The sequence below is a fragment of the Ipomoea nil genome, unplaced genomic scaffold (genome assembly GCF_001879475.1).
Source record: "Ipomoea nil cultivar Tokyo-kokei standard unplaced genomic scaffold, Asagao_1.1 scaffold2742, whole genome shotgun sequence".
In the NCBI taxonomy this organism is placed as follows: domain Eukaryota; kingdom Viridiplantae; phylum Streptophyta; class Magnoliopsida; order Solanales; family Convolvulaceae; genus Ipomoea; species Ipomoea nil.
In genome coordinates, this window is record NW_017619170.1 from 367,672 (window position 1) to 439,760 (window position 72,089).

The window sequence follows — 72,089 nt, forward strand, 5'->3', positions numbered from 1 at the left end:
ACTGAAACGCTTGGGCGAGGTTCCTACTTCTATGCAGATTGAACTCGGAGATTGCAATTTCATTCATGTAATGTAACCTAAGCTTGTCCCCGAACCACCAACATCTGACTGTGATACCTTGGATTTCTTACCTGCAACAACCAACCAATACGCAAGAGAAGATCAACCACCCACCAATCCAAAAAGACAATTTCACACACAGGTCAGGTTTATGCACACAATCGACTTGGTAAATGCACACAACAGAGTACAGTAAACAACATGTCTGTGAACCAACGTAACTAAAAGAATACAAACACCTAAAAAAGAAAAATGCATAAAACCAAACTTCCAACCTTGACATCAACAAACAGTGCACCGCAATTGAAACACGAAAAGACGACCGCATGAAAACGACAAGACCACAGGAATAAACAATAAACAAAAAAAAAAACATACACACAAAAACAAATAGTGATGCACACAATCACACATACCAATGCACATGGTCGCTACGTAGTAAGCAAAACAGTACCGCAGGTGCACAAGCTAGATCGCAAGGTTGGAAGGCCAACACTGAAATAAAATAAAATAAAACTCATGTACCAAATGTAATTGTGGCATAATAACAGACCATGGGACTAAATGTGGGTACAAAACCTGTATTTATATTAATCTGCACTTGAGTTGTGAAAAATATTTCGGTTTTAATCTCTAAAAGAATTATGTGTAATAACATATTGACAAAAAATGACAATGCAAATAAAACCAAAGATCTATCAGAAGACCAAATGTATTATGACCGTATGCACACCTACGTAACCAATGCCAGAACCACCATAACTGCGTAATCCGACAGTCCCTTCAATGAGCACCACTTCAACAACATACAACAACAACAATATAAAGAATTATGAGTTAATTTCATTTTTGGTTCTTAGATTAAGTACTAATGATATCTCATTGGAGTCATAGTTAATTTGCAATTATATATAATAATAATAAGTTTAATAGCTAATGATAATGATGTTTGAAAGGACTGTATTTTTCACTCTAAAAAATGGACAATGAAATGAAAGTGAAAGTGATGTCTAAAGAATTGAAAGGCCAACTAAAGTGAATAATGATTACCGTATGCTATAACTATTATTAGCTATTGCAAATCAAATCAAAGCTCAATCTTCCAATGCTTTTTAGCCAAAACCAGAACAATAGATAGGAAAGCAACCAAAACCATTACCCAAAATGAAATAAACAATGGACTTAAAAAAAAAGAAAAAAAAAAAGAAAAAAAAAAAAAAAAAAAAAAAAAAAAAAAAAAAAAAAAAAAAAAAAAAAAACAACGGAACACTGCCAGCAAGCACCTCCCAACGCTGCAAGACCATTGCCGCAGGTCCCCCAGCACACCCACCCTTTCAGCGCATCAGCCACCCAAACTGAGCAAAAAAAAAAAAAAAAAAAAAAAAAAAAAAAAAAAAAAAACTACACTAGTACAAAAAAAAAAAAAAACAAAAAAAAAAATTAAAACAAAAAAAAAAACCTAACTCTACTTAGGTCGCCCCGAATCCAACTGTCCGACCGATTAACCACCATCCCTCCCCCACACACACACAACTTGCCTGAGATGAAACACACATGCATAACTACACAACCCCCAACAACCGATTACCACAAAACGAAGGATAAAAAAAAATGAAACGACAAAAGAGGGGAAAATTACCTCGACCTCCACCCCAAGTTGATAGTCCCCGGCGCTTGGCTCCACTGTGGTCCCCACCGGCGACCATCGTCAGCAGCTAATGGAGAAGGCAAAGCGAACGGCGTGGGAGAGACGCTCGGCCTACGTACGCGATAAACAGAGAGAAAAGATCGGAAAAGACAAAAAATCTAAGGCGCGTGAATGACTTAGTAGAATTTGATCCGTTTATGAAAATGGTAAAAAGTCAAAATTACCCTCCCTAAAATAAAAACACAGGCCTGATTAAATAAAATCCCGATAAACAATTGAATCAATCCTATTCATCCAATCCCAAAATCTAATGATAGTAACGAATCCACACGTTTGTATTTTAAGTACTGTTTGTATTTGAATATAATCATATATATATATATATATATATATATATATATATATATATATATATATATATGTATGTATATATATATATATGTATATATATATATATGTATATATATATATATATATATATATATATATATATGGATGCACTCAGGTGCGAATAAGTGTCCAGGAAGGAATATGCGAACGAATCAGCGCGCGACACGTGTCCAGATCTAATAACTTAAAAAAAACACGGTGGCATTTTCGTAAATAATTGAACATCGAAGTGCAAGTAAAATCACTTACAAGTGCACCTACTTTCACCTATAAATGCATGTAATTTTGCCTTGTTAGCATTCACTTTCCGCAAACATTCATGCACCTGAGTGTGTTTATAACTATATGTGCAACTATTTATAATTATAGGTGCAACTACTTATAACTATAGGTGCATCTACTTTCACCTATAAGTGCATGTAATTTTTCCTTGTTCACATTCATTGATCTGAGTTCAGCGGGTAGTAATACCCCTGAAAACCACTCGCAAACATTCATACACCTAGGTACAACTACTTATAACTATGTGTGCAACTACTTAGAACTATAAGTGCAACTACTTAGAATTATAGGTGCAACTACGTATTGATGCTCAGTGTAAATTTTTACTTGCACCTATAATACATTTTACATGCACTTGTAATACATTTCACTTGCACTTCGATGTTCAATTATTTACGAAAATGTCACCGTATTTTTTAAAAAAATCAGTGTTTCCATTAGATCTGGACACGTGGATGGACAGAATCCATTCCTATTTCGCGTCTGGACGGAGCATTCGCACCTGAGTGCGATTCTATATATATATATATATATATATATATATATATATATATATATAGACACACACACACACACACACACATATATATATATATATATATATATATATATATATATATATAGAATAAAAAAGAATAATAGAGGAGATAGTAGAAAAAATAAAAATCAAAAATACTAAAATCAAAATAATATGAACCATGTATTTCAACCAATGATTGGATCAACATTTTTTTAGTCTCAGACCTAACTTTCTCTTATTAGATAAGTACGAGATGATATCTGACTTAGGGGATTAAATCAAAAGATTGTCAATTTGAACGCACTTACGTAGTTACCTGACTCTCAAACTGTGGATAATAGAGAAGTAATATTGATTTTTATCTTTTCAACTGAATCAGATCTCATGATATCATAAATCTCAGAATGATCGACAGGGAGAAGGTTGTGATATTTTTGAATTCGATCTTTTTTTTTCTTTTTTGTATATATTTGCTTTAAGCTGGGGTTTTCATGTATTGACTATTGATTGGATAGTTTGCAAATATATAAGTGTCACTGTCATTATTATATTCTCAAATGATTAACTTTTCAAGGTTAGACGGTATAGCCACATTTGGGTGATGAAAAGGAAAATGTAAACTATTTTTTTACAATTGGATTTTCTAATGTTGGTTTTTCTTTTTATTAGAAATGGAAATCTCAGGAAATAGCAAACAGAGAGCCATGGAAGATGTAATTAGTAACTTGCCAACGGATGTTTTAAACTGCATCCTAGATTGCTTGCCTGCTCGAGATGCAGCAAGAACAAGTATTTTGTGTAGAAAATGGAGATACATATGGGCTGGTCATCCAAATCTTGTACTTGATCCCAAGAATATAGTCACTGTCACCAAAAATGATTTTGTTGGAATAGGAAATCGAATTCTCTTACAGCATATTGGGCCCATTCTAAGTTTTGATGTCAACCTTTCAGATGTGCACATGTCACAGTACCCAAACATTGATCCATGGATACTATACTTGTCAAGAAATGGATTAAGGGCACTCACAGTGGAGAATTCCAGTTATGATCTCTATGCACTTCCCTCTTATGTATTCTTGTGTCAAGAACTTACGTATCTGGATCTGACTAACTGTATCTTCAAACAACCATGTGGTACTATAAGAAGCTTTCAAAATCTTAAGGAGCTTTTTATGTATCAAGTTGCTTTCAAGCCAGAGGTTTCTGCTTCTATCTTTGCTGCATCAAAGCTTGAACATTTGAGGCTTGTAAACTGCAGTGGTATGGATCACTTGAACTTTGATGGCTGTTCACCATCACTTTTGCGCTTGGAACTTATCATGAATCATAGGGTTAAACTGGGTTATTTTATGCACTGCAAAAGTATAACCGATGCATATCTTAGTCTTAGTTCTCCAATGGAAGTTGAATCTCTTCACCGTGATGAAAGGATCAATTTAACAAGCCTTTTTGAGCACTGGACTCAAATTTCAAAGCTTACTTTGGATGGACACCATCTCAAGGTGCATTTAATTTCCTTTTACGATTCTCTGTGTTTATTTCCCAAATGATATATGTAGGTTTGTGTTTTAATTTTTCTCTGTGGTGCCAAGCTTTTGGCTGCAGGTTCGGTTACGAGTGCTCTTCCCCTTAAAGTTAATAGCTTAAGGGAACTTGTATTGTTTGGAATTAACTTTACCGATCTCGAACAAATATCTTGCATTCTTTGCTTGCTTCATAGCTCTCCTGGGGTGCATAGCCCTCAAATTTGGGCAAAGGTGGGAAAATGATCCTCCATTTCCATTTATTATTTCTTCCAGTTTTGGTTTCAACTTATTTCAATTTTTGTGTTATAGATCCCTGCAGTGGCTGCTAGCGACAACCTTGCTTTACAGTATTTGCAAGAACATAGCAATATGAGCCAAGATATAAACAGTTTACAGACATTGGTGATCAATTATTTCCAGGGGTCAAGAGCTGAAATGCTTTTTGTAAAGCTTATACTTTCATGCTGCTCATCACTACAGAGGATCACTTTTGTGGACAATAAAGTATTGCAGTCGAATTTCTCAAATATTTTGAAAGAGTTGTTATTGTTCCCTCGAGCTTCAACGAAAGCACAAATTGTGTTCTGAACCTATGACTAAAATCTGGTTAATGTTTTTGGTTTCTCAATTTGAAAAATTGTCTCAATGAGCTGTTGAGATATCTTATTATGATTTGATCAAGTTTTTGTCTTGCCTTCTCACCACAGCTCTTTGAGGTTTGGTTTGAATAGTTTCTCCAAAGCCAACTGCACTAGAATGTAGTAAGTGATATTTCTTGCTGTAATACTTTAATCCATGTTTGGTTTATGGAACAACATCTCCTATTATATTCCTTTATCTATTGCAATCATAACGAAATAGCATTCCCATTCTATTCTAGCTTTATCTATTGCAATCTTAATAAAATAGCATTCATGTCCGACCCATGGAGGGTTCTACAATTCAGTAAGGAGATTAGTTATTGTGTTTGACGATGGAAACCAAGGATACATCCGGAGGGGGAGGGTAAAATACTATTTATGCCATAACTCCAATGAGCCTCCCCTATCAACTTAACCCGTTCCAATCAGCATCCTCAAAGTTCGGTTATGTATCACACACAAATCCTTAGTAAATTGAGCAAAACAATTATTGGAGTCATCAATCAATTGTGACACAAAAATTAAATTGTAGTTCAACTTAGGTACATATAGCACATTATGCATTTCCAATCTTTCATCAAGATTCATGAAACCCTTCTTAGTTGCGGTACTACATCCGTCTGGCAACACCATAGGACACCCAATCATATTGCTCATATTGAGCAAAATATTTGCATTGCCCATCATGTGCTCATATTGTGCAAAATATTCGCATTGCCCATCATGTGATTAGATGCCCTCATATTGTGCAAAATATTCGCATTGCCCATCATGTGATTAGATGCCCTTGTGTCAATGATCCATGTATCATCTTTACCTATCATTGTCTCATTTAATCCACCTTTACATACGTTCAAAGCTGCCAAAAGAGTCGGCCGCTTCTTGATCATTACTGCATTTGCCCGAACACCGCCTCATCTCCCACGCCCGACAGATGCTGCTTCTTGATCATTACTGCATCCGCCTCATCTCCCACGCCCGACAGATGCTAAATATGTTGCTTTTCCTCGTACCCCACTTTTTCCTTCTCCTCTTGGCCTATCGCCCCACCAATCCGGGTACCCAATTACCTGAAAACAAGTCGAAGCTTCATGCCCTATATCGTTTTACAAATTGAGCATGTTATAGTATTCTCCATTATGTCTCCTTTTCCTTTAAATTTATTTCCTGTATGCACATGCAACCCAATCGGTTCTCCTCGTTCTTCACTCACACGTGCCATAGATTTAACTTTCTCATCACATATCACAATACCATATGCTTTGTTTAGACTAGGGAGTGGTTCCGTCGACTAGGATATTCGAACGCACAGTACCATACGTGATCTCATCCAAACCCATCAGAAATTGATGTAACTGTTAGACTAAAATATCACATGCACCATATAATATGTGATTACAGGATCGACTAACCTCCAGCCATAGTCTTCTTGTTACGATTGAGCGATCTGGACTGCTGCAGAGATAACGAGTATTTTGACTCTCACTTTACTCAGCTCTCTCTAGATGGTGTATGAGGTATGTAATGTGAGCAGTGAGAGGACTAGTGACCTTATATAACCACTGGCCATCATTGTGGTTGATTTTCTTTAGGTCTCCTAAACCCTAACCAGACTCCTAATCATAATGGTAGTCTAGCTATTAGGTTATTAGTGTTGCACCACATATCAAATACTGAATATTATCATAACTTATCCTAATGTTATAATAATAGTAACGGATAAACGTTACATTCTCCCACTTGGTGCAAGCACTACCACTCAATAACAGAAAACATCAACCATAATGATATGTTCTCATTAGCACGAGTAGTATCCATTATGATCAAATGCAAACTGTCATTGGGCACTTAATTAGGAAACAAAACCCAACGAAATAAACCTTATGTTTATTCCAAGTCCCTGAAGTACATTTTCTCATCAATATGAAGCAAATGAAGGTGTACACACTTAATTGAGAAAATGTCTGAATGCCAAAGAATTTTAAACTGAATGTATATACAAATTCCATAGTGGGAAAAATTCCCATTTTCTGAACCAGATCCTTGAATTTAACTGAAGGCATGCATTTAGTCAAGGGATCTGCTGACACCAACTCAGTATGAATGTGTTCAAAGAATACAACTTTATTTTTGACACGCTCCCTAATTGCTAAGAACTTGATGTCGATGTGCTTAATTCGACTCCCACTTTTGTGGTCTTAGCTAGGAAGACTGTAGCTGAGTTGTCACAGTAGACTTTCAATGGCTTAGATATAGAATCCATAATTCTAAGCCCAGAGATAAAATTCTTTAGCCAAACACCCTATGAAGTTGCCTCGAAACTGAAAACGAACTCGGCTTCCATGGTAGAAGTAGCTATTAAGGACTGTTTAACACTTCTCCATGAGATAGCCTCACTGGCCATAATAAAGACGCACCCTGAAGTTGATTTTCGAGAATCAACACAGCCAGCAAAGTCCGCGTCTGAATGACCGACAACATCTAAATTGTCCGTCTGTCTAAACCCAAGCTTGTAACCTTTGGTTCATCTTAGATACCTTAGAACCCTCTTTACAGCTCTCCAAAAGTCTAACCCTTAGCTATGGGAGCAACATTAGATGAACAATTTTGCACATGAAATCTCTCTAAAACTTTGTTTATATAGGTTTCTTGAGATAAGCTCAGTATACCCCGGGACCTATCTCTACGAATTTTAATGCCGATAACGTAAGAGGCATCACCCATATCCTTCATATCAAAGTTCTTAGAAAGAAATTGTTTCACGAAGCATCCCCTTATCATTGGTGGCAAGTAAGATGTCATCCACATATCAAACAAGAAAGCAAATTTTACTCCCACTCACCTTTTGGTATATACAGTTATCTGAGGGATTTTCAACAAAACCAAATGAAGAAATTACCCCATCGAATTTCATGTACCATTGACAGGAGGCTTGTTTTAAACCGTATATGGATTTCTTAAGCTTACATACTAAATGCTCACCCAATCATATTGCTCATATTGAGCAAAATATTTGCATTGCCCATCATGTGCTCATATTGTGCAAAATATTCGCATTGCCCATCATGTGATTAGATGCCCTCATATTGTGCAAAATATTCGCATTGCCCATCATGTGATTAGATGCCCTTGTGTCAATGATCCATGTATCATCTTTACCTATCATTGTCTCATTTAATCCACCTTTACATACGTTCAAAGCTGCCAAAAGAGTCGGCCGCTTCTTGATCATTACTGCATTTGCCCGAACACCGCCTCATCTCCCACGCCCGACAGATGCCGCTTCTTGATCATTACTGCATCCGCCTCATCTCCCACGCCCGACAGATGCTAAATATGTTGCTTTTCCTCGTACCCCACTTTTTCCTTCTCCTCTTGGCCTATCGCCCCACCAATCCGGGTACCCAATTACCTGAAAACAAGTCGAAGCTTCATGCCCTATATCGTTTTACAAATTGAGCATGTTATAGTATTCTCCATTATGTCTCCTTTTCCTTTAAATTTATTTCCTATCTGCACATGCAACCCAATCGGTTCTCCTCGTTCTTCACTCACACGTGCCATAGATTTAACTTTCTCATCACATATCACAATACCATATGCTTTGTTTAGACTAGGGAGTGGTTCCGTCGACTAGGATATTCGAACGCACAGTACCATACGTGATCTCATCCAAACCCATCAGAAATTGATGTAACTTCTCCTCCTCTTTGCGCTTATCAAGTTTGGTTGAGATGTTGCATTTGCATCCTCCAAACGCATTTGTTCATAGCTAGCCAAGTCATCCCAAAGCTCCTTCAACTTTCCAAAGTACCCGGCTATGGTCATTCCATGTTGTTTGCATTCACACAGCTCAGTCTTTATTTGATGTATCTGCGGTCCATTTGGCACCGAGAATCATTCTTTGATGTCATCCCATAGGTCTTTCGCATCTTCCATATGCTATATTGTAATTTCAACGACCATTGCTACAGAGTAGATGTAAGTTTATTAACTGTAATGAGCTTGTGATCGTTCTAAACCAATCAGGCAAAAATATGAGAAGCGCCTTCAAAGTTTTGTTAAAAAGGCATTTGAGGTAGTCTAATCTTACATTCTTTCCTCTTTAAGTCTCAACAAGAATTCATTTTTTGATAGATACACTCTTACCAGTCCCTTGGTGGTAGTATGAGATCATGCTAATTTCATTTTGGTATGTAATACATACAAGCGTTTCAACATTTATGAACTAATATGAATTGCAAAAAATAATGATTGGTAAAAATAATTGAACCATTTCTAAACTGTAATGTAGTGTTCGAATATGAGGCAATGAGGCATACCTACTTTGGCAATTCTGAGTTAAAAGTTATTTTAAAACCTGTTTAAGGATAAAACTGGGTTCATAACATGTCAATATGTTATCTTTCTATCAAACTGTAAAATTTTTTCCTGGTATTAATGCTTATTGCAGCCAGGGTTGTAAAACTCCCGCCTAGGCACCGAGTAATCGGCGCCTAGGCGCTAGGCACTCCTAGGCCGTGGCGATTTCCCCCTAGTCTCCCGCCTAGGAAACCGGCCGCCTAGGCGCCCGCCAAGCGCCTAACTCGGCCGATTACGCCGAGTTAACTCGTCAATTCCTGTCGAGTTAGCTGAGTTAACCCGGCTGACTCGACCTTGCTAATTTTTTTTATTTATATGATATATATATATATATATATATATGTGTGTGTGTGTGTGTGTGTGTGTGTGTGTGTGTGTGTGCGCGCGCGCGTGTGTGCGTGTGTAATATTACATATATGCACCTATACACGTGCACTGTTTTTCTTTTTTTTAGTTAGCCACCTAGGCGACCACCTAGGCCGTTTAGGCGCTAGGCGCTACTCTACCGCCCGACTAGCGCCTATTTCAACCATGATTGCAGCAAGATCATTGCTTACTGCAGGAATCTGAGCCCACAACGTATTATCTGGAGTCTGGACCGTTTGGGAGATTTCTTGATTGGGTTGGAGAATCTGAGAGAAACATTGTATTCATAGTCTATGTTGCTATATATTTTTCATGTAAAAATACTTTTCAGTTATGTATGCGGTTCAATCAATATGTATACAGTTGTACGTGAATATTGTTTCATATTTTTTACAACTGATTTTCATTTTAATTAAATGTGTATATAGAGTTTGTTTGTGATTGCAATGCAAATTTTAATGTAAAGATTTACGAGGAAAAATATAATATAATGACGATCATAAAATCAAAACTAAAATATTATGAAAATAGTAAAGCCAATTCGAAAATGTCACTACAATTAGATTAGAATTGAAAATAGTTTTAAAATAAAATCATATTTTAGCGGCGGTTAAGCTAATATTTAAAGTAAAAAATAAATAAAATATTTAGCGACGGTTAGATAAGTGTCGCTAAATGCTAATAAAAATGACCATTTTTTACCGCCGCTAAATGATTGACGGACTAATTCCCAAGGTTGTAAAAAATTGTCGCTAAAACCTTCGCAACACACTATTTAGTCACGGTTGAATAACCACCGGGAAATACAGTCGCGGTGGTTCAAAACCGCCGCTAAATAACATTTAAACTGCCGCTAAATAACGTATTTGGTGTAGTGTATGTTTATGTTTATATATTATATGCCGGAGAAAGTAGTGATACCCCCACCACCCCTGGTCTTCTCATAGCTAACAAAAGCTAATAACCGCTGGTAGGATCACTGATTACATGATTGATTGATTGAATGATGATGGGTATCGTGGTCATTGCAGAATGATCAATGTGACTGATGATGTGAGATTGTGATTGGTGGAGATGAATTGTTGGCGGAAAGCACAACGAGTGCTCGGTTATTGTGCTAAAGGCACGGACCACCCCTCAGACTTGCTGGCTAAAGGTTTGGGTCAGGGTATAAGCGCCACGATGTCATGTTAGAGCTATATGTCTATATGCGCTAACCCCTTGGTATTGGTACTAGAGGTACGAACCATGCGAATGACACTTCGGTGCGACCATGTTGGTGGACTTGTTGGTGGTTACGGAGTTGGGCATGTAGTTGCTCCGGAGGAATAAGGAAGGAGGTATAAGGGTGGCCTGGAGGTACATGTTGGAACTGAAATAAGGATGGAGTAGAGTGAAAAGGTTGGAAGATGGATTGTGTGCTTTGATGATTATCTGTTAATTGATTGTCTTTGAATCCCTTCGTTGTCTCTATTTGTTATTTATGAGTTTATTCGTCTATGATGCCTTGTATTGTGTCCTTAAGATGCATGCTAGTCTTTATGATTATTTTATAGTGTCAAGTCTGTTGTCGTGTCTTGAGTCTTGATCTTGGTTTAAAGCTAGAATTTCTTAGTTTATATATGTATTCCGGTTTCAAAATGATTTTCCTATATCTACCTATATTGTACTTAACGCGTGGGAGTGGGTTACCAGCATTATTCGCTGACGGTTGTTACACCGTATGTTTTTCAGGTACAGATCAGTAGCTTCAGAGTGCGCTAGATGGACACGAGAACCTAGCTCAGATAGTTTAGTATTGGTTAGATGGCCTGTGAGCCTTGGATTGTATCATGGATAATGATTATAGTTTATACTTGTTTAGTTAGTGTAGCCTGTGCATCTAGGTTCTCAAACCTAGATGTGGCATAGCACCCCGATACTTATATTATTAGTTCCGCTTTGTTTGGATGAATAATGATAAATTTGCCTTTATTTCATAGGCTTTAAATATTTTAAAATTTAGGGGTGTTTCAGGTGGAATCTTGGAGAGTTCTCTTGCAAGGATGAAGGTAGATTTTACTTTGCTTAGAGAGTAAGCTTGGCTTTTTAGAGAGAAGGTAGAGTGTCTAAAGTTTCTTGCCAAATGTAGGAAGTGAGGTGTGATCTTGTTAGGGTAAGGCTTGAATGCCAAGCAAGGGTGAAAAAGGCTAAAATGCCCTTCTTTTTTTTAAAAAGCTTAGGAAGACCCCAAAAGGCTAGGTACAACAAATAAAGCTAAAGGTCTCCCCCTTGACTAAACCAATTGACTAAGGAGTTAGTCAATTTAAGTCCTCCGACTATTAAGTTATGAATTTAGAAGGAAAATTCATAAGGAAGACTTAGAATTAAGTACATAATTAATTCTATTTGGAAATTTGGATTTTTGGGGTGTCACACTCTCCACCCCTAACAAAAAGCTTCGTCCCCGAAGCTTGGGGCAACGAGACTTAATCAACGAAGGTAGTTGGTTTGCAAAACGTGTGACAAGATTTAGGAATGGATGGCAAACAAGGTTTCGGGCAGAAAAGTTTCCACCAAGCAAACACTACTACAAATCTAAAAGTTCCCAACTAAAACCAAGGTCTAAATTAAACAACAAATCTCAACACCAACTTAACGATCTAATTTACCCCCAAAGCTTCAAACAACTTAGAGCTAGAGCTACTAACAGGAAACAAACAAGGTTGAAGAAGGTTAACTTACTCATCGGATTGAGAAGAGCCGTCCTCCGAGCCTTCTGCAGCTTCTTCATCCGAATCTGAGACTTCATTGGCTCCGTCCCTACTCGAACTAGCTTCCAAGGCGGTCAACCTTCGGTTCACTGAGGCAAACAGGGTTTTCATAAAGGAGAAACCTTCCTCGATGAGTCGGTTTTGCTTCCGCAAAAGAGCTACCACACGCTCGTCTGTGGTCATGGAATCATGCTCGTCCTTAGTCCGCACCACTTTCCTCCGAGCTTCCTCCTCATTGTCGGGGTCACTATCCTCTTCCTCCTCCCAACTCCTCAACTACTGACTTCAGTTTCTTGATGGGAATGGCCAGCTGTTCAACTAGGAGCCTCCTCTTGCCTGGAGATTTCTTAGCCACCTCTTCTAGAGTAATATACTCATTGCCCATAGCTATGGTTTCTGGCGGAAACCAGTTTCCCCAGAAACTTAAAAAAAAAAAAAATGAAATAGCAATGGCGGAAGTCATTTTCCGCCAAATTGAGCACATTTTCCCCAGTCAAACGGAAAATGTTTTCCGTTGACTGGATTTTCCAAGTGTAGCCAAACACCAAAAACCACAGCCTAAAAGCGAGTATTGTTATATTTTATTAGTAATCTGTTTTTAAGTTTGGATTAGTGCTTTTAGATTTTTGTTTTAACTTTTTTTTGTTCACATCGGTGCTTTGGATGTCATTATATTAGTATCAGTTGCCTTAAATATTTTTTTTTTTATATTTTTAAAATTTTTATTCCCATTATAGGGTCATACATGCATTACCAAGCATTAATATTGACAATCATTTCAATTCCAATCTACTACTAAACATGCAAGTTACTAGAGCAAGTCAAGTAAAGATTAATTAACATAAACTGAACTTCAATAGAGACAAAATGGAAGAAGCACTCAAACTCCCAAAAGACCAAGAGTATAAGGAATATATATTGGAGAATGTTAATTTGCAGATAACAACCTCAAATCTATTACAAAGAGTTATTTGGGCACAAAACGTAAGGAAGATTTAAAGAATCATAACAAAAGAGTTTTTGCAAATTTCTCTGCAAAAAGTAAAATTTGCACGTAAATGGTATGGTAGGTTACCAATTATGCAGCTATATAGTGGGAACTTCAACGTATCAATTTTTGGACATGGCTTTCAACCTACTGATTTAATGTTCAATGTTTTTATTTAAATAAATAATTTTAAGTATATCAATACAAAATTATATAGGAGAAGTTCATTATAGTTGACATTTAACTTTGAATGCTATGTATATAGTCTGTCTAATTAATTAACCAAAGTTTTAAATTTTATGTTGTATTTTTTAAATACACTCTAACATATACATAATATATGTCCAACAATTATGCCAACTCTGATTGGATTGTGATTCGAATCTAAGATCTTCCTTATCAATATGTAAATTAAAAATAATAAATAGTTGACGGAATATTCCGTTACTGAAGTTTACACGGACGGGGTTTGTAGGAAAAGTAAATGATATAATAGAGAAGAAAGTAAAAAAAAAAATACTAAAATAAAAATAATATGAATCATGTATTTCAACAAATAATTGGACCAACAATTTTTAGTTTTCGTTATAGGTCTAACTTTTTTTTTTTAAAACAAAGGAATCAATATATTAATCTGTATCAAAGTTCGAAAACATGACATGTTGACTCAAAGTATTTTGTCAAAGTTATGTGCAAAAAGAATTCCAATTCTATAAAGGAATATCAGTCCTAAGAGGAATAGTTATTGAAGAATACTAGTTCTAAGGTGATTTGTTGTTGGAGATTTTTTTAGTTCTATTTTGATTAGGAATAGTTTGTTATTCACGAATCGATTTCAAGTATTCAACATTAATCTTGTGAGGTACGAGAGTCTTTGAGAATAGGATACTAAATTCCCCTAGAAAGTAGTAAAGATCATTCTATTGTGTAATCTCAGGTTCCAAACAGTGTATTTTAAATATTGAGCTTTTAGTGGATTTAGGAAAGTTCTCAAATTGAGAAGTGCCTCGCAGATTAGGGTTGTTTGCCCGAACTGCGTTACAAATCGTTTGTGTTACAACGTCAGTACTGCGTGTTTGCAAATTTCATGACAGAAGACAGAAAACGGGAAATAAAATCAAAAAGCTCTAGTCTCTCCGTCCCAACAAAGTTTAAAGCATTCCTTGCTAGTGAGTAAGCCACTCTATTTTTTGTACGAGGCACGAACTGGAAGGAGATCATCGGCATCTGCCGCATCATACTTCGGATGTCCTCAACAATATAGCCGAAAGGAGATATATCTGGTCTTCCCACGACCGCTTTCGTAACAATCTGAGCATATCCTCGTTGCTTTATCTAACTTAGTGCTTCTCTCGTTCCCATGGCATCAGCTTCACGAACCATATACATTCCATGTTTGATGAACATTACTACACCCAAAACAGTACCATCCCAGTCCAAAAGGCACCATCCAAATCCCATTCTGTTTTGTCCTCGGTCCATTGCAATGTCGATATTCAATTTGAATTCTCCAGCTGAGCCGTGGTGACCAGCAGTTTCTTGCATGCTTCTCCAGTTTTCGGCATAGATTAGCGCTTGCTGAACCAAGGTACCCGGGTCAGTGTGTTTTTGATTCCAAACCATAGCGTTTCTTGCGTCCCAAATTGCCCAAGTTATCATCACAACATTTTACAGCATCCCTTGTGTTAAAACCGTCCACATCTCCTCAAGCCAGTCAGAAACAGAACAACATAAGACAAACACCAATCTCTATTTAGAGCAAGCCAACACTGATGAGCATAATCACAGTTTACAAAGATGTGCACAGTACTTTCATTTGCCTTTCCACATAAGAAACAAACAGGATCGCAATAAACTCGTTTGATCAATAAAACATCTTTGGTGGATAAACGAGAGGTACATAAGTTCCAAAAAAAAAAAAAAAAAACATTTCACTTTCGGGGGCAACTGCAAGTTCCAAAGGCCTCTCTACACAACTCCCTCTTAACTTCCTTCCTCCCCCACTGCAATCCTATAGGCACTCTTGACCGAACAATTTCCCCATTGTTCCTTATGCCAAAAAAAAAAAAAAAAAAAAAAAAAAAAAAAAAAAGAGTCATGGCAGTCATAAGAGGAATCGGTATACTCAAGATAAGGCGAGTATCCCGTTCACAAAAAATATCCCGGAGTAGTTCATAGTCCCAAGTGTGGGACTGAGTGCTGAAAAGAGAATGTACACAAGGTTTATAGGATATGACTAGTTTTTTACGCGCATTGCGCGATTGGGATAATGCCCAATATTATTTTTTTTTAAATAAGTACTTTAAAGTATATCAAGGCAAAATTATATTGGAATTGTTCATGCATAGATAATTGAATGTTAAATTTGCGTATTTAAATAGACAATTTTAAGTTTACAAATGCAAGATAATATAGTCAAGATTGATTATAATTGTCAATAATATAATTGTATAGGTATGGTTAAAACCAAATACGGGACATAAGGGAGAGCAAATAAAAATTAGGGCATAAAATATTTGATGGGGAATATACCCCGGGTTCAGGCTCCCCGTACGCTCCGTGCTCCTATTTGGATCGGGTCAAACGGTTCGGGTCAAAGTCAAACCCGACTTGGGTTGACCTATATAAGGGCTTTTAACCCTTCATTTTAGGGGGTTTCCTCCTCCTCACTACACACTCTCTCTCTAGCTAAGGCTCTCCCTTCCCTCTAAACATGCAAACACATATGAATAAAATACTACTTTGAGCTATATCTCTCTTGTTCATACATATTACATACCATACATACATCCTACGTACGCGGAAATTACCCGTATCATTTTGGCGCCGTGACAAAGGGTTACGTTCTCACCAACAAGCAAAGAGAAGAGCTACAAAAATTCCGGAAGAATTCTGGAAATGGAGGTGGTTCAAACCTAGGCGCTCGGATTACCAAACAGGCGCCTCAACCACTCCGTCGTTCTCTCTATTTTTGCCATTTGTGAGATTCAATAGAATTCATATTTGTCTTTCGGCCTCCAAATTCCTCTGAACATGCAGCCTCAGTTGTCATCTTCATTCAGCTGCATCATCGCCTTTCCCACAGGCTACTCCGCCGTTGATAAACATCTGGCGAGCAATTTATCATTTCTTTTATTTTTTAGTAGATGTATATAGGATTTGTCATCTGTAATTGCATCCAATATAGACACCCAATTCAGCCTCTGTATCAGACGCAGACCCCTCCCTAAACGCTCTCTGACTGGAATTCCGGCGTGCTGATCGCCGTCGAGTTAAGTGGAGGGCATGGTGGTAGAGGGTAGTCCCGGCTCGAAGGAAGTGCAGCGACTGCATGCAACCACCGCGACCGCCACCTTCAGAAAATCGCCTCCGCAAGCCATGCTGATCCAAGGTGGGAGACCAATCCCGCTGATCCAAGGTGGGCAGAGACCAATTCCCTCTTCAGTGGCCTCGTCTTCATCCTACGGAGCATCTTCTCACTATCATCTGCGCTATTTCATCATCATTCTCCAGCGCTTTCAACCCTGTTCCTCGAGATTCCTGGGTGTTCCTTCCTATCTTTGATGAAGCAAACCCAGCAGGAAGGTGGGTAGAGGGGAGTAGTGGTAGAATAAAAGGAAAAGAAAAATGGTTAGTGCATGCGTGTAATCTGATTGGAGGATATTGGCGGTGATACAGAGGGGAGAGAAAAGCAAAAAATTAAATTTGCATGCTTCTTGATTGGCGGTTAATGGCGGTGTAGCGCAGAAGCCAGTACAGTGGAAAGAGAGAGAAAGAGATGTAAAGTACATTTAAAAAGGGGAAAACGCGTGCATGCGCTCGTGGTTTGGTGCCCCAATCCGCGCCGGTCGTGGACGTCTAGTCCGATCGCGCCCGACGTTAGGGGTCCACTTCGAGCTTCCCATGGTTTCCCAGGTCTGCAATCGGGTTAAGAAGCGGCCAGCCGTGTTCGTGATGGTCAACAAGTTTGCCGGCAACGATTTCTCCGAACACATTTCCCGAGCATCCTCCGAACCCGCTCGGTGTAGGGGGATATGATTGGAGCTCCCGATCAGACTTCCATTGTTTTGATTTTCCCGACCTTGGAATCTCATACCAAGTCTCGCACAACATAGCTAAAAGTATTAGGATTAGCCGTAAATATTCAGTTTGTAAATTGCATAAATTTGTAAATAGCGTCGTACCAACACCGATCCTATTGTAAACAAATAGTGTTGTATTATGGATCAAGGCAGAGCCATGGTCAGCATTCACACCATTCCCGATTGACTAGCCTAAACATCATCGGAAGATTTTTTTTTCAAGCTCCCGATCGAGTCAAAGAGCGTCGGATCAACAGCTAGCATTTCTCCGGGCAGGTTCTCTGAACAGGTATAACACCGATCGACTGGCTATCCGACCGCAATAGCTCGGGTAATCCTCGTCGGTCACCAGGCCACTTTATTCAAAATAGTAGATCTCCAGACTATGGCTGATCGCGGTCCCGATCACATTCAAGGTTCCCTGACCTCCGAGCTGCCGATCGGTGAAAGCTTTGCAGAACAAAGGGCTACCTATGTTTTACGCCTAGAATCTGAATTCGAGATGAACATTGATCGCCCGAGCTCTTCTTGCAGGTCGGTCATCAATCATCTGCAATTCCCTTAACCTATGCATGTTGAGCCCTTGCTCCATGCTATTGCAATAGTTGCTAGCCTACAAGCTTTATGACCGGTTTCCCGACCTTTTTGAGCGAAAATCATATCGCCAAGCTCGGTCCCAACCGTTGACTAGAGTCCGGTCGCGGCCCATCGGCTTGTTCTAAGTAGTGCCCCTGGTGCCGATCGACCGATCATGCCGACGATCGACCACAGTCCGATCGTGCTGAAACTAGTTGTGTGACCCAGATTAGTTGCCACCACTCTTATCGGTTCGAATTCTCCAATCTACAACTGGAATTTTCACCCTCGAGTGATCAAGTTTATGGGTGCTCGGTATCGCAACCATTGTGACTGAGCAACCATTGTGTTAAATTGCTTGAGATTCATTATCTACCGGTTAACTTCTCGAACCAGAATTAAATATACGAGAGAGATGATGACATGAAGCTGCACGCGAAACTTTGGAAAAATTAGAATTTGTAAAGTTTTAAACTTGCAGTGTGATTAGTTGCCCAAACGACCACAATGTCGCTTAAACTTACGGCCTTCGTGGCCCAAACGACCACAATGTCGCTTAAACTTCCGGCCTTCGTTGCCCAAACGACTACAATGTCGCTTAAGCTTACGGCCTTGTTGCCTGAACGACCACAATGTCGTCTTCTTCTTATAGTCCGACCGGCAGTTGACCGACCGTCATAGCCGCTCGGACTCGGGGGGTTATACACGCGTCTTTTCACGTTCCCCTCTTCTTCTTGTAGTCCGACCGGAAATTGACCGACAGTCATAGCCGCTCTGACTCGGGGGCTATACACGTGTCTTTTCGCGTTCCCCTCTTCTTCTTTAAGTCCGATCGGCAATTGACCGATCGTCATAGCCGCTCGAACTCGGGGGGCTATACACGCGTCTTCTCGCGTTCCCCTCTTCTTCTTGTAGTCCGACCGGCCGTCATAGCCGCTCGGACTCGAGGGGCTATACACGCGTCTTCTCGCATTCCCCTCTTCTTCTCTTTTAGTCCGACCGGCAATTGACCGACCGTCATAGCCGCTCGGACTCGGGGGGCTAAACACGCGTTCCCCCCTCTTCTCTTTTAGTCCGACCGGCAATTGACCGACCGTCATAGCCGCTCGGACTCGGGGGGCTAAACACGCGTTCCCCCCTTTCATCTTTTAGTCCGATCGGCAATTGACCGACCGTCATAGCCGCTCGGACTCGGGGGGACTAAACACGCGTTCTTTCGCGTTCCCCCCTTTCCTCTTTTAGTCCAACCGGCAATTGACCGACCGTCATAGCCGCTCGGACTCGGGGGGCTAAACACGCGTTCTTTCGCGTTCCCCCCTTTCCTCTTTTAGTCCGACCGGCAATTGATCGACCGTCATAGCTGCTCGGACTAGGGGGGCTATACACGCGTCTTCTCGCGTTCCCCTTTTCTCTTTTAGTCCGACCGGCAATTAACCGATCGTCATAGGCGCTCGGACTCGGGGGGGGGGGGGGGGGGGAGGGGGGCTAAACACTCGTTCCCCCCTTTCTTCTTTTAGTCCGACCGGCAATTGACCAACCGTCATAGCTGCTCGGACTCGGGGAGCTAAACACGCGTTCTTTCGCGTTCCCCCCTTTCCTCTTTTAGTCCGACCGGCAATTGACCGACCGTCAAAGCCGCTCGGACTCGGGGGGCTAAACACGCGTTCTTTCGTGTTCCCCCCTTTCCTCTTTTAGTCCGACCGGCAATTGACCGACCGTCATAGCCGCTCGGACTCGGGGGCTATACACGCGTCTTCTCGCGTTCCCCTCTTCTCTTTTAGTCCGACCGGCAATTGACCGGCCGTCATAGCCGCTCGGACTCGGGGGGCTAAACACGCGTTCTTTCGCGTTCCCCCCTTTCCTCTTTTAGTCCGACCGGCAATTGACCGACCGTCATAGCCGCTCGGACTCGGGGGGCTATACACGCGTCTTCTCGCATTCCCCTCTTCTCTTTTAGTCCGACCGGCAATTGACCGATCGTCATAGCCGCTCGGACTCAGGGGTCTAAACACGCGTTCCCCCCTTTCCTCTTTTAGTCCGACCGGCAATTGACCGACCGTCATAGCCGCTCGGACTCGGGGGGCTAAACACGCGTTCTTTCGCGTTTCCCTTCACCGAGTCCGATCGGCAATTGACCGACCGTCACCTTCGCGTTGTTTTTCTAAAGGAATCATCTTTTACCCAGTCCGACCGGTTTTAGGTTGGCATAGCCACCACTGACGCTCTACGCCCGGTCGACATCACTTCCACCTCCGGACCGAGAGGTTGCTCTACGCCCGGTTACTCGGTTAGGTCGGCATAGTTACCATCGGCGCTCTACGCCCGGTCGGCATCATTGCCACCGCCGGCGCTCTACGCCCGGTTAGGTAGGCATAGCTACCACCGGCGCTTACGCCCGGTCGGCATCATTGCCACCTTCGGCACTCAACGCCCGGTTAGGTTGGCATAGCCACCCCTGACGCTCTACGCCCGGTCGGCATCATTGCCACCGCCGATGTTCTACGCCCGGTTAGGTCGGCATAGCCCCCACCAGCGCTTTAAATCCGGTCCGGTCGGCATCTTTGCCTCCGCCAGCGCTTTACGCCCGGTTAGGTTGGCATAGCCACCACCGACGGGTATTAACCGTATCATAGCCGCTTGGACTCGGGGGGCTTCTACAACTGATAAGGTTGTAGGGCACGCTCCCTCAGCCTGTGGAGCTCAAGCACTAGGGTGCTTCCCGAGCAAAGCGACCTTCTCGGTTTTGTTCACGCATAGACTGACCTTTCCGGTCTCGTAGATCACTTCACGCGTAGATCGACCTTCCCGGTCTCCTAGTGTTAAGTCTTAGAAAGTTTGATTGCTAAATCGCAAATAAATCGAACCTCCCGATCATACCTAGAAACCCGGTCGATAGAATGGTAAAGTAGACCTCTAGATCGCAGCTAACCCGATCTCCCGATCTTAGCTAGCTTCCCTGCCGCTCGTCCGGTAAAGGTTCGACCTCTCGAATCATGTTGCAAAACCGACCCCTAGGTCGGGCTACTCTCTTTTTAGTCTACCAGACTGTGTTTAGCGTTGTGCTCTTTTTTCCTTAGCTAAAGTTTTTCCTGTTGTGTTTTTTATTAGCTTGAGGTTTTTAACGAGGCAACCGGCGCAAGTCACGGACCGTGTGATCAGTTTTCCAGCCCGAATCCTTCCTCGCTAACTCATCGTCAGGGCACGGACTGGGGGGGCTTCATGATGGGGAATATACCCCGGGTTCAGGCTCCCCGTACGCTCCGTGCTCCTATTTGGGTCGGGTCAAACGGTTCGGGTCAAGGTGGTTCGGGTCAAAGTCAAACCCGACTTGGGTTGACCTATATAAGGGCTTTTAACCCTTCATTTTAGGGGGCTTCCTCCTCCTCACTACACACTCTCTCTCTAGCTAAGGCTCTCCCTTCCCTCTAAACATGCAAGAAGAACACATATGAATAAAATACTACTTTGAGCTATATCTCTCTTGTTCATACATATTACATACCATACATACATCCTACGTACGCGGGAATTACCCGTATCAATATTAAATATATACTAATTAGGGCTTAATTATATTTTGTTATTTTGTTATTTTTTAAATCAATTATTACTATTATTATTATTATTATTATTATTATTATTATTATTATTATTATTATATGTATATCCTTAGGTCATTTTACATGTTAATCTAAACAGCTTTTTTCAAATATCTTTTTATCAACCGTTGATATAATTCGCTGGTCAAATTCGCTAATATAATCCGCTAACGCTAATCGCTAACTGCTGAATGTCAAACAAGGACATTGCGAGATAGTTCTTGCTTCAATTTGTTGTGTGATTTGAATACTCTCTTTGTCAACAAATTTCCCAAGTAGTAAATATAATTGGCTTTATTAATTATATATTTTTTTAATTTTTTCATGGTATTAATAAAATACTTGGTAAATAAACATATAGCATTATTTTGTATTATAACTTTGATATTTAATTAAAAAATAGTGCACAAAAAAGATAATAGACAATGTAGTGAATATAATCAATTGATGAATTGAATGTAAATAATTTTTACATTGGAGAAATATAAAGACAATATAACTAATAAAATTATTTCTCTTAATTAGTTTATTGATAATGAATAATTTTTTTTAATAAAGACATTGTAGGGACAATGTAGCGAATATAATCAATTGATGAATTTGAATGTAAAGAATTTTTATATTGGAGAAAAATAAATACAATATAACTAATGAAATTATTTCTCTTATTTGATTTATTGATAATGAATATTTTTTTAAAAAAATAAAGTCATTGTAGACACATAATTCTAAATTAAAGAAATGCATATGTATTATTTTTTGTTGTAGCTACTAACTTATTATTTAATTTAATAAGAGTAAAATAGAGTACTAATTATGCCAACTTTGATTGGGATGTGGTTCGAATCTAAGACATTTTTTATTGAAATCAATGAGTAAGTTAACGGTGAACTAACCGAAATTAACAGAAAAAATAATATTTAACAGAAAATCATATTCATTAAGGATAAATTAGTAAATCTTAAGGAAAAATTAAAATCTGATCAATCTGAGCCATTCATTTGATTAAAAAATTTGACCGCCATTTTTTCTACCCATTATAGGCCTAACTCTCTTGGGCTCTTATTAGTATAGTAGAATTTTTTTAAAAATAAAGTCATTGTAGACACATAATTCTAAATTAAAGAAAGGCATATGTATTATTTTTTGTTGTAGCTACTAAATTATTATTTAATTTAATAAGAATACAATAGAGTACTAATTATGCCAACTTTGATTGGGATGTGGTTCGAACCTAAGACCTTTCTTTTTGAAATCAATGAGTAAGTTAACGGTGAACTAACCGAAATTAACGAAAAAAATAATATTTAACGGAAAATCATATTCATTAAGGATAAATTAGTAAATCTTAAAGAAAAATTAAAATCTGATCAATCTGAGCCATTCATTTGATTAAAAAATTTGACCGCCATTTTATCTACCCATTATAGGCCTAACTCTCTTGGGCTCTTATTAGTATACTAGTTTTTTACGCGCATTGCGCAATTGGGATAATGCCCAATGCTTTTTTGTTAAATAAGTACTTTAAAGTATATTAAGGCAGGATTATATTGAAATTGTTCATGCATAGATAATTGAAGGTTGAATTTGCGTATTTAAATAGGTAATTCTTCTCCCAAAGGTTGAGTCCCCAACCCCAAGGGCCCCCCCATACTCCGACCCGACAGAGCATTGTGGGAAGTTGTAAATCACGGTGACTCAATGGTTCAGCAGACAGGGCCAAATGCTGATACGCATAAGGAATCTGCCCATTTTGGACATAATTCCCGCACTGCCGCCGCCAAGGTTTAAACCTTGGTCTCTTCTCCCAAATACTACCCACTAAATCATTGAGCTAAGCTCGTGCGAGTTAAATAGGTAATTCTAAGTTTACAAATGCAAGATAATATGGTCAAGATTGATTATAATTGTCAATAAAATAATTGTATAGGTATAATTGAAACCAAATACGGGACATAAGGGAGAACAAATACAAATTATGGCATAAAATATTAAATATATACTAATATTGTTTGAGGAGATTCCGACATTAGGATTTGTGGTTAAGTTCTATTAAGACTTTAATATTAGAATTAGATTAATGGTGTAGTTATAATTTTATATTAGACTTTAATATTAGAATTAGACTAACGGTGAATTAACGGAAAAGTTAAATGGATAATCATATAATTAAGGATAAATTAGAAAATCTTAAAAGACAAAAATTAAAAACTGAACAATATGAACCATTCATTTGATTTAATAATTTGACGGTCATTTTTTCTATCCAATGTTAATAATTAAATAAATTCGCTGGTCAAATCCGCTAGTATAATCCGCTAACGCTAACCGCTAACTGCAAACAAGGACATTGCGAGGTAGTTCTCACTTCAATTTGTTATGTGATTTGAATACTCTCTTTGTCACAAAATCTCTCTAAGTAGTTAATATGGTTGGCTTTATTAATTATATTTTTTTAATTTTTTCATGGTATTAATAAAATACTTGGTAAATAAATATATAGCATTATTTTGTATTATAACTTTAATATTTAATTAGAAAAATAGTGCACAAAAAAGATAATAGATAATGTAGTGAATATAATCAATTGATGAATTCGAATGTAAAAATTTGTACATTTGAGAAAAATAAAGACAATATAACTAATGAAAATATTTCTTTTAATTAATTTATTGATAATTAATAATTTTTTTTTTCACTGAATAAAGACATTGTAAGGACAATGTAGCGAATATAATCAATTAATAAATTTGAATATAAAGAATTTTTATATTGAAGAAAAATAAAGACAATATAACTAATAAAAAAAATATTTCTCTTATTTAATTTAATTGATAATGAATAATTTTTTTTTGAATAAAGGCATATGTATTATTTTTTGTTGTAACTACTAAATTATTATTTATATAATTTAATAAGAGTAAAATAGAGTACTAATTATGTCAACTTTGATTGGGATGAGGTTCGAACCTAAGAATTTTTTTTATTGAAATCAATGAGTAAGTTAACAGTGAACTAACGGCTATTCTTAAAATTTTAACGGAATTAGTAACGGTGTGTGGGTATTTTAGGAAATTTTAGTATAAAATTTAAATCTGATCAATCTTTTAATCAATCTGAGCCATTAATTTAATTAAAATCTGTGACCGCCATTTTTTCTACCCATTAGTATAATAGATATCTTATTTAATTGAGGGGTTACGTAGTTAGATGACTAACAAACTGTGGATACTATAGAAGTCAAATTGATTTTTACCTTTTCAACTGATTAAATAAAAATGATAAATACCAGGACTATGTGGTCTAATGGTATCCGCGTTGGACTTCCATTTGGAAGATTGTGATTTCGAGCCTCAGTGGAGGCGTTATTGGCTCTTTGTGTTTCAGTAGGTTGAGAAAGTATGAACAGATATTACATTGTAATAGAGCTAGTAACATTAAAAAAAAAAATAAAAAAATAAAAATGATAAATTTGTAAAGAAAAGGTTATACTGAATAGTTTTACCTTTTCAACTGATTAAATAAAAATGATAAATTTGTAAAGAAAAGGTTATACTGAATAGTTTTAACAAGTCAATACTCCGTATTTGAGTTAAATTAAATAAAGTTATTGAGATTTCGAAAAGTATTTAAAATAAATTAACAAAATGCCCATAATATTCTCTTGAGAACTTAAAGGGCATTTCACTACACAAAATTTCCTGATTTCCGACGTAGTTGATGGACGACGTATGTTATTCCGACTTTAATACGACACATCAAACAATTGTTTTGTTTTTTCCTATATAAATTATTTTCTGTCGGTAATTTGCCTCATATATTTTTTACAAGAAATAAGTGGCGGGAAGATAAGGAAGATATATTATATTATTTGGTCTTCTTGGGAACCTGCGAAAAAAACTTACTTTGGATAATAAGCTTCCGTTGTTCTACCTCCTAAAATTTCTCATTCATTTCAAGTGAAATCCAAGTTCTCTTCAGATTCTCCCTATCTTCAACACATTCACAATTTGGGCTAAGCTTCTGCTGTTCTCGTCTTCCTTTCCAAGTGACTTCGCTGGCAGTCAGGGTAAGGGTTTGTTGTTCTGATTTTCTTTAATTTTCTGTTTTGGCACAAAGAGTCCTTGCCTGTTCAGGTGATTCTACCATTATTTGTATTTAGTAGCGCTAATGCATCCAAACAAGCTAAAACTTGTTTTTATTTTATTTGCTGTTACTAAAAATTTCTAGTGTTTTCCTTTAGCTTTAGTTTGATCTTCCTGACATTAAAGCCCTATGTGTTTTTTCTTCTATTCCGTTGTCTTTAGCCTAAAATTCAAGAGAACACTCTAACCCTGAGAGGTTGCCCCTGCTATTAATTAATACTTTAACCAGATTCTATTTCTTAATTTTCTGCCATGTAGAAATGTAGAAGGGAGAATTGAAGCATGTGCTTCTTCTCAAGTAAAAGTCTTGCATATTTATGTTTATATATTATATGCTCAACAGGGAAAAGGTTGTGATATTTTTGAATTCAATCTTTTTTTTTTTTTTTCTTTTTTGTATGTATTTGCTTCAAGCTGGGGTTTTCATGTATTGATTGGATAGTTTGCAAATATATGTGTCACTGTCATTATTATATTCTCAAAGGATTAACTTTTCAAGGTTAGCCACATTTAGAGATGGGGATTTGGGTGACGAAAAGGAAACTGTAAACTATTTTTTTACAACTGGATTTTCTAATGTTGGTTTTTCTTTTTATTAGAAATGGAAATCTCAGGAAATAGCAAACAGAGGGCCATGGAAGATGTAATTAGTAACTTGCCAATGGATGTTTTAAACTACATCCTAGATCGCTTGCCTGCTCGAGATGCAGCAAGAACAAGTATTTTGTCTTCAAACAACCATGTGGTACTATAAGAAGCTTTCAAAATCTTAAGGTGCTTGTTTTGTCTCAAGTTGCTTTCAAGCCAGAGGTTTCTGCTTCTATCTTTACTGCATCAAAGCTTGAATGTTTGAGGTTAGTAAAGTGCAGTGGTATGGATCACTTGAACTTTGATGGCTGTTCACCATCACTTTCCTCCTTGGCACTTTGCAATAATCATGGGGTTAAACTGAGTTGTTTTATGAACTGTAAAAGTATTACATATGCATGTCTTCTATTGCCAAAGGAATTTAAATCTTTTGGCCCTGGTGAGAGGATCAATTTAGCAAGCTTGTTTGAACACTGGCCTCTAATTTCAAGACTTTTTCTGGATGGACACCATTTCAAGGTACAATCTCTTTTAAGATTTCGATTCTTATTTCCCGAACAATGTGTTTAGGTTGCATTATCATTTTTCTCTGTGCTGGTAAGCTTTTGGCTGCAGGCTCTATTATGAGTGCACTTCCACTTAAAATCAACTACTTGAGGGATCTTACACTATTTCAAATTAACTTTACCTATCTGGTACAAGTCTCCAGCATCCTTTGCTTGCTTCACAGCTCTTCTAGGGTGCATAGCCTTGAAATTAGGATGAACGTGAGAAACTTATGGTCTACTTACATTTATTTATTTATTTCTACCCTACTCTCAATGTTGTGGTTTGGACTTATTTCAGTTTTGTTGTATGTATAGGTTCCGACGGTCACTGCTGACTACAACCTTGTTTTACAGTATTTGCAAGAACGTAGGTGCAGCAGTGAGGAGATTAACAGTTTGCGGGCTTTGAAGATAATATTTTTCCATGGGTCAAGAGCTGAAATGCTTTTTGTAAAGCTAATACTTTCGTGCTGCCCGGCCTTAGAAAGGGTTAGTTTTGTGGACAAGAAAGTAGTAGAGGCATCGGAGGTCTTTAATATTTTGAAAGAGTTAGTGGTATTCCCTCGAGCTTCAAGGAAATCTAAAATCATATTCTAAACTTGTGACTAAAATTATTTGGTTAAAGTTTTCAATTTCGTAGTTTGAAATTATGTTGGATTAGTTCCATCCCATGTATGAAGTTCCTTATTTTCTTCAAAGAATACCTCTACGGACTTCCTAGCTACCCCTTTCAGTACACTACATTGTCCTCTGTTGAATGATCCTAATAATTACTCTTATATATATTGATAATCGTTGTTGTCTTTAGCCGGCATTCCGGTCTAAATAAAAATAAATGTTGTGTTTGGTTCGCACATGGGAATCGGAATCGGAATGTGTATCAAATACTTGGTAATGGTAATGGGTTTTAGTGAAAGTATTTAGCATGTTTGGTATTATAGTGGAATGAGAATGGTTACTAATAGTAATGCTTGAGAAGGAATTGGGTATAAAATTTTTATTTTATTTGGGTATGAGTTTTTTAATTAATGGGGTATTCGAAACCCATAGTAGTGTTTTAAAAACCTACCAAACAAACAATAACAATCACTTTCATATCTATTCCTCTGAGCAAAACCTATCAATCAAACACACCCGTAATGTTTAATGACTCAATTTTAATCCTATATTACATAACTAGTGTTTTCAGAATAAAGTATAGAGTTAATTCCACCAAAGGTCCCTTGTCTTTGGTGACAATTCCAAATTTAGTTGAGACTATAGTTTTATCATTTAACATTCCAGACTATTATTTTTTGGACACTTTTAGTCATTCTCATGACTTTTCCTATTTTTAGTAAGGATATTTTTGTCTTTTTATATTTTTCATTTGTTATTTTTCAGGTTTCAACCGGTTAATCGGTTTAGAAGTTAGAACTTTAGATAATCTCTGATTTTTAGTAACTATATTTTTCAACAGGTTTTTAGTAAAGTTCTAACCCAATTAAACTGATTGAAACCGGAAAAATAACAAATGAAAAATATGAATAGACAAAAATGCCCTTACTAAAAATATAAAAAATCATGAGAAGGACTAAAAAGTTTTCAAAAAATAATAGTCTGGGGTGTTAAATGACAAAAATGATAATCTGAGACTAAATTTGGAATTGCCACAAAAAGCAAGGTACCTTTAATGGAATTAACCCTAAATTATATTATCATGAATTTAAATAATAATTTTATAAAATAAAAAGATATGATAGACGGAGTTAGCTTTGGCCATGTTAAGCGATCTACGAATCGTGTGGCCCATGCTGTAGCTCGGGAAGCCGTTTCTGTGTCCGGTTTTGGGAAGTAGTTTGATACGCCTCCTCATTATCTTGTTGTGATTCTTTCCAATGATTTAATGCATTAAGAACGTTTTACAAAAAAAAAAAAAATACATTAAAATATACAATATAAAAATATAGTTATATTTTCATATATTTGGCAATGTATATACATTCATAACATATAAAACTAAATTTTTTTGTGTGATTAATATAGTGTTTAATATTTAGATATATTTATAAACGAAATTTACATATTTAAATTGATTATTCCTAATTGTATTTTTTTAGATTTAGAGGAAGGGGGACGCCAAATAGGTTTTCCAGTTATGTCAGCCTCCAATGCAAAGATAACTTCTTTCCTGGGGGTGGGGTGTCGAAACTCGTGTAAGATCTTATCAGCAACAACATTTTGTTATGTTCTCTGGTAATGTGGTTCAACCTCAGGTCTTCCAGGAATTCCAACTCAGACTTGATGACCTGTTTAAGGTCTAGAGTCCTTGCAATTTGGATACCTGTCCTTAATGCCCATGCCTCTGCTTCTTCGATCGAGCTTACCCCAAGTGCATATGTAAAGCCATGCATCCATGTGCCTATATCATTACTTAAAACCCCTCCACATCCACCTTTGTTCCTTCCCATAGTGCAAGGACCATCCATGTTGAATTTGACCCATCCTTGAGGAGGTTTATTCTAGTGCATCCGTTTCCAGGTTATTATATCAATACTTAGAGTCTTCAATAGTAGATTTTTTTTATTATTATTATTTTGTTTTGTTTTTGAAGAGTTTTTGTAAGTGTGATTAGGAAAGAGAATATGAAAGTGGATAGAAAAAAGGAAAAAAAATAAAACAAAACTGATTTTTTTTAAACAAACAAAACTGATTTAAAAAAAATAAAATAAAAATTTAATTAACAACACCATATACGCGTGCAATTGTGCCTTTCACAAGGGGCGGGCGCGCTTGTCATTGTTCTGTAGTGGGTCTCACATTTTTGTAAAATCTTAGAGCATGGGCATCAGAGGAGAAATGTGAGAGAATTAACTTCTTTTGAGGCTAACACACCATGGTGGCAGAGAGAGAACCAAGAGAGAGGAGGCGGGAGCATCTGCTATGGGTTGGGTTATTTCAATTCTCTTCCCAAGAAAGAGAAATTAATGAAGATAAAGCAGTTGCTGTGTGCGCGAACGCGCACAGCAACTACCACTCCTAGCGCGCCTGGCATGCTTCATTTATTATTATTATTATTATTTTAAAATCAGTTTTGATTTTTTTTTTCTCACCCCTCCCACATTCTCTTTCCTAACTACTCTTACAGTGTGTTTGGTTCATGGAATAGGTCGGGAATGGAATACCATTCCTGGGAATAGACCTATTCCATTGTTTGGTTTGTCTTTTCATGGCTGAGATTAGCATTCTCAGGAATGAGCTATTCCCTTTGCAGGGGAAATAGCCATTCCTAGGAGACCCCCTGGTATTAGCTATTCCCAAGTATTTGGAAATAGCTTTTGTACTCTAATACCGAAATAACCCTTTGTGTGTGCGTGTATATATATATATATATATATATATATATATATATATATATATATATATATATATATATATATATATATATATATATATATATATATATATCACCGCCGTCGCCGCCACTGCCGCCGCTGTCATCGCTGCTACCACCGCCGCCGGCACTGCTACCACCATCAACACTACTACCACCACCGCCACTGCCACCGCTGCCATCGCTGCCACCACCACCACCACCGCCGCCACGACTACCACCACCACCACTACCATCGCCACTACTACCACCACCACCGCCACCATCGCCGCCACCACCACCACCACCACTAACACCACCACATATTTTTATAAGTGTATTTATGTCTTTTAAAACATATATCATTTCTATTACTTAAACCAACCAAACACTGTAATATAATTCCTAAAGTCTATTCCTTCCGCGAATCAAACAATATAATATAATTTCTATTCTATTCCTTGCCTATTCCATTCCTTATGGAATAACATTCCTATTACCTCAAAATTCATTCCGTGAACCAAATATGATGTTACATTCTCCCTCTAATATCCCAACTGATAAGGATGCTCTTAGGTCTTTCCAAGAGGAGCTCTCCTCTATGTTGACAAAAGTCTTTGAAAAAATCAAGAAAAATCTGTCTGGAAGTCCTAGACTTTAGACTACCTGCAATTCTGGCTCTTGAAAAGGCCTTATTGATTTTGGCTCTTGAAAATGCCTTATTGATTTTTGTGATTTGCTTGTTAATCCAACGGATTTTGTAATCCAACGGTCGCACCAGCTTCTCGAAAATAGCCTCATTTCTCCTTTGGTGAATCCACTTTTCACTCTGTTAAGATTGGACATTATTCTTGTAACACCCCGTGTTACGGCCCCTAAAACCAATTAATTAATTAACCCATATCCCAAGAGAAAGAATAAATTATAATAATTAATTAGGGAAAGAGGCCCACCGTAGTCCATGGACCCTTATCCCTAAACCCAATCCTTAGTTCCAAAAGGAATAGAATTAGCAAGCCTATAATATTAGTTCCTAATCAGGACTCCTAAATATATATATATAGGGGACTTAAGAGGCACCTAGAACCCCCCTCCCCCCCCACCACAATAAACGACTCACCACCCCAAAAGAGCTCCAAGAATTCCCTTAGAAGAAATCAAGAAAGCAAGAAAGCTTAAAGAAAGACCCTTCATAGCCAAGGAATTAATTAAGGCTAAGAGGTAACCCATGTCTCAACAAAACCTATTTTCATAGCTATGATTTCCCCCGTAGGATTTCCCCATATTATTGTGTATTGATGATTTGTGATGTTATTATTGATGATTGATGGGATAATTCCATGGGTGATATTGATATCGGGAGATTCTTGATAATTATGGTGTTCTTAACGATTATGTGGAGTTCTTGATGATTATATGTTGTTCTTGATAATTGTATAGCGTTCTTGATGCTTATGTGTTATTTGTACCGAATCTTGTAATTAGAAGACGAACCGTATTCTTGTTGATGTAAAAGTAATTAGAACCCTAGGTTCATGTTCTTGTTGGCGTTCTTGATGCTTGTGTGATGTTCTTGATGCTTATGTGATATTCTTACCGAATCTTGTAATTAGAAGACGAATCGTATTCTTGTTGGTATAAAAGTGATTAGAACCCTAGGTTGTATCGTATGATATTATTCTTGGTGTATCGGGTGGGGAAATCGCATGTTTGGGTGTCAATTATGTTTAGAAAAGCATGATAGGTTATGTGCCGTGCGTTTCTCGTATTTGATCCATTAATTGTCTACGTGTTGGTCGTTAATTGCGTTGTAAAGTGTCTAAGTATGGTTTCGGGTTCCACAATGGTTCCCAGGGCGTTTTGTGTATAAAGAGTCAGTGGGGGGTAGGGGACCCGCCACCTACCCGCGGCCAGAAGGGGCGTCTCCGGCAGCGGGCAGCCGGGGGGCGGGCAGCTGCCCGCCAGCGACCCGCTGCCCGGAACAGTGCTTGCCGGCGGGCAGCCGGGGGGTGGCCCCCCACCCACCGGCTACCCGCTGGAAATCTCCCCCATTCGGGACCCCGACTTCCCCGTTTGATGTATCCCCGATCCCCGTGGTGTCCCAACGGACTCCGTTCATCGTGCCGTGTCTAGTTTGATGTTTCGGGTACCGTTCGTAGGTTAATGAGTCTTATATATTGCATGCTAGTTGAATTGGTATCCCGTTGACCTAGTGGAAGAAGTATGAACCCCTTAGGACCATTCTTAGTATGTGAAGGATCACGCATAGGTTTCGTTATACGCTTTCTCCCCCTTCCCAACATGTTAATGTGGGTTGCATGTGCTTGCTATGTGTTATGTGTGCATGATACCCCAATTCGGTTGCGATCGGATTGGTTATTCCTGAGCTGCGGTTCAGAAGCTGGCTGCGGTCAGATTTACACTCTTGGGCTGCGGTCCACCGTTTGGTTGCGATCAAACGTTTCAACATGAGCTGCGGTTCATATTTCCTGGCTGCGGTCAGATGACATTCTCTTGGGCTGCGGTCCACTGTTTGGTTGCGATCAAACATTATGATGAGCTGCGGTTCATCGGTCGGTTGCGATCGACCCCTCCGTGTTGCGATACGGGGCAGGGTGCTGCGGGGCCGTGTCAGAGCTATATGCGCTGACCCTCATGTATGGGCATGCGATTGGTCCTGTGGCGCCAACAAAGTGTGCTATGTGATGAAATACGGATGAGTTGTTGTTATGAATGTCTTGGGGATGTGACTATGGGATTTATGCTGGGGATTGTTTGTGTTGGGTTATGATTATTAATTGTGCTCAGCCTTATCTGTCTTGCCTGTTGTGGATTGTATACGCTTGTTATAACTGTTGCTTGTGTCTAGTCTTATCTGTCGAGTCATTCCCGGGTTTAAAAGCTAGAGTTCGTAGGATATATCTTCATGCTCAAAATGGTTTTCGTATATCTATATATATCTATATGTATTGTATTTCAACGCATTGGAGTGGGTTACCAGCATCTCTCGCTGAACAGATATATTTGGCTTTCAGGCACAGAGGATTAGAGCACCGGAGCGCGCTAGACTGGAGCGTAGAAGTAGAGTAGTTTCTCTTTCGGCCTGCGTGCCATGTTATGCATTTACATTTCGGAGAATATTAGTTAGATAGCCTGTGCACCCGGGTTCTCTAGCCCAGGTGTGGCATAGCACCCCGTACGCTTATGTGATACTTTGGGATTTAGTGAGATGTTATCCTTGTTATATAAGTTTTAAATGTTCTTGAAAATCTGGGGTGTTACAATTCTATCATGCCTCACTAACCATAGAAAGGAGCAAATTCGGTTAGTTTTCAAATATTATTCCAAATACTAGGCACATGCGCTTCATTCAATTCCAATCAGTTGCTATTTCATATGCTTCTTTGACTGAGAATCTGTCCGAGGCACACAATATCATCGAATGCCTCTGCCTCCTCACACACGGTTATCCTTCTGAGATGCTTCATTTGACTTGAGGCATCATCTTAAGTTTCAAGGGGTGATTACCTTGACATTCTCGCTCTTGGTTTTCATGTCGTTGGGTCGTTAGTGGTGACTGAGTATTTAGCCTTCATGATCCTTACCCAAAGGCTATCTTCGTTTTTCAGCAGCCTCCAAACTAATTCGTTTTCTAACTGCAGGCAACATTATTCCTAATTGTATTTTATACATATATTATAATTCCAATAAAATGAATAATAATTAAGGAAATTATTTTCAAAAAATAAAAAGATGTAAAATTTAAATTTTAAATGAATAGATTTAGATCATAATTGAACGTATTTCATTATATGATTGTATAATGTTTTGTATGAGCATATAATATATTTATTAATGTTGTGTATTTTGAAAAAAATTTAAAGTATAATTTCATTAATTATAATTTATATTGTCATATTTATAATTAAGATAATTATATTTAAAAATTTAAAAATTAGTATTTTAATTTTATACAATTAATATGGTGTATAATTGGAAGCAACCCGAGCTATATTTGGAGGAGCATTTTGGCTGGGCAACCATTACTTAAGAGAGGAGTTGTCCGACGCATCGGGGATGGTAAAGACTCGTTGATATGGGGTTTTCCATGGCTAATTGACAGTGGCTGGGCAACCATCACGGTCATTTTGTGGCAGCTGAGAGCGATCGTCTGAATTGTGTTGGAGATGCATGCCTCGCTGAAGCTATGGCAGTCAAGGAAGCATTGTCCTGGATTAAGAATCTTGATGATAGGGATTTTGTGGTAGAGTCGGACTGTTTAAATTTTTGTACCGCTTTTAATTCTGTTTTGGTAGACCTCTCTTAGGTTGGTATTATTATTCAGCAATGTCGTTTCATTGCTAGGGATATGGGGAATGTTACTATTCACCATATTCGTAGGTCAGCGAATCATGTGGCTCATGCTCTTGCTCGGGCAACTGGTTCCACGTCTGTCCTAGGTTCTTGGGTCGATGGCCCTCCTGATTGTATTTCTCACCTTCTTGATGCTTAATATATGATGTTATTTGGTTTTCAAAAAAATATGGTGTATAAGTATATTTATGTATTTAAGCCGATTTCTAAATATTTATGGATGTACATTTATTTAATTTTATAATTATATTTACTTAATTGTATTTCATATTATGTTAAGTAATTGCATTTAGAAATTAATAGAATTTAATTTTTAAATTTATTATGGATTAATTTAGTTAATAATAACTAGGGGTGAGCAAAATATCGGTTAACCGTCCGATAACCGAACCGACCGAAAAAGTCAGTTATCGGTCGTTTTCGGTTATTAATATTAAAAAAAATTCAGTTTTTCGGTGTTTTGGTTATTTTGCGGTTTTGGTGTTTCGGTTTCGGTCGGTGACCAATAACTGACATTGTATATATATATATATATATATATATATATATATATATATATATATATATATATATATATATATATATATATATATATATATATATATATATATATATATATATATATATATAGAGGCGGGTTCAGGTGCGGCAGTGTCTTACGGTGCGGTTATTTCTTACGGTGCGGCAACACCAATAGTTCACCAAATATGCACCATCAACGTTAGGAAATACACCACACAAAACAGAGTAAACAGAGCCCTGCATCACCAAACACACACCATTAGGTGTGAGTAAAAACACCATACACTGTTCGAAAATACACCATTGGGGGTGGTGAGTTATATGGTGTGTTTTTTTGAGTCTGTGGTGTATTTTGTGATGTTTTATTATATTTCATTGGGGTGTGTTTTTATTACAGTGTTGGTGCATATTGTTAACACTGTTGGTGTATTCTTGAATTTGACCGCACCGCCGCACCGTAAGACCCCGCCGCATATGAGCGCTCTTCTATATATATATATATATATATATATATATATATATATATCCATTTCTGTCGTTCGCCCATTCATTCTAGCTAAATCAAATACTAAAGCCCAGTTTTTTAAAACAAATACTAAATCCCAAATTCCCAAAAGCCCAATATAAAACAAAATAACATAGTGTACTAGCAGTAAATCCCTAATCCCTAATCCATTATTCCCTTCTCACGATGTTCTGGCCGTTCTGCTTCTCCACTGCACGCAACGATTCTTCACTTCTCCGGTTCTCCCTCGCTTATCACCGCCTCTATGCCTAACGCCCTCCACCCTCAACGAGTCAAGGACACTCTGGTCAGGCAAACAGGCAGCTCCATCAAGCCTTCCGGCCTCCACCCTCCCTCCCTCATGCGGTCATGCCCTCTGACCTCCTCCCTCGCTAGTCACTCCTCAGTCCTCATATGCATCCTCAGATGGTCAGAACTCACCTCGGCTTCGCCCTTCAGCCTGTAGACACAGAAAATTTGAATCCAACAAATGAACTGATAAATGGTCGGTGGATAGATGTTGAGGTTAAATGTTGGGCCAATTTAATTAATTGGATCATATAAATTAATTTAATTTAATTAGCCCAATTAGAATTTGATTTGGGCTATTGAATTAATTGATTAGTTGGCCCAAGCACACTTCATATTTGAATTTAAATTATAATTATAATTTAAATATAATATTAATTTTATTATATTTGAATTAGATAATTATAATTTAATTTGAATTTGAATTAGATTATACAATAATGAACCTGGACTTGATCTTGGACAAGGTTCATTTTCCTAATTAATTAATTAATTAATTAGTTAACTAAAAAGGGGGGTTGGTTGAGGAATTTTGGTTAAGCTTTTAGTATAAATAGGGCCTTCATTTTCATTCCAAAACACACTTGAAAGCTTGAAGAAGTTGAAGGCTAAGAGCTTGAAGGCATTGAACAACTTGAAGACTTAAGGAGTTGAGAGCATTTGAAGAGCTTGAAGGAATTGAAGAACGCTTGAAGATTTGAAGGCATTTTTGTTGATTTTGCAGGCAATTTGAATCCATTGCAGGTACTTTGGAGCTTTGCAGAATCGATTGTCTCGAAGATCTTGAAGTCTTTTGAAAGCATTTGAGGACCTTAAGGCAGCTTGAATCCATTGCATGTGTTTTGAAACTTTGCAGGGTTGATTACTTCTAAATTCCTGACGCTCGTTGTTGGAAGTCACGCCAATTGAATCCCGGAAGCTACGCCACTTAAATCCCGGAGGCACGCGCCACTTAAATCCCAGAGGCTACGCTATTTGAATCCCGGAGGCACTTCCATAGATAACGTCAGTGAAGAATCAGAGGACTAGACAGAGATTTTGTACCTGCATTGAATTATACACACGCTGTACACGAAATTTTGTGAATATATACAAAGTTTACTTTTTTTGTGTTTACAGATTTTGGCACAGTGTATAGCTGGGCTAATGGAATTAAAATGCATTGCGTCGTTATCATTCGGGGTTAAAGTAATTTTGGGTTCGTAGAATATTCCATTACATAATTGGGCTCATTTTGTGTCAATTTAATTTCTTAATTTGGGTTCGCGAAATGTCCGGACACATATTTGGGCCCATGGAGTTTAGATGCACCGCGACGAGTTTAAAGGACCGTTTGTTAAGTTTCAAGACTTCCTCGCTCCAAGCACATTAAGCGGCATGTCCCGGCAAGTCTCTAGGAAAAATCATGTAAACATCTAGAAATATATATTATTCAGAGATCACAATAAAAATGTGATCCTGAAAGCAAAAGCCCCTCCTCCTCCCTATGTTGATGCATGTTGATCCAAACATCTATTGAAGATCAAGCTATTTGAACCTGGAGGCACTTCAAGAAGAACAAGCTATATATACAAGCCCTTCTTTGAAGATCAAGCCACTTGAAACCCGGAGGCCCTTCAATGGTGGAGTGTTCAAGACATCAATTGAAGAATCGGAGGACCATCCAGAGACTTGTACCCACACCGCATTTATACCTACTGTAACCAGAAATTTTGAATATTACTATATTTTATTCAATTTTCTTTGTTCACAAATTGGCACGCCCAGTGGGACAGCTCTGCCTCTCATATCTTCATAGGCACTTTCAACCGATATGGGGGCAAACCCTGTATGAAATTTGAAACGGAGGAAGCTAAATGATACTCCTTGGCATGAGTTTAAACGGCCTCATATCTTTCAAGCATCCTTGGCACGAGTTGAAACGGCCTTATATCTTTAAATTGTAGTGTCGAGACTTTCTTGCACTACATACTTTCGATTGTTATATGCTCTCAAGTGGTGTACAAGCAAGTCTCGAGGGGGCATTTGTAGACACTTAAATTTTGATAAATATTGATTATTTATCAATATTAGTATATTTAAATATATTTGAAATATTTTGGATAATATTGATATTATCTAATTTGTTTAATTAGATAATATCAAAAGAGTTTGAGCTTATCAAAACTCTCTATCCTACCGCTATAAATAGGGCCTTTCATTTCTATGTAATCGGACATCCTAGAAAAAACCATAGAAAGAACTCTAAGTTTATTCAGAGATCACAATAAAAATGTGATCCTGAAAGTAAAACTCCCTCCTCCTCCCTATGTTGATGCCTGTTGATCCAAACCTCTATTGAAGATCAAGCCATTTGAACCCGGAGGCCCTTCAAGAAGAACAAGCTATATATACGAGCCCTTCTTTGAAGATCAAGCCACTTGAAACCCGGAGGCCCTTCAATGGTGGAGTGTTCAAGACATCAATTGAAGAATCAGAGGATCATCCAGAGACTTGTACTCACACCGCATTGATATATATGACATGTAACCCAGAATTTTGAATTTAAATATATTATAATTCAATTCTCTTTGTTCACACAGCCAATCAGCCCTTTGCGCTTCTGCTTCACTGAGTCTTTAATTCTTAATTAATATTTTATGTAAATTTTTGAAGTTACTGTGTTTGAGGCTTTGAAAAATTAATATTGGAGTCTCAAGTGTGTAAAATTTCAAACAATATGTTGCTGGGTTTGCATAATTGTATGATTAAGGTTTTAACTAGTACAATTCTTCGGTTTTCAGTTAACCGATATAACCGACCGAAACCGATGATCGGTTTTCGGTCGGTTATGTAACACCCCCGATTTTCGAAACTTTTGAAACTTATATAAAGAAGGTAAAATCTCATTAAATCCCAAAACATAATATAAAGAGTACGGGGTGCTATGCCACACCTGAGCTAGAGAACTCAGGTGCACAGGCTAACTAACTAATATCCTCAACAAAGTGAATGCATAACGTGGCACGCAGGCCGAAAGGGAAACTATCTACTACTATGCTTCATGGTTCTAGCGCGCTCCAGTGTCTACTCTTCTGTGCCTGAAAGCCAAATATATCTGTTCAGCGAGAGATGCTGGTAACCACTCCAACGCGTTGAAATACAATACATATAGATATATATATAGATATACGAAAATCATTTTGAACATGAAGATATATCCTACGAACTCTAGCATTTGAAACAGGGATAGACTCAACAGATAGGGCTGAGCACAGACAGCAACAGTTATAACAAGCGTATACAATCCACAACAGGCAAGACAGATAAAGCTGAGCACAATTAATAATCATAACCCAACATAAATAATCCCCAGCATAAATCCTATAGTCACATCCCCCAAGATACTCATAACCACAACTCATCCATATCTCATCACATAGCACACTTTGTTGGCGCCACAGGACCAATCGCATGCCCATACATGAGGGTCAGCGCATATAGCTCTGACACGGCACCGCAGCACCCTACCCCGTATCGCAACACGGAGGTGTCGATCGCAACCGACCGATGAACCGCAGCTCATCATAATGTTTGATCGCAACCAAACAGTGGACCGCAGCCCAAGAGAATGTCATCTGACCGCAGCCAGGAAAGTATGAACCGCAGCTCATGTGGAAACGTTTGATCGCAACCAAACGGTGGACCGCAGCCCAAGAGTGTAAATCTGACCGCAGCCAGCTTCTGAACCGCAGCTCAGGAATAACCAATCCGATCGCAACCGAATTGGGGTATCATGCACACATAACACATAGCAAGCACATGCAACCCACATTAACACATTGGGAAGGGGGAGAAAACGTATAACAAAACCTATGCATGATCCTTCACATACTAAGAATAATCCTAAGGGGTTCATACTTCTCCACCTAGGTCAACGGGATACCGATTCAACTAGCATGCAATATATAAGACTCATACAACCTACGAACGGTACTCGAAATATCAAACTAGACACGGCACGAAGAATGGAGTCCGTTGGGACACCACGGGGATCGGGGAAACATCAAACGGGGAAGCCGGGGTCCCGAATGGGGATGATTTCCAGCGGGTAGCCGGTGGGTGGGGGCCACCCGCCGGTAAATACTGTTCCGGGCAGCGGGTCGCCGGCGGGCAGCTGCCCGCTGCCGGAGACGCTCCTTCTGGCCGCGGGTAGGTGGCGGGTCCCCTACCCCCCACTGACTCTTTACGCACAAAACCTCCCGGGAACCATTGTGGGACCCGAAACCATGCTTAAAATACTTTACAACGCATTTAACGATTAACACGTAGACAATTAACGGATCAAATACGAGAAACGTACGGCACATAACCTATCATGCTTTTCTAAACATAATCGACACCCAAACATGCGATTTCCCCACCCGATACACCAAGAATAATATCATACGATACAACCTAGGGTTCTAATCACTTTTATAACAACAAGAATACGATTCGTCTTCTAATTACAAGATTCGGTACAAATAACACATAAGCATCAAGAATGCCAAACAATTATCAAGAACGACATATAAACATCAAGAACTCCGCATAATCATCAAGAACACCATAATTATCAAGAATCTCCCAATATCGAGATCACCCATGGAATTATCCCATCAATCATCAATAATAATATCACAAATCATCAATACACAATAGTATGGGGAAATCTTACGGGGGAAATCATAGCTATGAAAATAGGTTTTGTTGAGACATGGGTTACCTCTTAGCCTTAATTAATTCCTTGGCTACGAAGGATCTTTCTTTAAGCTTTCTTGCTTTCTTGATTTCTTCTAAGGGGATTCTTGGAGCTCTTTTGAGGTGGTGGGGCGTTATTCTTGTGGTGGGGGGGTTCTAGGTGCCTCTTAAGTCCCCTATTTATATATTTAGGAGTCCTGGTTAGGAACTAATATTATAGGCTTGCTAATTCTATTCCTTTTGGAACTAAGGATTGGGTTTAGGGATAAGGGTCCATGGTCCATAGTGGACCATATTAATTAATTAAAGGGAATCCTAATCGTAGTCTGAATAGTAAAAGACCTACTTCCTTTATTCCTAATAGATAACTAGGTCTAGGATTCCTAATTAGAATCTGAATAGTAAAGGGTTTACTTTCTTTATTCCTAATAGGCTTAGGACTCTAATTTAGGCAAGGGTCCACGGTTCATGGTGGACCTTATTAATTAATTAAAGGAAACCTAACCGAATTAAATCATATTTAATTATTATTAACGGGATTAATTTAATAATTAATCCGGGATTGAAGGCCGTAACACGGGGTGTTACAGGTTATAGCATTTACTTCGGTCGGTTATAGCATTTACTTCGGTCGGTTACGATGGTCAAAAATTGCGGTTGGTTTTTCGGTCAGTTATGTAACCGACCGACCGTTTGCTCACCCCTAATAATAACTGCTATATGTACATAGTTAGACATATTTCTAAGTTTATAAAATTTTTAATTTTTTTTTTGAAAGGAGAATTTTTTTAATTAAAAGTATGAGTTTAGGCAAATTTAAAAATGAATTTTCTTTAATGATTAGTCATGGTATCTAGTATTTTCACCTGTGCGTTGCACGGAATAGATTTGTTATAATATTTTAAGAATATTTAGATCGATATGTAATTGTATAAATTATAACATCGAATATTATATAGTGCAATTGAAGAATTGAGTTGGATCAATTATGTTTTCTGATGTTATCATTGCTTGAATTCGAGCAAATAATTATTCAATTAATAGCTAACGTGTAAATATACGCATCCGGTGCTGAAAGTTTAGAGAGTTTATATATTAGTGTTTAAGATTTGTATTAATTGGATTAATTAGCTCGTTGTCTAGCAACATAGTTGTAGAAATTATTTTGTACGGAAAATATATATTTTCTATGTAGATATATAGCAATTTTGTCATCTTTCTATTAAAAAAACATAATATCACTGGTTTGAATTACACATTATTAAAAATCTCTTTGTAGATGACATTGGTAGTAGTAACAGAATTTTGTCCATCCTTGTCTAGAGCTAAAACCTTCAGGCCATCAAGATGGGTGACTCGGGAAAAAGCCACATACACCTGAAGGGCAATCTTGTATCTGAAGGGGTGAGAGACATTCAGGGTATAAGAACTTTGGTTCTTTGATGTGTCTCATTAACTATTCTTGTTTCGACAATGTGATCTGTCAATCTTGTGATGATGAGGCGCGTACCGTTGCAAACACCAAGAGAGTGGTCTATGTTCCGCAATAACATAACATGTGCACCAACCTTTAATGTCAATGAATGATTAGGAAGTCAGACAATCTCAAACTATTTAAGAATTCATGATTGTGTACTTCAGATAGATTTTCACCGTCTTATTCTGCCTTACATAGGGGTTGCAAACTTCGGTAAATTTTTGGTTAACCGATCGAACCGACAAAGTTAGGTTAACCGTTTTATAACCGAACTTTTTTCGGTTGCGTTAATGGTTAAAGGTTTTTTAAAATTTCGATTAACGGTTAATTCGGTTCGAAACTTCGGTTAACCAAAATTTTAAATATATATAATTATATATATATATATAAATAAATAAATATATAATCTAATATTTAAAATCCCTATAAATTTGTAATGTTTTTATGATATTGTTTTGTATATTTTCTTATTGATTTATTATTATATGTATTATTTTAATTGAATTTATTATTATAGGTATTATTTTTAGGATTTAAAATATTAGTTTTAAAAAGTTTGGTTAATTGGTTAATCAACCGATTAACCAAAAAAAACTTTGGTTCGGTTAATTCGGCAATACAAAGTTCGGTTAACGGTTAACGGTTAAAGTTTTAAAAATTTCAGCTAAAACGGTTCGGTTAACCGATTGAACACCCCTAGCCTTATTTGACCAAATGTTACCCATAAGTAGCCAGAGACGAAAACAGACTCCATTCCACGTGCAATACATCGCAAGGCAATGACCTTGCTGAGCTTATAATAAGGAGCAAATTGATAATATGGGACGAAGCACCGAAAACCATGAGGGATCTATCGCAGTTTGCTATTTCGGGTAGTGCTGAAAAGATATTTGGTGGAAAGACAGTAGTTTTGGGTGGCGACTTTAGACGGATTCTTCCCGTTATTCTGAAAGAAATGACACCAATAGTTGTCAGAGCCACTATTAATTCTTCTTACCTCGGACAAATTGCAAGGTATTGAGGCTCACGAATAACTTGAGACTACAGCGCTTAGCTTCAGAGGAAAATAGACAGACGGTTGATTGGTTTTCAAAATGGATTGTAGACATTAGAGATGGGATTACAGGATTTGTAACGATGGTTTGTCTGAGATCGATATTCTGGCACAGTTTCTGTTGAAGTGTGGACCCGATCCAACAGCAACTATAGTGAAAAACACCTTCCCAAGCGCGAGATATGACATGCTTGATGAGTCTCACCTAGAAGGCCGAGCAATCCTCTCATCGACTTTAGATGTCGTTTATCAAATTAATCACTACATGTGCGACATGAACATTGTAAAAGGTCGAACATATTTAAGTTGTGACTCTTTTTGTAAGGCTAGGGGTACGGTGTTCAATCGGTTAACCGAACCGTTTTAACCAAAATTTTTAAAAATCTCTCTTTCTAATAAAATATATTGTTTTATAATTTCCCATTCGTACTATAATTCTAGGTTAAAATTCCTATTCTAATATTATAAAATAGTGTAATACAATTCCTAATAGGAGATATTGTTTCCTACTTTCCTAAACATAGCAATGCTCCTCTTATGAACGTAATTGCTTGCCCATCAATGTGGGCAAGTATTGAGAAGCCAAAAGGCTCTTATTTAAGAAACCTTAGCTTAATGACTTCTTATTTTAGTTTTTTTTTTTAATTTATTATTTATTATTAGGGGGGTTTGGGAAAGATTAACCCAAAATATATGTGTGTTGTTTTAGTTTTCAGCAGTTTGGAGTAAATTGCTGAGTTATTAAATAATATTTTTGTTGTTTTGATTAAAGACAAAATGTTAAAATGGTTAATTTGTTAAAATTTTGGCGAATTTGTCAATAATCAAACAAGGCCATTATCTAATAATTATTATGGCATTTAACAAATTAATTGTATAGATATTAAAGTTCATTTGGAAAGTAGGAAAATAATTTCTGGAAAATGAGTTTTTAACTTTTGGCTGCACAACAGAATATTGTCTAAAAGAAAATTTATATTATTATTATTTAATAATGTAATAATAAAATAAAATTACAACAATAATAATAGTAATAATTAATAATTAATATTAATAATATAATAATAACTAAAACAAAACTATATACAAAATAAAATTATTTTTTTTAAAAAAAAAATGTTTGGAAAGAGGACCAATGCTCCTATTCCAAACATAATTGCTTGCCCATCAACGTGGGCAAGTATTGAGAAGTCAAAATGCTTTTATTTAAGAAGCCTCAACTTAATGACTTCTTATTTTAGTTTTTTTTTTTTTTAGAAAACATTTTTCTTTATAATGTTTGGCTGCACAACAGAAAAATGTCTAAAAGAAAATTTATATTATTATTATTATTATTATTATTATTATTATTATTATTATTATTATTATATGTAATTATGTAATATTGTAATAATAAAATAAAATTACAATAACAATAATAATAATATTAAAAATAATATAATAATAATCAAAACAAAACTATATACAAAATAAAATTAATTAAAAAAAAAAAAAAACAACAACAACAACAACAAAGAAGAGCCATGGTAAATGATGTTTGAAAAAAAGGAGCTCTTGAGCTCCTCTATATAAGAGAAGCAATGCTCTTCTTCCAAACATAATAATTGCTTCTTCCAAACATCATAATTGCTTGCACATCAATGTGGGCAAGCATTGGGAAGTCAAAAGGCCTGCACGTGGGCAAGTATTGAGAAGTCAAAAAGCTTGCTTGCCTATCAACGTAGACAAGTATTGAGAAGTCAAAGGCTCTTATTTAAGAAGTCTTAGCCAGCAGAAATTTGTTTAAAAGAAAATTATTATTATTATTAGTATTATTATTATTATGTAATAATAATGTAATAATAAACTAGAATTACAATAATAATAATATACAAAATAAAATTTAAAAAAAAAAACAAAAAAAAAAAAAAAACAAAGGAGAGCTCGTGGCTCCCCTTTGTAAATGATTTTTGATCCTACATCGAAAATATGGAAAGATGAGCTCTTGAGCTCCTCTATATAAGAGGAGCAATGCTCTCTACTTACCCATCAATATGGGCAAGTATTGATAAGCCAAAAGGCTCTTATTTAAGAAATCATAGTTTAATGGCTTCTTATTTATTTATTAGGGGGTTTTGGGACTCATAAATATCGCTCTAACAAATTTAAAAAAGCAAAAAATATTGCTAAGAATGTGTGAGTCATAATGAACAGTTTGAACTAGTACTCAGTAAAATGTAAAAGGACACCGAGCAGAAAGGGATTACCATGATTAACTCCCCGAAATTGGGTATTTATAGAGTTTTTGAATTAATATTCAGAAATTATTACATTGTTAAATTTGGTAAATTAAAATTATAAATCAAAACAAGAAACCAAATTACTATGTCACCCCTATACATTAATTATGTCCTAATTTAGGCAAAATAAATCTGCATCCTTGACTCAAAAAATTTAATGGATAGGATCCAATCTCACAATCTCATATGAAAAGGGTGATATGATCCAATCTCTCTCTCTCTCTCTCTCTCTCTCTCTCTCTCTATATATATATATATATATATATATATATATATATATATATATATATATATATATATATATATATAATGCACATCGGAATAAAGATTTCGACTTAGTTATACTTTGCACACATTTGTTAGAAGCTCTTAACGTTTGGTCGATATGATATGCAATGCACGAAAGGTAAAGAGCAGTATTTAAAGAGATATAGAAAGAAAGATTTTTATAGTGGTTCGGTTGTTAACAAAGCCTACTCCACTCTTCTTTCACAACTCGTGAAAGGGTTTGCACTATCACTCCTAGTACAAACTACTTTAAGTTGGCTTCCTTGATCACTAAGCCGGACAACCACTTGATAGGTTTTTCAATTTCAAGAGTTTACTCCGCCTCTATCAATTTCTTCATAAGAGTTGAGTGTTGGTAAGAAAGTGATGAGTTTCTCCAATAGGTTGAAGTCTTGACTTGCTGGCTGGTTGATGAATGATCTGCTTGTATAAGATGCAAGACTTCTTCAAAGTTGGGAAGATGGAATCTGGATGTATTTCTTTCAAAGATCTTCACAACTTACACGCTGGTTTAGAAAGCTTTTACAGATGAACTTGTTTAAAGAGCTTTTCTTAAGATTTCAACAGTAGAATGACCATCACTTTCTTCAATGGTGAAGAGAGATATTTATAGGAGGGAAAAATTCATCCGTTGGAGGAAGATGAAGATTTCAAACCTATTAACCAACATGTAATAACCAATGGGCATAGAGCATTTAATGCACTTGTACTGTGTAGTCGGTGGTGTCCAAAAAGTAGTATGACTTTTTGTCCTTTTGCACTGTCATGAAGTACCAATCATTTAATGCTCATTGGTTCTCGTAAACTTCATTCCTAGCTAGGACTCCTTTTGCCTAGTATGATTGCCCAATTTGAGACATAGACAACATTCTTCATGTGTTCATCGAAAAGATTGCCTATACAAGTTTGTCTCAGACTTGATGTCTCACAAGAAAGATTGTCTTTTTCTTTCGTCAAAGCAGACAGTCAAATGATCTATCTTATCATGTGATTTTCATCCGTGAGTTAGAGCCTTCAATTGAAGCATGTGCTCCATCTCAACTAAAAGCCTAAGCTGATAGTTGGATACACATTAATGGATATATGCTCACACGCCCCCTCACGTGTATGGTGGATTCCAACCAACACGTGGACCGGTAAATCGTAGTCGCTTAAGAGTGGCGTTGAGACTCGAACCCATGACCTTTGGTCTGGCTCTGATACCAAATGAGATAATTTGAATTTCATTCAACAAACAATTAAGATAGAGATTACAATACTAATAGTCTAACAACTCCTATCAACTAGGAAACCAACACAAGACTAGGCCTACTGTAAAGACTAGTGAACATAACAGAAAATATTAAAGTGACAAATAATAATATTGCTAACACACCCCCTCAAGCACAAGGGTGGTATGCCACAACATTGATCTTGTCACGTAGCGCTGCAAAGCGCGGCCCTGGTAGCGGCTTTGTGAAGATATCTGCTAGCTGGTCTTTTGTGGAGACATAGTTAACCATTAACTCTCCGGAAGCTACCTTGTCACAGACGAAATGAAAATCTATCTCCACATGTTTGGTCCTGGCGTGAAAAACTGGGTTAGCACACATATAAGTCGCGCCTAGATTATCACACCAGAGGGTCGGCGGAACGCCAGTGTGTAACCCAAGTTCCTGGAGTAACGACACAACCCAAGTAACTTCAGCTGCCACATCCGCTAGGGCTTTGTACTCCACTTCAGTCGATGAACGAGCTACTGTGCGCTGCTTCCTGGATAACCATGAGATTAGATTGGATCCCAAAAACACTGCGTAGCCACCAATGCTCTTTCTGTCAAGAGGGCAGCCTGCCCAATCTGAGTCGGAGTAAGCATGTAGAGAAGAGGACTCTGAGACAGTGAGTCGTAAGCCGTAGTCTAGAGTACCCTTGATATACCGGAGTACCCTCTTAACCAACCCCCAATGATCAGCTGTTGGTGTGTGCATAAACTGGCACAGCCGATTCACACCAAAAGATAAGTCTGGCCGTGTGATAGTTAAGTACTGTAAAGCACCCACCACACGACGATACTGGGTTGGATTATCATGTGGCTCAGCAGTAGACGAGACAGGCTGAGTAACTGCAGCCGGAGTGGCTAGCGGCTTACAGTCAGTCATACCAGCTCGACTCAGAATGTCCTTCATGTACCTGCGCTGGGATAGCATGAGACCAGTGTCAGTTTTGACAGTCTCAATCCCAAGGAAGAACCCGGGCGTTCCAAGATCCCGAATCTTGAATGTCGATGATAGACGATCCAGCAGAGAAGTGATAAGAGACGGATTATTGCCCATCATAATAATATCGTCGACGTATACTAACAAGTATACTCGTGAGTCAGCCGTGGAGTAATGAAATAGGGAAACATCCGTCTTGGATGATGAAAAACCTGCAGAAAGTAAGTAGTCATGTAATCTCTTGAACCAGGCCCGTGGAGCTTGCTTAAGCCCATACAAAGACCTTTGTAGATGACACACGTGATCTGGGTGTGTTGGATCTTCATACCCCGGAGGTTGCTTCATATATACTGTTTCCGCTAAGTGCCCATTCAGGAAGGCATTGTGGACATCGAGTTGCCTCAGAGTCCAGCTGCATGAGACAGCTAGGGAAAACAGTAGCCTGATTGTAGGCGGCTTGACTACCGGGCTAAAGGTGTCGAAGAAGTCTTCTCCAGCCACCTGATTGAACCCTTTCGCCACAAGACGAGCTTTGTATCGCTCGATTGAACCATCGGCGGTGCGTTTGGTACGGAAGACCCATTTGCACCCGATGATGTTCATGTCTGGTTTGGGTGGAACAAGAGCCCAAGTATTGTTATGTAACAGGGCATTGAACTCCTGGTCCATCGCATCACGCCATTCAGAGTGCCCAACTGCCTGTGAATAACAGGTGGGATCAGTGGTTACACTGAGAACTTGAAAACCTTCGCCAGTGCCTCGGGTCATATGTCGAAGCCTCATTGTATGCCCTCGATCTTGAGGCTCGGTCCGTGCAGCCCGCTTTCTGCGAGCCACGGTTCTAACTGGTGCTTCAATAGCTAAGGGGGTTGCCTCCTGTGCCAAGGGTATTGGACTCGGTGGCCTGTGTAAACCGGAGTCATTGACAGGTACGGGAGGCTGGTGTGATACAACGGGGCCAATTGCCCAAGGCAAGGCCGGTGGTTCCGGTGTATTTGTATTCTGAGCTGTCAATTTTGAAAAAGGAAAAACAGTCTCGTCAAATCGTACATGACGACAGATATAGACTTTCCCACTTGTTAAATCCATGCATCTATACCCCCTAAAGGAAGACGGGTAACCTAGGAAGACACAGGGTGCCGAGCGATAATCTATCTTATGCCGATTGTAGGGCTTAAGATAGGGATAACACCGACACCCGAAGATACGGAGAAAAGTGTATGGTGGTTGAGTTTTATAGAGACGACTGTATGGACTTTCAGAATTGAGTACAGGAGTTGGTAAATAATTAATTAGGCTTGTTGCTGTTTCAAAGGCGTAGTCCCAATATTGTTGCGGGACACAGCCTTCAGCCAATAAGGCCAACCCTGTTTCTACTATGTGACGGTTCTCCATCTCAACTAAAAGCTGATAGTTGGATACACAGGATATATGCTCACACCTTCCATCTTTCGGTCTGATGTTTTCTCTCGTCCTTCTTTTGTTCTTCTCTTCACCAAGTAGACCTATTTTTCTAAACGTAACTCAGTTTCGTGTGTTTGTCTATCTTAACACGAATCACGAGGTGAGTTGTGGCTTCTTTCGTCTAAAACGAAAGATGCATCAAATGAAAACAAAAATAGGGGTCTATAGTTCTAACAAGATTGGTATCATCAAAATCTAATTACACTTGTTCCTAACATATATATATATATATATATATATATATATATATATATATATATGTGTGTGTGTGTGTGTGTGTGTGTATATATATATACACACACACACACACATATATATATATATATATATATATATATATATATATATATATATATATATATATATATATATATATATATATATATATATATATATATATATATATATATATATATATATATATATATATATATAGTTATACACACTAAAGTTTGGTTTTTTTTTTTTTTTTTTTTTTTTTTTTTTTTTTTTTTTGTTTTGTTTTGAGGGAACATGCTGCCATTGGGATGAGCCGCCCCTCTGTTAAAGTGTTCTGCATATTGAATATTAATTGGGTATGGGGTTTAATGGTGGTGTCACTGGAATAGATGACTGGAAACCGTTGATTATTACAAAAGAGAGAGTATGAAGAAAAAGAGGAAATCTGATTGAACGGAGGAAGAGTACTGTTACATTGGTTCTGTCTTCATCAACTAAAAAGAAACTTTACAGATGGCCTTATATACATAGAGCTAACAGATAACAGAAAAGAGAAAAGATCCTAACTAACTTCTGAACAGAGCTTAACTGCCATCAAGGCTTAACTGCCACCTTTCTCTTCTAATACCCCCCCGCAAGCTGGAGTGTAAATGGAATGAAGCCCCAGCTTGGACACAAACTTTTGAAATAGCATTGGTTGTAGGGGTTTTGTCAGGATATCTGCTGTCTGATGTTCAGTAGGAACATGTAGTAGCTTTATGATCCCTCCTTGTATCTTTTCTCTTATCAAATGACAATCTATTTCTATATGCTTGGTTCTCTCATGGAGAATTGGATTTTCTGCCATTGCAATTGCAGACTTGCTGTCTAAGAACAGCATGGCTGACCCCTCTGTGTGTACTTCAAGAACTTTCAAGAGATAAAATAACCACTGTATTTCACAAACAGTAAGAGCAAGTGCCCTATATTCAGCTTCAGAAGATGACCTTGACACAGTGCTTTGTTTCTTGGACTTCCAGGATATCAAAGCATTACCTAGGAACACACAAAATCCAGTAACAGATTTCCTTGTGTCTGAACAGGCTGCCCAGTCTGAGTCAGCAAAGCCACTTATCTTCAAATTGGATTCTGCTGGATAGAATAGGCCCTGCCCAGGACATCCTTTTATGTACCTAAGTACTCTATGTACAACTTGGAGGTGGAGAACAGTAGGTCCATCCAAGAACTGTGATAACTGTTGCACAGCAAAACAAATATCAGGCCTGGTGATGGTCAAATATAGAAGCTTTCCCACCAATCTTCTGTACTGAGTATGGTCTTCTAATGGTGCACTATCTCCTTTGGAAAGCTTGTTGGTTTGCACCATGGGGCACTTTACAGGTTTACTTTCAAGGAAGCCTGCATCTTGTAAGAGATCTAAGGCATACTTTCTTTGAGTTAGAGAAATGCCTGTGTGATTCCTGGCAACCTCCAGTCCAAGAAAATATTTCAAATTTCCCAGATCTTTGATTTGAAAAGCTGAGTGTAGATGGTCTTTAATATGCTGTATTTGAGTCTTGTCACTGCTGGCTAGGATCACATCATCCACATATACCAGAAGTGCTATGAAATTATCATTAGATCCTCTAGTGAAAAGAGAATTATCACAAACAGCTTGCTTGAATCCCATGCTGATCAACTTAGAGGTTAACTTAGCATTCCACTGTCTACTTGCTTGCTTTAAGCCATCGAGGGATCTTTTTAGCCTGCATACTTGTCCAGGTTGCTCAGGAAGAAACCCTGGGGGGAGGGCCATGTAAACTTCCTCATTAAGATCTCCATGCAAGAAGGCATTGTTGACATCAAGTTGATGCAACTGCCATCCTTTTGCAGCTGCAACAACAAGCAAGGTTCTAATGGTTGTTACTTTTGCAACTGGGCTGAAAGTGTCCACATAGTCTAATCCACAGGTCTGAGTGTATCCTTTTGCAACCAGCCTGGCCTTACATCTCTCTATTGTGCCATCAGCTTTGTGTTTCACCTTATATACCCATCTGCATCCTATTGATTGTTTGGAGGGAGGAAGTGTGGTTAATTCCCATGTGTCATTGGCTTGTAGAGCATCTATTTCTGCCTGCATAGCCCTTCTCCAACAGTCATGTTTGATGGCCTCATTGTAGGACTTGGGCTCATGAATGTCTAGAATGTTTGCAGCAAAGACTTTGAAAGAGGGTGATAGCTTTCTGTATGATAGAACAGCTGAGAGAGTGTGGGGAGAGGTCCTGGTAATGGGCAAACTGTATTCATAATCTCTGAGATATGCAGGCCTGGTCATTTGCCTGCTGGACTTTCTGGTCTGGACTGGCACAGGATCAGATTGTTCCAGATCAGGATCATTTTGTATAATGTCAGGTATGAGATCATTTTGTTCAGCATGGCCACTGAGATTACTTGTCTCTTCTCTTTGGACAGTCCTTTGGGGGGTAACATCCTCCATAAAACTGATATCACTTGGCAGAATGAGATTCTGGGGTGAACCTTGCTCATCAACTTGATTTGCTACCTTGTAAGGAAATATATGCTCATAGAAAACCACATCTCTTGACATAAAAACCTCCCTGGAATCTAGATCATAGAGCTTATACCCTTTAACTCCATTAGGATAACCAAGAAATAAGCATCTTCTAGCTCTAGGTGAGAACTTCCCCAGATGCCCTTTGTGCAGAACAGCATAGGCTAAGCATCAAAAAACTTTGAACTGTGAGTATTGGGGAGTCCTTTTTGAACAGGACTTGATGAGGAATCTGTCCTTGTAGAGCTATTGAAGGTAATTTGTTGATGATATAAACTGCATGCAGTATGCAATCTCCCCAAAACACATCTGACAGCCCTGATTGAAATTTGAGTGCCCTTGCAATGGCCAAAATATGACCATGTTTTCTCTCTACTACACCATTCTGTTGTGGTGTATATACACAAGTTGTCTGGTGATTGATGCCTTTTTCTTGGTAGAACTTTTCCATCTTGAATTCTTGTCCATTGTCTGTTCTTATACACTTGACCATTTTTCCAAACTGAGTCATGGCAAGAGCACAGAATCCTTGGACTAGTGTTCTAACTTCATCTTTGCCTCTCATTAAGTATACCCATGTAGCTCTGCTGTAGTCATCCACAATGGTTAGAAAAAACCTGTGTCCATATATAGTGTGTGTGTGATATGGTCCCCAGATATCAATATGTACCAAGTCAAAGCACTCACTCGAGACAGTAGAGCTAGTATTAAAGGGTAATCTCCTTTGTTTGGCTAGATGACAAATGCTGCAAACATCATCTTTATTCACTTTGAAATTTACATCTATCATAGGTAACTGCTTCAGTTTTTCATAGGAAAAATGCCCTAGTCTAGCATGCCAAGTATTGGCAGAATTACAAGCATTAACCCTAACTTGTGCTAGTCTATCATTAACAGGAAAGGTTGGTTTCACAAGGTAATATAGCCCCTTTTGCAAGTTAGCCAAGCCAATCATCTTCCCACATTCTTGATCCTGTATAATACACCAGTCAGAATATAACAACACTTTGCACTTGGAGGTTTTAATTAGCTCACTGATAGAGATCAGGTTATAATGAAAACCAGGCACACAGAATACATTTTGCAGGACCAGATTGTCAGCACTTACAGACCCTATATGTGTAATGTCAGCTTTGTCACCATTAGGTAGCTCAACAAACATACCTTGGACTTCCTTGGCATTAGTCAACATATCATGATGGCATACAATGTGGTGAGTAGCTCCACTATCAAGTATCCAAGCAACTTTATTTTCAGAAGAAGGTTTAGAGTAATTACCTTCAAATTGAGAATTGGGAACGAAATTGGCAGCAATCATGTTGACCTGGGGTGCCACTCCTCCAATTCCATTCAAAGGTGATTGATAGGCCATATAGTCCCTCTGCAGGAGCTGCTTGAACATCCTGTACTCATCTTGATTCAGAGTGATAGATCCAGTGCTGGCAGACCCCATGCTTTCATTAAGAGATTGTTCATCTGTGTTGGTAGTAACTTGGTTGGCAGAACCAGCAGGTTTATTTCTTGGTTTCCACCCAGGTGGATACCCATTTTTCTTGTAGCATTTCTCGGCAACGTGTCCAGTGAATCCACAGTATGAACAAACAGGTTTCTTGTTATTATTATTGTTGAACTTCTTAAAACCTGCCCCACTGCCTTGAGTGAGTAAAACACTGCCTGCTTCTTGAGGTTGCAAGCCTACCACTCCATTATTGAACCTTCTTTCTTGTTGTTGAATCATCATGAACGCCTCATCAACATTGGGAAGCGGCTTCGTCATCATAATCTGGGATTGAACCGATGCATAAGTATCATTCAAACCTCTCAAGAAGACTGACAGATTGTCGTTCTCCAAGTTCTGATGCAGAGTCTCTAATAATCCACAATCGCAGACTCTTTCACATTTACACACAGGAAAAGGCCTAATAACCTGGAGTTCATCCCACAGATTCTTTAATTTGGCAAAATAGGCACTCACTGTCAAATCTCCTTGCCTAATTTGATGAATCTCTGCATGTAGGTCAGAGATCCTAAAGATGTCTGCCTCGCTGAATCTTGCCTTCAACGTGCTCCATATGCGTTCAGCTGATCCAACCCAGAGGATCGTAGACGCAATTTCTGGGGAAACAGCTCGCATGATCCAGGTTGCCACCATGTTGTTACATCTCCTCCAATAGGGATACTTCACTTCTCCTACATTTGGCGCAGAGATTGTGCCATCAACAAACCCTAGTTTGTTCTTGGATAGCAATGCCATCTCCATTGCCCTGGCCCAAGGGTGATAGTTCCGGCCATTGAGGACGGCGGAGACTAGAATCAACGAAGGATTCTCATTTGGATGCAGAAAATACGGACTAGCCGCGTCATTTGGATCGAAGTTTGCTACGGTAGAGTTGATCGGTGGTGCCGGCATAGTCGCTGTAGTTCCTACTGCTGGTGGATTAATTGTGATACCAGGAGGTCTGTTTTGCGCATTCCAAGCCATTGATGCTTATGGCTCTGATACCATATTACAAAAGAGAGAGTATGAAGAAAAAGAGGAAATCTGATTGAACGGAGGAAGAGTACTGTTACATTGGTTCTGTCTTCATCAACTAAAAAGAAACTTTACAGATGGCCTTATATACACAGAGCTAACAGATAACAGAAAAGAGAAAAGATCCTAACTAACTTCTGAACAGAGCTTAACTGCCATCAAGGCTTAACTGCCACCTTTCTCTTCTAATATTGATGGTCGGAACAGGGTTTACGGCAGCACCGGGTTGAGGGAAATATGAAAGTGTCAATGAAATTTGAGTGTGCATCCGTGAAGAAGTGTGTGCATTGGGCTGGGTTGAAGATAATTCACATGATACGGAACAGTGAAATGTATTTTTTTTGATAGATTTATGAGCATCTATAATTGACATAACTATTCTTACATTTGCATTTTCATTAATGTTTGTGTGCCCATTTAGGATATTATGATTTTTTTTTTTTTTTTGTGCATTTGGTTAATGTTGAATATAACGAGTGGGAGGGGAATCAGTGACCATTCCAAGAGCAAACTGTGGAATCATTATCACTATTGCATAAAGAATAGGCACAATGTACACTGCACTACTGGAAATTATGGAATTTCCGACCACCTGAAAGTGATCTTAAATCAAGTTGAAACCAAAAAGTGGTCGGAAATAGCAACAATGGTTTTTCCGGATACCAAAAGTGGTCGGAACAAGGCTTTCGACTTGATTTAAGATCACTTTCAGGTGATCGAAAATTTCATAATTTCCAGTAGTGCTGACTTGAATACTAATTCTCATGTATGCCATCTCCTAATGTAGCTAAAAAATAGAAAGCATCCCATCCTCCACTAGGCGAGATCCTTGGGTCTACACCAAATGATGATTTTGTTAAAACTAAAGTAGGATTGTGACTTATTGAATTGATAAGTGATGATGAGCAGAAGAAATGAGGGAGTAGTGTGTGGATGCATCTGTGCATGATGAGTTTGTGCATTCGTAGGTTAAAGGCGGATAATGCAACCTGTGCATGTAAGATAGTTCTTTGTGTATATATTTAATTTGTTTGTGACATGTAGCATTTGTGGCTATAGACAAATAAACAAAGTAATTTTAATTTTAATTTTGTGTAGTGTTTATAGTTTATTTTATGCTACAAATATTGTCGTAAGAATTCTTTTTTTTATAACAGTATGTGTATGTGTTATAGTTGTATGATTTGATTTGTGTGTGTGTCAGTGTGCATGTGTAGACATAGATTGTGAATTAATTTGTGTGCAGGTGAGTTGGATTTTAATTGTGTGCGCCTGGCTAAGAGATAATTATATAGCTAAAAATGATATTCCTTTATGTATAAAATCTGTAATTGCTAACGCCGTGTGCATCTGCTGTAAATAATTCTGTGTAGTTGAAGTGTATGTGAATTGGGTGAGTATTAAAATTAACATTTCATTCTTCTGTGCATTTGTGAGTGTAGAAATGCTACATTCTGATTGGCACAATATTGGTGAATTAGTTCGTGTGCATCTATGACATATTATATTGAGTATTCAAATAAATGGTGCCTTACAGTGTGTATTTGTGAGTGTATAAATGGTGCATTATGTTCGACACATTGGTGAATTAGATAGATTGCATCTATGATTAAATAATCAGTGCATTTTGTGAAACTTCATAGTGCATATTTCCGTACATGTGCATCCGTGTGACATATTATATTGAGTATTCAAATAAATGGTGCCTTACAGTGTGTATTTATGAGTGTATGAATAGTGCATTATGTTCGACACATTGGTGAATTAGATAGATTGCATCTATGATTAAATAATCAGTGCATTTTGTGAAAGTTCAAAATGTGCATTTTAAGTGTTTAGTGCATCTTGCAAGCAGTTAGGAGTGTTGGCCTGTCTAATTTTTTTCCGGATTGCTAATCTCAAGCACATAACTAACAATGTTTTTGTGCATTACACAGAAGGACCTACTCTCTATGTTTCTCGATGATATGCACGACAAAGAGAAGGCTATAACAGTGCAACTCCTAGAGCCTAAACGTCTGGACACAAATTTCAAAGCTTAGTTTGGATGGACAACATCTCAAGGTGCATTTCCTTTTAAGATTCTCCGTGAATATATATTTCCCAAATGATATATATATTTAGGTTGTGTTTTAATTTTTCTCTGTGGTGCAAAGCTTTTGGCTGCAGGTTCCGTTATGAGTGCTCTTCCAGTTAAAGTTAATAGCTTAAGGGAACTTACATTGTTTGAAATTAACTTTACTGATCTGGAACATATATCTTGTATTCTTTGCTTGCTTCATAGCTCTCCTGGGGTGCATAGCCCTCAAATTTGGGCAAAGGTGGGAAAATGATCCTCCATTTCCATTTATTTCTTCCAGTTTTGGTTTCAACTTATTTCAATTTTTGTGTTATAGGTCCCTGCAGTGACTGCTGGCGACGACCTTGCTTTACAGTATTTGCTGCAAGAACATAGCGGTATGAGAGAAGATATTAACAGTTTGCAAACATTGGTGATCAAATATTTCCAGGGGTCAAGAGCTGAAATGCTTTTTGTAAAGCTTATACTTTCATGCTGCTCATCACTACAAAGGATCACTTTTGTGGACAATCAAGTATTACAGTCGAATTTCTCAAATATTTTGGAAGAGTTGTTGCTGTTCCCTCGAGCTTCAACGAAAGCACAAATTGTGTTCTGAACCTGTGACTAAAATGTGGTTAATGTTTTTGGTTTCTCAATTTGAAATATAGTCTCAATGAGCTGTATGTTGAGACATCTTATGATTTGATCAAGTTTTTGTCTGGCCTTCTCACCACAGCTTTTTGAGGTTTGGTTTGAATAGTTTCTCCGAAGCCAACTGCACTAGAATGTAGTAAGTGATATTTCTTGGTGTAATACGACAAATTATGATGTGTGCACGTGCCCACCATGCATGCGCACGAATCTATATCCATAATTTCTATATTGTAGATCCATAATTTCTAGAATCTCAGTGAGCTAAAATTTATACTTTAGATTCCAATTGTTGAACCATGTTTTCACAAATCAGTGCAGTATAGAAATTATGGATCTACTGTATTTAAATTATGGATCCTACGATTTTAGAAATTATGAATCTAAAATATAAATTTTAGCTCACCGAGAGTCTAGAAATTATGGATCTACAGTATAGGAATTATGGATATAGATTCGTGCGCACCATGCAAAGTGGGCACGTGCTCACGGCATAACGATTGGTGTAATACTTTAACTGCATGTTTGGATTATGGAACAACATGTCCTATTTTATTCCTTATCTATGACAATCATAATGAAATTGCATTTGTAAACCCAAGCCCCTTTTTTATACTCCTTCTGTCCCATTTTATCTGTCATACTTACTATTTATTGATGAAACTAACTCTTTCTTCTTAGTTTATTTTCTTTAGTATTCTTAAATTATTTTTAATTTTTTCTTTTTGTGTTTAATAGTATTTTTGTAGTTTCTAAATATATAAATTTTATAAACTAATACTAAACTTAATATTATGAAAAATTAGATTAAAAATAACTTCATTCAAGCCTCGTTAACCGAACCAAACACATAAAATGAGACGGAGGGACTAGTATTTTTGGGATTTTTTTAATAGAGAGTGAACGACAACCCTCGAGAATTCATACCACACCCACATTCACCACCATCTATACCTTTAACACACCCTAGGGCCCAAAACCACGTTGGTGGTTTGTAGTAGTTAGCCACCCGGCGTCGTCCCCAACCACATCCACAGTTTTTTGTCGCAATGTAAGCCAAGATTCTTGCTATCTAGGTAGGGGGGCAAAAATACCCCCACCACCCCTGGTCTTTCTCATAACTAACAAAAGCTAGTAACTGCTGGTAGGATCACTCATGGCCATGATCTCCTCTCATGCCTGGCAGTAAGCGGCTCGCAGCTTGCTATTTGGACTGGCGGGGCACCATGTTGCCTTGCCACCAGTCCATCCTTCCTTATTGTACCTTTGCATATTATGACCTCGGGGTTTATGTCCCTTCTCATTTTTGACACATTCCTTTGTACCCTTTGTAGCCTTTGTGCCTTTAGACCATATAATTTATGCATTGTCATACTTTGGCATCTAAACTTTTCCCCCTTCTTTACTTTATGCCCAATCCCTTCAGCATTTATGCCCTCATTTCCTTAACTTTAATCCTTAGCTCAATTTGCACATCTAACTCTCTTCCCTTCTTACAATAGGCATCCCAATCATTGCCCATGGGCTCCAACATCCTCTAGACCTAATCAATCATTGAGCTTCCACTCCTCAGATCCAATTGGCTTTAGATCGGGAGCTCATTCCCCATCAATATTCATAGTGATTTATATACTTAAAGTAATGACCTTATGTACCTAAAAATTTATTTTTTAATTTCTTTTTGAAGACATTTTTTAATTTATTTTTAAAATCAAGATGTGTGTCATTTTAAAGATCTCGATTAATGCTTTGTAATGACGTAGAAACCTAGTTAATAACAGAGAAAATTATACTTTTGATCCTATAACTATAGATGTCTTGTTAATTTCAGTACTCGACTTTAAAAACTAACAATTTATTAGTCCTGTAACTATGCAATTTTTAACACATTTGGTCCTCCCAGCCAAATCACCAGCCAGATGTTGCCGGAAAATTATAAACCATTTATAATTACTTAATCATGAGGGAAAATAGGTCATTTCAAGCCATTTCTTCTTCTTCCTTCTTTCTTCTTCTTTGTTTGTTTAATTCGTTTCGTCTGTGTCGTTCTTCTTCTTCGAAAGTAGTGGGAAATTTTATTCAATTTCTGAGGAAGCGAAGAGATGCTGCCATTTCTTCCATTTCTTTCACTTTTGCTACTTCTTCGGCTTGCTTTTTCAATTCCACTTCCTGAATTGGGAATTTGAACAACAGAATTAATTAAAGATCAGTCATAGTGTAAAGACTTTAAAAGCCTTTCCTGCTACATTGAGAGTTTGCTCGTGAATGCTTTTTTGTTTTGGATTAGGGATCAGTCAAAAGCCTTTCCTGCTACATTGAGAGTTTGCTCTTGAATGCTCTTCTGTTTTGGATTAGGGATCAGTCATAGTGCGAAGACTTTAAAAGCCTTTCTTCCCTTGCCTTTTAACTTCTTCTTTTTTGAGTTTGCTCTTGAATGTTCTTCTGTTTTGGATGTTTTAGTCAATCATTCCTCCCTTGCCTTTTAGCTTCTTCTTTTTTTTTTCTTTTTTTTTTTTTTCCCTTACCTTTTAGCTTCTTCTTTTTTTTTTTGAATGCTGACTCTATTACATTGTATTATCTGTTCAAACATACTTTCTCAACCTAATGAAGCACAAAGAGTCAACAATGCCTCCACTGAAGCTCGATCTTATGACCTCCCACATAGGAGAGGTCACTACATGCCATATGAGCACGAGATGCTTAGCCCCTTGCCTTTTAGCTTAGTTTGCATCTTTCACTTCATCGTACCAATTAACTTTGGCCATCAATGTTTATCCCTTATAGCATCTATAAACATTGTGATGGACGATTTTCTGTCTATCCCCTCAACTTATGCTACCTTTGCATTCCATCGAGTTAGGAACTTGGTGAGAAATTCTTCATATCTCAAAGTCTTGTTGGAGAAACTAGCATAAATTGGCATAAAATGACATTTTAAGTAGCTATTTTGTGATACAATTATCAGTGGGGTCCACTTTCGATTTAGGTTGGGTCAAAGTGGATTCGGATTCTTCGTTGTGAGACGAAGAGATTGATATATTGTACGCTCAAAACGGATAATGAGTGAATGAGATATTGATTCTCAAAGTATACCCATTTGAGTTGGAAAAATGAAGGGAAAAAGTGAAGCTTTTATCCCACATTGGTTTTGGAAGTGCATTTGCCCACTATTTATACAAGAGCTCTTTTTAAGCTTATTGAATTGTATAACATAGAAGTTCTCTCTCGCGCGCGCGCGCGTGGAGAGGGGTGCAAATCAAATCCCAAAATGAGACCGAAAAGGCTTGATGCTGCATCAAGCCTAAGCTCGTGTGCGCCGGCACTTGGGGCACGAATGTTAACCTCCTTCTGAATTATTTTTTCCAACAAGCTGGTCTAGTTTACCCCTAAGCGCGTGTGCGCCGGCACTTGGGGCACGAATGTCAACCTCCTTCCGAATTATTTTTCCAACAAGCTGGTCTGGTCTACCGTGTTGAAAGGACTAATTCAACTGTTACGGAATTAATTGTAGATTAATTCCAATTTTGAATTTCGAATTAAATCCCTATTAGTGGCTGTTGTTTCAGGTGTTACAAATACTGAAATAATATCGGTTTTAAATGCCAAAATGAATGTTATTTGCACCACCTTCTCCTATATAAGAAGCAGTAGTAGCAGCAGATTTTCAACACACAGAAAATATATTTTCCAGCTCTCAAAACTCTCTGTTTCTACTCCTTCTTAGTCTATTGTGTTCTAAGCTTTGCTCTTGTTCGTCGGATTCGAAGTTTGGGTGCTCAAACGTTGAACCGTAGCACGTTTTATCTTAGGGAACCTAGGCTACAACGCTCCTAGCACTTGTGGGAGGTAGCAAATAAGGTTTTAAGGAAAATAACGATTTGTTCAAACTCGTGCTAACCACTATCCAAATCATCCACCTTTTCCTTCCTAGTTTTCTGCCTTTTTTCCCATATAATAATAATCTTTTCGTAGGATTATTATTTTGGGTTTTCCACCTTATTACCCAACAATCTTAAAACCTTATTCTCGTTTCCTGTTGGTTGTTTATCTCTAATTTCCTAGAAGAAATGGAGAATCCCGTACTGCCTAATCAAGGGGAAGAGAATGTTGTTGAGAATAACAGTGGTGGGAATGGCAACAACGTTGCAAATTCCCAAGCACCACCAGTGAACGTTGGTTCACAAGATGGTGGGAGCACCGAGGGATACATCCCTACGATGCGGGTACCTACGGTACCAAGTGGTTCGGCTGAAAGACCGGAGAAGTTCACCGGTAGTGGATCGAACTTCAAAAAGTGGCAAAAAAAGATGTTGTTCTACCTGGCAACTCTCGGCTTGGCAAGGTTCTTGACCGAGAAAGTTCTGGAGTTGAAGGAACAAGATGCCCAATCCGTGATGGCGGTCGGCTATTGGAAGGATTCGGACTTCCTTTGCCGAAACTACATCCTAAACGGATTATCTGATGCGTTATGAGATGTATATCACAAGATTAGCACAACGAAAGCGCTGTGGGAATCCTTGGATCATAAATACCGAAGCGAGGATGCCGGCACAAAGAAATTTGTAGTTGACCGATTCCTTGATTTTAAAATGGTTGATTCAAATGTAATACCCCGTGTTATGCCCTTTAATCCCAGATTAATTATTTAATTAATTCCGTTAAAGAATAGTTAAAAAGGATTTAATCTGTCCAGGATCCCTTAATTAATTAATGTGGTCCACGAAGGACCGTGGACCCTTGTTTATAATAAGGACTTTAAGTCTATTAGGAATAAAGAAAATGGGTCTTTACTACTCAGATTCTAATTAGGAATCCTAGACCTATATACCAGTTAGGAATAGAAAGTAGATCTTTACTATTCAGACTCTGATTATGATTCCTAACTCTATAAATAGGGGATTAGAAGGCAATTAGAACCCTTACCACCCATATTTATATTAAACGAAATTATTCCCAAGAGATTCCCCGGCCCACTACCAAGCCTAGGGAGATCAATCGGATGAAAATCTTATAGAAGAACCTTAATAGCCAATGGAGGATTAATTAAGGCTAATAGGTAATACATGTCTTACAAAACCTATTTTCCTTGCTATATCTTATTCATTGGCTCCTTTGATGTGTGATTCTGTGATTGAGCCTCGATAGAGCCTTACCTAGGATTTATATTGTGTTTATTTGATAATCTTGATGTTCTTGATATCGTGATTGATTATATGTGGAATCTTGTTTTTAATTATGTTTAGAGCTTTTCCCTAGGATTTATATCGTGAATCTCGTTGTTGTGATGTTCTTGGTATATTTGGGTGGGTTTATGCATGATCGGCTGTTGAGTCTAGCCTAGGACTTGTCTTTAGGGCTTTGCATATAGATTTTTTGATGTTCTTGAGGTTCCGGATGCTCCTAAACCGTTATATGATTAATGTTGAGTTTTGGCATGTTTAGGAATTGTGTTAGAATGTATTTGGAATGATTCTTGGTTTAATTCCGTTTAAGCTCGAATCCGTGGTGTTTTCGTTATGTGTTGGAATGTGTCTGGACATGGTTTCGGGTTCCACGAGAGATCTCGGGACTGAAAAGTTGCATGTGTATCAGTGGGGGGTAGGTGGGGGCACGAGTACCCGCCACCTGCCCGCTGCCCGGCGTGCCCAATACCAGCAGGCAGCCGGCGGGCAGTGGTCTGCCCGTCGGCCACCCGATGGAATCGTGGCTGCCCGCCGACGGGTGGCTGGCGGGTGGTCCTCCACCCGCCACCCACCCACTGGAAAGAGGGTACGGGGCGTGGTGTTTTTTCCCGTTTGTTGTTTCCCCCTGTCCCGTTGTACCCTGTTTGTCGTGTTTGAGTCTCGTTTAATGTTTTGAATACCATTCTAGGAATTTATGTGTAGTACGTGTCGTTGTTGTTATGTCTTGATTGTTATTGATTGTGTGTTGATTGATTGAATGATGATGAGTATCGTGGTCATTGCGCAATGATCGGTGTGACTTATGATGATGAGATTGTGATTGCTGGAAATGAATTGTTGGCGGTTGGCACAACGAGTGCCCGGTCACTATACTAAAGGTACAAGCCTAGCGGTTACTGTGCTAAAGGCACAAAATCACCTTCGACTAGCTTGCCGTTGAGCATGGGTCAGGTTATAAGTGTTGCGGTGCCATGTCAGGGCTATATGCGCTGACCCCTTGGTATCGGTACTAGAGTTACAGAGCATGCGAATGGCACTGTGGCGCTATCTTGATATGTTGGTGGTTGAAAGGTGGTTTGTCGGTGGGGGCATGTAGTTTCCCAGAGGAAAAGGGAGGCGATATAAGGGTGGCCTGGAGGTACAGGTTGGAACTGATATAAGGACGGAGGGGTGCCAAAATGTTGGAACTTGGTATAAGGTTGGAAGATGGATTGTGTGCTTTGATGATTACTTGTTAATTGATTGTCTTTGAATTCCCTTGTTGCCTCTATTTTCTATTTATGAACTTATTTTTATATTATGTCTTGTATCATATTCTTAGGACGCATGCTAGTATTTATGATTGTTCTATATTGTCAAGTCTATTATCGTGTCTTGAGTCTTGATCTTGCATTTAAACTAGAGTTGCTTAGGTTATATATGTATTCCAGTTTCAAAATGATTTTCTTATATCTACCTATATTGTACATAATGCGTTGGAGTGAGTTACCAGCATTATTCGCTGACGTTTGTTACACCGTATGTTTTTCAGGTACAAACCAGTAGCTTCAGAGTGCGCTAGATGGACACAAGGACCTAGCTTAGATAGTTTAGTGGTAGTTAGATGGCCTGTGAGCCTTGGATTGTATTATGGATATTAATTATCGTTTATGGTTGTTTGGTTAGTTTAGCCTGTGCATCTAGGTTCTCAAACCTAGATGTGGCATACGACTCTGATACTTATGTTGTTAGTTCCGCTTTGTTTGGACGAATAATAATAGATTTCCCTTTATTTCTATGCTTTAAATGTTTTAAACTGCTTCCTCCGCTGTATGCTGCCCGCAAAGTGTGACATGAACTTCTTGGCCAGGACAGCAAAAGTTGGGATGGAGTCCCCCGGCAAGGACCCGAACCAATCTTGGGCCTGTCCATCCAGAGTCGTGCAGAAGCCGCGACACATTATTGCGTCATTGACGCCTGTCATCATCATGACTGCCTTGTACCAGTTGAGATGGTCCCGTGGGTCCGTCGCCCCCGTGTAGGGTTTGATGGCTGGGAATCGGAAGTCCCGAGGCAGGGGCTCGGCCATGATGTTCCTCGTGAAAGGCGTGGTCAGGGCGTCCCGAGGCTCCGGTGACTCGTCGCGTGCCTCCATCTTGCGCTGCAACTCGCGCATCTGTCGGCGCAATTGTTCCATCTCATCGCGCTGGGTGCTCGGAGGTTGGCCTCTGGTTTCCCCCGAGCGCTCCATTGGTGGGGTCGGCTCCCGTGGCCTCGGAACACGAGGTTCGTGGCTCCGGGACCTCCGTGAGCACGACGACTCCTCCTGTCTGGCGTTAGCGGCCGACCTCGGCCCTAGGCGGTCTCGCGCTGGCGCACGCGGGCCCAGCTGCCCGAGTGCGGATGCGGTCCGGGTCGACCGAGTCCGCATTTCCTCTCGCTGCTCGTGTCGGCCTCGGCTGGCCTCCGCCCCGTCGCGTCTCTCGGAGGGTCGTGGTGAGTTGACTTCCCCCTCGGCCAGTGTTGCGGGCGCCCAGGGCACGTGAGTGCTGGAGCCGCTGCGCGCCCTCGGAGGGGGAGGAGGTAGAGGTGCTGGGGCACCCCGGCGCAGCCCCGCCGCGACGCGGATGAGTGCGTTCGCCGCCTGCTCGAGTACGACGGCATCCCGCCGAGATGGCGATTGTTGGTGAGTCGACCCCGGAGGTCCTCCACGGCCCCCCGCCGACTCCCGTTGATCTGATCTCGGAGGTCCCCTCCGGCCCCCACGGGCACGGTCTGCCGACTTGTCGTGGTCCCGTTGGGGTGGTTAGCGCGGGAGAGGTTGCGTGTGTTGCGCGAACCCTGGGAGTTGTGGGTGTTCGACCCGGATCTTGTCATCGCTGCAGATGCAGGATAGTAGGGAGAGCGTTTAAGCTTGTACAACCGCTCTCAACAAGAGCACCAATGTGGATTATATGAACCCGGGGGTCTGGATTATACAACCCGTATATATGTTTGAATGTAAGAAGTAGATAATAAAATGGTAAATATTATATTAATTGAGCATAAAATGCTATTACAGAGGTTCGGGACGTGTAATAACGTTACAAGTGTTGTCTGAAGGTAGGAGATGATTGATTAGGACACCGGGGGGTGTTTATATACCCCCCGGCCGCTACGGGCCCGCGGGACTCGCTCCACACGAGAACCCAGCCCTTGGCCGAGCACGGAGCTCGGCCAAGCCCACGTGGCTGAGCCCATGGGGCTCGGCCGAGCTCGGGGAGGTCGGCCAACGCCGACCCCCGCGTTGGGCCGACCCCGGGGCGGTTCGCCATGCATCGCGGGTGGGCACGGGGTCCGACCCGGTCCGTGTTGTCCTGCTCCGATCCGGCTCCGTGATTATTCCATCAATAAGTATTTTATATCTAATTTCTCCTCTTTATATATGTGGAGTCAAATTAATTATAATTGAGGTTTAAATGAATATATAAACAAATTATATTAAATTTGAACACAATAAACTTTTTTTCATACTTCATTATGCTTTAATATATATATATATATATATATATATATATATATATATATATATATATATATATATAGAGAGAGAGAGAGAGAGAGAGAGATAGCAATAGAGATAGAGATAGAGATAGAGATAGAGTTATAATAATAAAATATAATTTATAAAATATAAATACACATAATAACTTCAAAAAATATGTATAAATACATCTACCTATATATATATATATATATATATATATATATATATATATAGAGAGAGAGAGAGAGAGAGAGAGAGAGATAGCAATAGAGATAGAGATAGAGATAGAGATAGAGTTATAATAATAAAATATAATTTATAAAATATAAATACACATAATAACTTCAAAAATATGTATAAATACATCTACCCACACAATTAATGCATTCATATTTGCTAATCTTGTTTCTATCAAAATGCATTCACATTTTGGAGAGAAAATCTTGTGGCTGGATTCTTCTTTATTATAGATAAATAATAATAATAATAATAATAATAATAATAATAATAATAATAATAATAATAATAATAATAATAATAATAATAACTAGTATTTTCACCCGCGAGATGCACATAATATGTTTGTTATAATATATTAAGAATATTTTGATCGATATACAATTATTTAAATTGTAACATTAAATACTCCGTATTATATAGTACAATTAAGATATGGTTTGGATCGTTTATGTTTGTTGATGTTATCATTGCTTGAATTCGAGCAAGTAATTGCTCAAATTAATAGTTATTGTGTAGATATATGTATGCGGTGCTGTAACTTTAGAGATTTTTATATATCATTGTTTAGGATTTTTATAAATTGGGAAATTGGACAAGCATCAACGGGAATTGTTTACGCTGGATTATTATTTGTATTAATTAGTAAATTCCGTTTTCTTTTTTCCATTTTCATTAAATTAGGGATACTTTTTGTTATTTTTATTTTGTATTGCTAACTGTTTTATAAATTCATTGTTAGTATTAATCATATTATTATTATTATTATTATTATTATTATTATTATTATTATTATTATTATTATTATTATTATTATTATTATTATTTTGTTTTAAAAATAGTATAGATTATATTATTACATAGAAATTGTATTACACTATTTTATAATATTAGAATATGAATTTTAACCTAGAATTATAGTACGAATGGAAAGTAGAAAACAATATATTTTATTAAAAACGAGATTTTTTAGGAATTGGGCAGGAAAGTTAAAGTTCAGGATTTTGTTTTTATATATAGTATAGAAGTATAGATTAGAATAGGAATTTTAACCTAGAATTATAGTACGAATAGGGAATTAGAAAACAATATATTTTAATAGAAAGCGAGATTTTTTAGGAATTGGGCGGGAAGTTAAAGTTCAAGATTTTGTTTTTAGAGTTAATACCTCCAATGGTCCTCCGAGTATTAGAGTATTACCAGGTGTGGTCCTCCGAGTTTAAAACGACCACGAGGCGTCCTCCGAGTTTTAAAAAATAACCACTCGTGGTCCTCCGTTAAGATTGGTGTCAAATGAGCGTTAAGTGTGAGGGCAAACCGGTCATTTCTCATACGAGTTAATACCTCCAATGGTCCTCTGAGTATTAGGGTATTACCAGGTGTGGTCCTCCGACTTTAAAATGACCACTAGACGTCCTACTAGTTTAAAAAAAATGACCACCTGTAGTCATCAGTTAGGTTTGTTGCCAAAGGGGCGTTAAGTCTGAGAACAAAGTTGTCATTTCACCTATATTTCTTTCTTCTCCGTTCACAGCAATGGCATGTCTGCAACATTTTCCCCCCAGATGCTTCTTCAAATCCTCCACCATCGCCTTCACGTCTAGTTTCCTAGTTACTGTCACTAGATCATTTTCTGTATCCACTTTCCCCACTTTTTCTTAATCAAGCATACCGCAATCATGGAGTAAAAGGAAAAGTGGGGTACATGTATAGGAAAACTTTGTGCCCAAGAATCAGCATAGAGAGCTACCCTGGAACATGAACAATAGAGGATGGGTTATCCAAAGACTCCATCTTTGAGGAGAGAGAGAGGAGTTAATGGTATCATCCATAGGTGGTTCGCCAATCTTCAGAGCTGCCCGTTTTCTGAAACCCACGGCTTTCGCCATTGACGGCCAGAGGCCAAAGATTCCTTCGTTGCCATTCTCGCCGAAGCAGAGTGGCCTCTTGAGGTGGCATTCTGTGGGTGGAGGGATCCGCAAAACTTGTGAGGAAGAAATATAGGTGAAAAGGACAGCTTTTCCCTCAGACTTAACACCCCTTTGACAGCAAACCTAACAGAGGACCACGAGTGGTAATTTTTTTAAACTAGTAGGATGTTTAGTGGTCGTTTTAAAGTTGGGGGACCACACCTGGAAATACCCTAATACTTAGAGGACCATTGGAGGTATTAACTCTTTCTCGTAGTAGAAATGACAGGTTTGCCCTCACACTTAACGTCCATTTGACACCAAACCTAACGGAGGACCACGTGTGGTTATTTTTTTGAACTCGGAGAACGTCTCATGATCGTTTTAAACTCGGAGGACCACACCTGGTATTACCCTAATACTCGGAGGACCATTGGAGGTATTAACTCTTGTTTTTATATATAGTATCGATTATTAGTATTAATCATATTATTACTGTTATTATGATTTTGTTTTTAATAATAGTATAGATTAGATTATTACATAGGAATTGTATTGCACTATTTTATAATATTAGAATAGGAATTTTAACCTAGAATTATAGTACGAATATGAAATTAGAAAACAATATATTTTATTAGAAAACGAGATTTTTTAGGAATTGGGCGGGAAGTTATAGTTCATGATTTTGTTTTTATATATAGTATAAAGCGAGATTTTTTAGGAATTGGGTAGGAAAGTTAAAGTTCAAGTTCAGGATTTTGTATATATATATATATATATATATATATATATATATATATATATATATATATATATATATATATATATATATATATATATATATATATATATATATATATATATATATATATATATATATTAGAATATGAATTTTAACCTAGAATTATAGTACGAATAGAAAAGTAGAAAACAATATAATATATTTTATTAGAAGGAGAGATTTTTTAGGAATTGTGCGGGAAGTTAAAGTTCAGGATTTTGTTTTTATATATAGTATGGATATATTATTAGTATTAATCATATTGTTATTGATATTATAATTTTGTTTTTAATAATAGTATAGCTATAGATTAGATTATTATATAGGAATTGTATTACACTATTTTATAATATTAGAATAAGAATTTTAACCTAAAATTATAGTACGAATATGAAAGTAGAAAACAATATATTTTTATTAGAAAGAGAAATTTTTTAGGAATTGGATAGGACATTAAAGTTTAGGATTTTGTTGTTATATATTGTATAGAAGTATAGATTAGAATAGGAATTTTAAACTAGAATTATAATCTATCTACTATCTACTATACTAATAAGAGCCCAAAAGAGTTTTCCCTAAATATCCACACACTGTTATTGAATCTGTTAATAATCTTAGATTTCTCCGTTAGTTCTGTACTTCGCAAAATAAATAAAAATTTCCGCCTCTAGTCTCTTCCAAGGGGCAGTTTGAAAAGTTTTTGCTGTGTTCCTACTCTGTTTCCGCCTCCCCTACAATTCCTCCTCTCCTGCGAGCAAGAGCCAACGACGACGACGGAAGACTCCTCCTGCTCTGCCACAGCCGCCAACGAGGGCTCCAACGATGACTATTGTGCTTTGAACTTATTTCAGTTTTGTTGTATGTATAGGTTCCAACGGTGACTACTGACAACAACCTCGTTTTACAGTATTTGCAAGAACGTAGTTGCATGAGCGAGGAGATTAACAGTTTGCGGGCTTTGAAGATGAAATATTTCCAGGGGTCAAGAGCTGAAATGCTTTTTGTAAAACTAATACTTGCGTGCTGCACAGCCTTAGAAAGGGTTAGTTTTGTGGACAAGAAAGTAGTAGAGGCATGGGAGGTCTCTAATATTTTGAAAGAGTTAGTGGTATTCCCTCGAGCTTCAAGGAAAGCACAAATCATATTCTGATGACTAAAATAATTTGGTTAAAGTTTACAGTTTCGCAGTTTGAAATGATGTTGGATTAGTTCCATCCCATGTATGAAGTTCCTTATTTTATTAAAAGAATATCTCTACGAACTTTCTAGCTTCCCCTTTCAGTGCACTACATTGTCCTTTTCTGAATGATCTTAATAATTAATCTCATATTGATAATTGTTTTTGTCTTTTTAGCCGGCACTTCGGTCTAAATAGAAATAAATGTAATGTTTAATGGCTCAATTTTAATCCTATATTACATAACTAGTGTTTATGAATTTAAATACTAATTTTTAGAAATAAAAAGATATTAAAATATACAATAGAAAAATATAATTATATTTTCATATTTTTTGGGAATGTATAGGCAATGCATATACATTCATAACATATAAAACTAAAATTGTTTTTGTGATAATTGAAACAATATAAAGAGAAATTTACTACTTATCACCCCCAAATCCTTGAAATGATAATTAAAACAATTCACCCCCAGATTCAGACAATCTTGCCCAACTCATACCCAGAGACGGAGCCAGAAATTTGGTTGAGGGGGGAGTGAAACAAGCCAAGATTTGAACCCTTAACCTCACTATTGCCAAATATATGCTTTACCATCTAATCTAACTAACTCTCATTAACATTTTACAGTTTTTTTTATACTAATACTAAAAGTTGTACTATATATATATACATACAAGACTATATATGGGGGGGGTCGGGGTGGGGGTGGGGTGGGGGGGGGGGGGCAGCTGCCCCCCCCTTTTGCTCCGTCCCTGCTCATACCCACCCACCACCACTTTCAGCAAAAAAATAAAGATAAACCTGAAGCAGGTTAAAGGGGAAGCAGGTGAACCGGTGCAAATCGGACACTAAGCCATCTTCCAGGGAGATGCCGGCGAGGCTTCCTGCCAAGATGAATGAATCGGCGTTTAAACACTTCGGAAAGAAAGTAGAAGACGTGGAGCCTCGCTGGCCGACGACCATTAGGGAAAGAGCGGCGGAAGTGGATCATGAGGTGGACGCGAAAGCCGACGATTTCATCAACCGCTTCATTCTTAGGTACAAAGAAATGGTCCCAAACCAGTTATGACTTTACTTTTTTTTGAAAGGAGCCTGTACGGCATTTATTCAAAATATGCAAAAATAGATGCTGGTGGATCATAGTCCGAGTACATACTAGTTGACTGAGTAATTGCAGTAGATGCTAGAGTATGAGCTAAATAATTATCTAGTCTAGGAACATAATGAAGTAAACAATAATCAAAAGATAATATACTAGTCCTGCAACTATCAATGGCATAACCCAAGTACGATCTTGACGAGTGTGTCATAGATGATAAATATTGTTGAAGCACCAAACAATCCGTGAAGAGCTCGATAGACTTTATTTCGCGACTTCTTAGCCACGACAAAACTTCCTTGCATGCAAAGGCCTCCGCCATTAGGGGCGAAAAACAGTCTATCATAGGGGCAGTCATAGCCAAAACATAATGTCCTTGCCAATTTAGAATAATGGCTCCCACCGCTGCTTTGTTTGTCTGTGGGTCGTACGCCGCATCAAAGTAACATTGATCCCTCATGTTTTGCGTGGCTTGGTGTACCATGTTCGGCGTTGGCAACTGTGGTGTAGTCGGCACAGCAATAGTATTGGTTGTTGCCGAAGGGACCGTCGTA

General features: G+C 38.2%; 4 protein-coding genes across 4 annotated transcripts in view; 3 read left to right on the forward strand and 1 right to left on the reverse strand.

The window, feature by feature from the left end:
* The first annotated feature begins 3,523 nt into the window (after nucleotides 1–3,523).
* Nucleotides 3,524–4,293, forward strand: LOC109156590 (F-box/FBD/LRR-repeat protein At1g13570-like). Its single transcript, XM_019304443.1, has 2 exons — nucleotides 3,524–4,234; nucleotides 4,288–4,293. Exons 1-2 carry the CDS (start codon nucleotides 3,572–3,574, stop codon nucleotides 4,291–4,293), a joined length of 669 nt encoding a protein of 222 aa, XP_019159988.1. The 5' UTR covers nucleotides 3,524–3,571.
* Nucleotides 4,294–4,303: 10 nt separating this feature from the next.
* On the forward strand, nucleotides 4,304–57,796 carry LOC109156615 (F-box/FBD/LRR-repeat protein At1g13570-like). The gene is made up of 3 exons (XM_019304468.1): nucleotides 4,304–4,405; nucleotides 57,078–57,242; nucleotides 57,318–57,796. The coding sequence occupies exons 2-3, from the start codon at nucleotides 57,099–57,101 to the stop codon at nucleotides 57,597–57,599; spliced, it is 426 nt and encodes a 141-aa protein (XP_019160013.1). The 5' UTR covers nucleotides 4,304–4,405; nucleotides 57,078–57,098; the 3' UTR covers nucleotides 57,600–57,796.
* On the forward strand, nucleotides 27,056–27,683 carry LOC109156614. Its single transcript, XM_019304467.1, has 2 exons — nucleotides 27,056–27,296; nucleotides 27,393–27,683. The coding sequence occupies exons 1-2, from the start codon at nucleotides 27,090–27,092 to the stop codon at nucleotides 27,672–27,674; spliced, it is 489 nt and encodes a 162-aa protein (XP_019160012.1). The 5' UTR covers nucleotides 27,056–27,089; the 3' UTR covers nucleotides 27,675–27,683.
* Nucleotides 57,797–71,539: 13,743 nt separating the features above from the next.
* The window catches only part of LOC109156592, a 3,776-nt gene continuing 3,226 nt past the window's right edge, over nucleotides 71,540–72,089 (reverse strand). The window contains exon 3 of the mRNA XM_019304444.1: nucleotides 71,540–72,089. This exon is cut by the window's right edge and continues 196 nt beyond it. Within this exon, the coding sequence (XP_019159989.1) occupies nucleotides 71,540–72,089 (550 nt within the window).

Bases quoted from the DNA above. Each gene is read 5' to 3' on its own strand.
- LOC109156615 (XM_019304468.1), top strand. From the start codon at position 57,099: ATGAGTGCTCTTCCAGTTAAAGTTAATAGCTTAAGGGAACTTACATTG. The intron at 57,243-57,317 runs GTGGGAAAATGA...TTTGTGTTATAG, and splicing joins GCCCTCAAATTTGGGCAAAG to GTCCCTGCAGTGACTGCTGG.
- LOC109156590 (XM_019304443.1), top strand. From the start codon at position 3,572: ATGGAAATCTCAGGAAATAGCAAACAGAGAGCCATGGAAGATGTAATT.
- LOC109156614 (XM_019304467.1), top strand. From the start codon at position 27,090: ATGTGTTTAGGTTGCATTATCATTTTTCTCTGTGCTGGTAAGCTTTTG. The intron at 27,297-27,392 runs GTGAGAAACTTA...TTGTATGTATAG, and splicing joins GCCTTGAAATTAGGATGAAC to GTTCCGACGGTCACTGCTGA.